This window comes from Necator americanus, chromosome V (assembly GCF_031761385.1).
Source record: "Necator americanus strain Aroian chromosome V, whole genome shotgun sequence".
Lineage (NCBI taxonomy): Eukaryota > Metazoa > Nematoda > Chromadorea > Rhabditida > Ancylostomatidae > Necator > Necator americanus.
In genome coordinates, this window is record NC_087375.1 from 29414651 (window position 1) to 29473554 (window position 58904).

Here is a 58904-nt window from a genome sequence, read left to right on the forward strand (position 1 = left end):
TGTATAAAACGGGACATATATATTCGGATATATTCAGTAGAAATTTCTCTTGTCAGTGATCATGTTCGGGTAATTTAGAACGTTTTTTTATCTCATACTTCTTTTCTTCTTCGTTTTATTTCACCTCATCCATTGTCAATTTTGCCCCAAATAATTCAATAAGTTGCACAACTGTAAACTCGTAACATTGTACGAGAATTAGCACAGGAGAGCGAGATCCGAATTTTGCGGAAATATCCGTTTCCGAGATGTCATTTCTCCAGAAAAAAAAGAGAATGCTTTCATCTCTAATATTATTCCTCGACTTTTCCACTCTCTTCCCCAATTTCTGATTTGTTAATCCGAGAAAAGGAAGCGAATAAATCTTCTCCAAAAAAAAAACGGAAATAGCGGAAATATTAAAGAACCTCCGAAAAAATGGTCAAAAGTTGAACAAAAAACCAAGCCAACCTTCCATATCCACTTCGCATTGGCGTTCTTGTCTTTTTGATCTCATGACTTTGCTTGATTTGATCAAATTTTAAATTTGACACCTCTAGGAATGTTTAATGTGATTTTGCTTCTGTGTATTACGGCTCTGACTTATGGTCATAGAATAAGACAGTGCACATGCAACGAAATTCAACCGTGCAGCAACGTCGATGCTCGTACAATTTTTACATGCGCGGATAAATGCCAAGTGAAGGTTTTTGTTAATTCTAATTTTATTTTTTCCTTTTGAATGTTAACTTCAAATGTTCTGATTTGACCAGCGAAGACTGACTGAAGTGTTCTAGGGTCACGTAGCTAAAAGTGGTGTCTCCTATCCTGCTTTGCGTATGTGCTACCAGGAAATCGAGAGTACTATAAACGCTGTCTTCGGATGCGTAAGGGACAAGTTATCGAATTCGTCAGTCTTTTTTTTTTGTTTGAAATCTATCCATTTTCATTATATTCATTTCCATCTTTTCTGTTTAGAATTTGTTTATTAGCCTTACAGGTGCTCAAAGGTGCCTCCACCTTTGACGGTGCGTCAGTTTAATCCAACACTTTTCAAGGTGGAGCTGATCAAAGAGGTCATCACACAGCTCAAAGCATCAGGTCCTTACTGTCTTTTTCAAAATACAGAATAGGAGTATGAAATAGAGAATAGTAATGAACATTCCTTGTTTATTTATCTCTTTATATTTATACCTTATTTGAGGAATTAAACACGAAGTGATTAAGTACTTCCTTGAAGAGAAGGAATACTCGAAATGTCGGCTGGAATGTTTTAGTGATGAGGCGTTAAAATGTTTGAGGGAGAGGAGGTTAGTTCCATCCGAGTTTCATCTTCCTCAAAACATCATCATTTAACTTATAACACCTTCTCATTGTTGGTAGAATAGAGTTTATTTCTTTCAAGAAAAAAAAAGATTATCCAGATGTGGACTTGTACTTCCGTCTAATCGCGATCTGGTTCTAATTTTGAAACAATGTGCACTGCCGAACGGAATGGGAACAGCGGGTTTCCGTAAGCTGTGTCGTTGTAAAGTCAAAGCTGGAGCAGCGTAAGATTATTTCAATTTATAAAATTAGATTAATAATTAACAAGTTAAACAGAATTAATGAATTTCAAAATTGCCATCTTGGGTCAGTTGATAAGAAAACTATCCCTCTCGTTTGTTTTTCTGATTTTTTCGTTTGCGCAAACAAACTACGTACGATATTTCAGAAGTCTTGCCAATATCTGCGGGAAAATAGTGGTTTCGTAAAACTGGAGGGCTGGTCATGCAGTTCTGGGCATGGCGTGGAAATACGAAGGCGGTGAACGTAGAAAAAAATCTATTTTTGTTTTTCATCGCCAACTTGTCTATTTAGTCACACTTGTTATTTGTGCTCAATTTTTCTTTTTCTTTATCATGCATTCTGAAAATGTGCTCGATATGAGTGGATGAATGAATGAATGAATGAATGAATGAATGAATGAATGAATGAATGAATGAATGACTGAATGAATGGTAGCTACGTTGTGAACAAAGCAAACAACACACGAATAAACACTCATCATATTTTCGTTTATTAAACATCAGTTCGAAATGCACAGAAAAATTTATAATAAAATAAAGGAGCAATGAATAGTAAGTCAGCAAAAAGGAAAAATGAGAGAGCAGAAATAGAAAGAAGATCTTGAGAGGATCTCTTGGGATACAATGGGATCAAACAAAAGAATATACCTGGTTCTGCGTGAAAAAAGCAATAAAGCAGAAGTCAAATGGTTTTTCGGCGTTTTACGTTAAACCTACAATCACCTTTATGTTAAGCCTACAATTACCTTTCTTCTTTCCAAGGTACGATTATTGAAGGTGCGTTCCAACGTACTTCACAGGAAGTAAGGCCGTTTCCCATACCGATTTTCACGACGAGAAGTGGAGATCGCGACCGATCTTATTCTCGTAATCTTCATCCAGAACTCTCCAAAAGAGATCCAAACATTCGTTCAGAAAGTTCATGATGCGCTGCCTTTGCGGGACACTCTCACAGTCCATCCGACAATATCAATCATCTGGAGAGCACGTGAATCTGCAACGTTAAGACCTTTTACTGAAACAGGAGCTGGAGGTTCCAAAGGAAAAAACTCGTTTGCACATTATTTCTGAGTCAGGTACACTGATTCTTCACTGTGTAACATCAACGGCAAAAGAACGACCAGAAATCAGATTATGGAAAGGAGTGCTCCATCTTTTTGTGTAGGAGCACCTTAGTCTTAGTAGTATCGGGACGGACAGCGTATCACTTCAATAAGAATGCGGCCTAGAAGCGCCATAGTTAACATCGAATGTGTTCAACTAGGGTTACGGATCGCAGAGATGAGATCTCCTGCACTGTCGAGCCTATCAGTGCAGCGAAAGTGCAATTGGACTGACTTCGGACAGACACAGCTCCACAGCTCAACTTTAACGCGTGCGCGTTTACTAGTTGAGCTCGGAATGCATAAATATCGTAGCAGTACTCGAAGATAAAACGATGTATTGCTCGATCGATCTATGTTGTTAATATGTGCTCACATCAAAATGACACACGCCATTGAACGAAATATATTGTGAAGCGAAATACTGAGCGAAATATTCCGAGGCAAACACATAGTTGTTTTATGGGGAAACGTGACCAAATTCCAAGGCCACATTTATCAGCAGCAAAAAAAGTACACAATATCGTCTCCATAAGTGTGAACATATTATAAACAATCAGTACTAATAAATAATGATGTTGACATGATCTAATCTCATCTGATCATGATCGTCGGGCTGCTGTTATTGTCTGCATTGCCCACATCTTTACCGAAGGGGGTCGTTCTTGAACACAGTTCTGCCAAACCTTCTCGATCTCTAAGAAGAGTTCGCAGAGAATCCTTTCATTCATCACTGTACCATACGGCGTTGATCAATGTCAATAGCTATAGGCCTATGCGTTAGACTTCAGTTTAGAATAGTTTGATGTTCATGAAAGTGTATGCAGTGTGCAGGAATTACAATGACTTACTGGGGCGACCTGGTGTGTCAAGTACATGTTTTCATCCTCACTGACGTCTGGTACCAGTTTATCGACCACGGATTGGTGGAGGGCTTGATTGGAGCCTGAGCGGTTTCGAACCATCTATCGTGCAGTCACAATCGAACCTCTTACCGACCGTGTTATATCAGCCCTAATATTGATAACTCAGCTGCCAAAATCGATTTTACAGTCATAGCATGTTGAATACATCTCTTCTTATTGAAATATAACAATTTTACACAGAAAGTTTTACTACTGCCGCTTGCCCAAGTCTCCGATCGATATATTGTTATAGGGTGAATTGAGAATAGGTAAGCTCCCAGCTTGTCTTTGTTAGTGATGGGGGTCGACAACAAAAACTTCGTAGAGGAGCTGAACGCAGAAGCCAATAACACACCTTTGCTGATTATCTCCTTTGCCGCTGTCGTTGTTCTTCAGCATACAGTTAACAGAACTCATCGATCAGTTCCACCGGCTGCTCATCCACTTTGATTCCCACTGGTGGTCTTGACAAGATCCAAATCGGTTTGTACTTTTTAGGGCGTGGACGCAGTCCATAGGCTGTCCATAGGCGATGTCATCGACGAGGAAGAACGAAAGGGTCCTGTCACTGCCCTTTGTGTTACTTTTTTACAATTTCAAACGATTATGTACATTCTGCTGGTGTTCGAACTGCAACAATTGTCCTTGTTTCCTGTCATCAAGAAGGCTAACGAACTTCCCTGATAATACACTGGTGTTACGCTCCTTGAGAAGGTAGCCTTAAGAAGAAGATTCAAATCAGTTTCAGAATTTAAAAGTGGTACGTGCATTGGCATCGAGTACCGCTGTCACGCTGACGGTCACTCTGCTGAAGATGAAATCACCCCGGACGATTGTAGATCAGCCAGGATGAAAGTCGACTTGCTCGTTAACTTTGTAGTGATGTAGGATCAGCTTAATGATCTGTCCAGTTTGAGAGTGGGTCGCAATTAGACATCTTCTAGTACTATAGCATAACAGTTGAAATGAAAGCACAGGATAAATGTAAATAAATGTAAATAAATGATAAACAAATGATGATTATGGTCAACATCAGTGTCTCGGACTTTTTCAAGGATGTCTGGATGGGGCAATATATGGTGTAATAACGTTGCAATATGGCGACTATCAAGATAAAAATCTAGAAATGCAGGAAATGACGAGTCAGTTGTTGATTTTTACTCGTTTTCCACTTCTACTGTCTATGTATATTGCAGTGATGTTGAAATTATGACAACTCATCGGAGAATAATCTGCACGACATTTTGCTTCGACTATGTACATAAAGAGTAGTGAAGTAAAATCATAAATTGCTCCCGCCCCTTGCTTATGAGGTTAGGCTATAAATTGTGTATCCTCATGTGAAAACTGTCGTGGAGCACTTCAAAATCACGAACAATTGTGAACAGCGCCAATCACCATTCAAATCACCGCCAAATGAATAGAGGATGCTAAGTAACTCGTTCAATCGGTATCCGATCTACTTCAAATCGCTCTATTCCTAACTCATACGCGATACAGCATCTGCATGCACACTGTTTATCCAGCCTTGAGTGCTTAATCTCCATTCTGAAAACCAAAAACAGAAAGAGATAGCGAGAGAGATAGGTGATGTAAGAAGAGATTTGGAACAGAGAGAACTGGACACTGCTCGCTGACGCCTTTTTCGACCTCATAATCTATCTCTTACTTTACTACCATATGCTATTAGAAATTTTTTTAATAATGGGTGAACATAGACACTCATTGCCATCATGCTCGAAAAGCCAAATCAGCACTTATTATCAGCATTTATTTAGAAGTATGAAAAGTCCTTCAGTGACCACTGCAAATATTCTTTTTGTCTCTAGAACTGCGATCAAAGACCTACATTAAGAAGCATATTGAACAATAACAAAAAAGAAACAGGAGCAGAACGCAAAAGTTATCGGTATATCAAGGATATCCACATATGATATGCTAGACTGAGATAGACTGTTCAAAAAGTGGATACGTTTGTACGAATGCAGAGTAAACTTCTGTAGAGTAGTTGAACAGAAGATGAGTGTAGGCTCTTCTATGGAGATAAATAGAAAGCTACTACAGTATGTAGTGCACACAGATACTTAGTTCATTTTGTGATTAAGATCTCCGAGCTGATCCAAGATGATTTTGAAAAGCAAACTGGTCAGGTATTATTGATTGTGAAGGGCTTCCATTGGAGCCTAGCATACACAGTATCCACTAGCATTCTGCGCAGTGCCGCAAAGAAGCAGACATAGCAGATAAGTGGCATGCTCCGTGATTGCAAATACAAGTAGAAACAGTAGCTGCAAACTCAGGGAGAAAGATTTCGACCAATCAATCGAATGCAAGCACTAACACAGTGTTACGCTGGCATATTGCTCAATTTGGACAATGAAAGCGCAAGAACAAATATCAGACGGAGAAGACAGATCAGAAAAAGAAAAAGAGAATTTGAAGACCACAGCGATAAAAGAACATCACAACATGCCACTAATACCACCATACCGTACACATGTAAACAGAAAGATCTCTAGTTCAACACATCGAAAATTTGCTATGGTGGAGCCATTTTAAACTATTCCAGTGGAATCATAAGGAGTCGTGGAACCAAACATTCCTCAAACTTACAACTGAAATTTAATAGTGTGACGGAAGCCACGTAAATATTAGTTAAAAATTAGTTGGATTACTTTTTCTTGGACAATGGAAAGTGAATTTTTCAAAAGTGGGCAGAAAAAAGATTAAAGTATATTTCAGAGGAGAAGGAAAGCAGTTGACACATCAAGGTAAATCAAAATTGTGGTCCACATGTTTACTCAATGATCCTCTTTCGCGGCCTTGAATACAAGCATGACTGTTATCTACACGTAGCACCCCTGTTTTCATTGACTGCAATCTGAGTATGCGCCTTAGAAGAGAACGAACGATATAACTTAACAAGATGATTTAAGATGATGTAACCTACCAGGCTGCCACTGTAACCACATTTAGGAGGGAGTCAAGTAAAATGTGCCTGTCTACACAGGGGATTTGACGGCAAGGTGGATAATTATTCACACCTATATAATAAAGGAGCGAGTGTAGTGTAGCGGTTAGAGGTTCCGTTTCCTGCACGATCGATCGGAGGTTCGAATCCGCCCTAGTGCTCACCAAGCCTTTCATCCCTCCGAGGTCGATAAATTGGTACCAGACTTGTCTGGGAGGATAAAAACACTGACTTGACACATCGGCTAGCCACCGCAAGTCATTGTAAGGGCTAGATACACGTTCTTAAACCTCAAACGATTCTGAATTGAAGTGAACGTGGGGACGCATCCTAAGCGGATTGATTAACGCCGGAGACTTTATCCTTTATCCTTATAATAAACGTATAATATTACTCCTTTACGATATCTTTGACTACCTTCTGACGTTTAACGACCGTTTTCCCCTTCAGGACGTTTGGATTTAACATTTTTGATTCTTTTCATTCATATGTATCTGTCACGTCTCTATATACATTTATCGCACAAAGTAACAAACTCAACAAAGTACACAACAACTACAAGTCAACAACTTCACGAGTTGAAAAAGCTCCTGAAATGTGCATACGATGTGGGCAAAGACATTATATAAGAAGAGTAAAAAATCACTGGTTTCACAGAAAGACGTTGTCGGCAACAACACGAAAAATCCGATAAGTACAACTTGATAACAATTAGAGCAAAAATTACAACAGTCTACAAAAACAACCACAACTACATCATGGAATCAAGCTGCACTAGAATACTCCTTCGTCATATGGGCAAGCAGACCCCTCTCTTCTCCTCCCTTACAACCATTCGGAAAAAAGAAACTAGAGCCGCACAGTGCAACATTTTTGGTGGTATTCTTAGCTGTTCCGATACTAGCCCTACGGATATAAACAGAAATAATACGGCAGGAGCTGAGTGACATCATTAACAAGGACCCTCTTGCTCTTGCAAGTCCTTGTGCATAGTGTGATAAGATCATTAGTAAGCAAACTTTATGATAACCGCCAAACAATCACTAAAAACCAAAACCAAACCGTCATAAGTGGTATGAAAAAAGAAGTCAGGTACCGCAGCTGCACAAGAGATTCCATAACGAATGTATACGGCAATGTCGTGACTCTCTAGATAAATTTATATGCAGTGGCAAAATGAAACGAATGTAGATAAGATGTTTCTTCCTCAAAATGCACCTAGCATTAAACGATGAGTCAAAACGAAACGAAGTTTTCGGGTGCAAATATGCGTGCCGCGTGCTTGTAGTTCAGTGCTGCCGCACTCAAACTGTGGGCATGCCACAGGCCAATTAAAAATCCGCCCTCGAGAATACAATATTTGTCATACATGTTTTGAAAACCATATTCTTCTGCACTGGACAAGCGAATGAAAACCGGTTTTTTTTTTAATTTTTACTTCGTACGAGTTTGCAGGAAACCCATGAGGACATTTCAACATGTATTAGTCGAGTAGAAGTAGAATAAAAAAGTGGGGAAAGGGAAAACCTTGGCGAAATCTTGATCTGAGTTTAGTCGTTTGATCATGAAATAAAAAAATAAAAGATACATACAAGATACAAAAATAAAAGTAAAAGGTCGGAAGAACGATCTTCTGCTTTTATCTTTGTAGCCAAACAACTTGCCATTTTATTTTAAGGAAAGGTGTCAATTTTTTGAATTCTGCCCTCGAAGCAACTACTGTTTCACATCTAGTTGCTCTCAGTTCGAAAAAGCGATCGAAAAATTAAGGTTGAGAATGTCTTTGATGGTTGGCGTGAACTGTAATGCCAAAGAGTTGCAACATTTCCCATTAATTTTATCATCAAAAATTTTAATTCATTTTAGTTTTGGCCCTAGTTTGTCAGAGATGATGATTGACTTGATCTGTTTAAATAACACAATTTACTACGCTGACAGAAGAATACCAAAATTTGACAAAACATGGAGCTTCCTTCAAACGAATGAAAAGAAAGTAGAATAACGATAACTGAGGACCACTCCTCTCGATCAAACTTCCAGAGGTAAAAATACCTATTAAAACACACACTGATCTCTTCAGAAGTAATTATCCACCTTGCCGTCAAATTCCATGTGTAGGCAGGCCCATTTTACTTGACGCCTAAATGTAGTTACGGTGGGGGCCTGGCGGGTCTTGCACTGTTATCTGGTGCAAGTTTTCCGAACATTGCAAAAAGGTGATGTGGTCCAACACTGCCAGAGCCCGTGCTTCCACAGGTCAATTGTCCAGAGAAACCATGAAATCTTTGGTAACGAATATCCGTTTCGTAAATTTGAGCTGCCGCTGTCGATTGAAAACCAGCAAGCCACCCTGTTCAAACTACAACGATATCTGTATGCGTCGTACGGATCAGAGGAAGCTCCGTCATCAGGAGCGAGGACTATAGCCATAGTGATTCTGATGAGTAGAAGGTACCAGATTACGCCGCAGGTGTGAGGAACGACTACAACATCCCGGCGGAGAAAAAAGGCGGAGCAAATAAAAGCCCAGTGTCACTAAAGAGGGCCTTTGTGCTACTGCGGGATCGCAGAGAACTAAAACTCTGGATCGTAACTGCTCACGCATCCGCTGAAGACTATTTCAAAAATGTTTCACATGATGAATTCAAAACACTGATGTCTGAGATTCCCAGCCAGCAGGAGGTCATAGCAGGAATTGATGCGAAAAAAAAGATAGGTCACGAGGGTGCGTATCGTTAGGTACTCACAGCTCTCGTGACAACTTATTCTATATCTTATGCAAGTGGACATAAAGGTTCGAGCCCTTCTGCATGAAGAAGGAGTTTTGCAGCGGGACATTTGCCCGTTTGAATTACTTCTTCAATGGTTCAATCATGGTCTCACCGTTTTTCTTTTGACAGAATCCAGGCTGCTACTCGCTCTCGTTCATCGGTTGCGCCTGTTTGGTCGTTTCCATTATTTCAGCAATGCTTCGAGTCTTCGTTCTATGCTGTGTAACTCATTCGTGAAAATAAAGCAGCATTACCATTTGGACCACTTCCTATTAGCGATACTTCTATACAATTGAGAGTACCAGATCGATAATGGTTGTATTCCCGGTCTGCGAAAAGGTCTGCGACAGCAACGTTATTCTGTCAAACCACCAAGATCTGCATTAATATTTGCTTCTCTCCGGTTTATAACCTCAACAAACCTCACTGCGACAGAAATGGTTCTCTCATCTAAGCCTTCAAGAAGCTCCAACTCTGACTCTACTCAAATTAAATTTAAACAGTGTGTAGTGTTTTCAGTTTCAGTAGAGGAAATAATCTGGGATTATGGAGCATAGCTATATTATGTCATAAAATCTTGACGGAAGAGGCACTGAAGTGTGAAAGCTCACCTGACGATCACGTTTGTGCCTTGCGCCAGACGCATTCGCAAACAGTGAATATTGAGAAAGGTATTTTGGTGGATATATTCATAAAATCAACGCGGCATGAAGCAAACGCACGGTTATTGTAGTGTTCCCTGTCCAACAGCTCGATCATCATGCTTCTACCTTTGCTCGTCTTTGTCAGTTTAATCAGCTATTGCGAGGTAATTTGGAAATTTCGTGGACTTTTTCATTTTTAAAAATTTCCCTTTAAGGCATGCCAATCTACCGTTATGGTACCAATGCAACATGTACCATCAAGCATGATGGATCGAGGACTCGGTGCACTCGGTCTAATGTATGCGCTTGAAGAATGAAATATACGTAAACTAATACTTCGAAGTATTCGAGATGTTTGGTCAGAACGAGGTCCTGTAGGCAACAGCAAGAAAACTGCAACAAATTACGGAAAAGCCAATAATGATGAATTATTTCCAAGCAAAACATTCTTCAAATGAACGCAGAACTCGTAGGAAAGCGTTTGTTTGTTTATATTCTTATACATAGACGTCAGAACAATATGTAAAAAAGATGAGTACAACGTAAGGGTCCTCGCAACTTGTGTGAAGCATAGGGCTAAGCTTGTTACTCCCGTTGATAAAATTAATGTTTCGGCGTAATCGTCTCCGTCTGAGCCTGGAAGGGTCAGGAAATTTTTATGCTCTCAAATGACTCGTCCAAAGCAACTTTTCATCCAAGCACGTCTCAAGCAAAGATTGCAAGACTAAGTGATAATCTTGATACAGAGATACATCGTTTGTCGCGGCTACGCACGTTTTCTTTTTGTTCATCAATGAACAGCTCATCCAAAACGCTTCTAACGTTCTGCGAGCTAAAATTTTGGGTTTGTGGCATCTTGGTTGTTTTGTAGGACATCGTTTTCAATGAGCTCCAAGATAGGCCGTTCGAGTATGTCATGCAGAGAATATTTCCTACTCGAACAAAGTGGTTTCTCAGTTTTTTTGCACTCATATGTTTCGTGGTGCATATTGTAAACTACATAAAATATGCAAACCGTCCAATTGGACAGCCTAAACATTCTCGCAGAAGCGATCTCACATTCTATTACGAATTTGTGTTCTTGAGACTTAAGCGCAGAATTTCTAGTGCTTCCACGATTTGCGATCTGCTGTGTCAAATTTGCCGCTCTGATTCATCTCAGATCATCAGATCCCCCTTAAGGCTGTCCTAAGCATCCTTCGAATGCTCGATTTTTCAAGTTTTGCAAGGATGAGCAGAAAGACAAGGAAAGTTATGTTCTTACTAACAGATTTCTGGAATCATCTTGCATCCTATCCAACACAGACTGGATAACTGTCTCTGCGCTGAGGGGCGGCCATTTCCCCTTGGATTTCTCTCATGTTGATCGTGAGGGTAATTCAAAGTACTAAGAAAGAACAAAGAATAAAATAGATGACTTCCAAATTATAAAGGTTTACGAAGTTCAATGCGGCATGTAACCTTTCATTGTTATTTAACAGCTACCAGTTCATCAACTTCGAAGAATGAAAGGTTGAGTTGGCCTTAGGCGGTGTCGAATGTGGAATGCGCAGACGCAGCGGTGATCTTTTGCCACTGCGCTACTCTTTAGAAAATATTACAAACAAGAATGAAAAGAAAAAAATAGTGATGAAATAAAAATAAAATAAACAAAATCAAACGAAACCAGTAGGGAATATAAGAAGAAAGAGGAAAAGGACAACAAAATTGACACAATGTCCGTTTCAGGGAATTTACAACACAAAGAGCACGATCGATCCATACAATTGTTCCAAGACAGAGAATTACGAAGTTAGTTATTTGGGAAATTTAGCGCACAATTTGCAAACAATTGGGAAACAAATATAGGAGCAAAATACAACTTAACTTAAATATGTGAATTATTACTGATATGCAATGAAATTTTCATAGATAAATTTATGCGCGTAAATTTAGGTTACATGTCTGACGTGTTCTGCATAAATCCCAGATCAAACGACACAAATGTCATCTTGGAAGTAGTCCATACTCTCTATCCATATAAGTCCACTTTAATTAGTCTATATTTCCTTATCTTACGTTTTAATGTTACTGTTAGTTATAACTACATCAAATTAGGTCCAGCACGAGAAAAAAATCCAGATAGCAAAATAAACGTAAATATTCCAGCATGCACATCCATTTTTTAAAGACTTAATCGGCGGGCTGATGTCATCGTCTGACGCGATTACCTGCATCTTCGCCGAGGTGTGCCGTCCTTGAACACAGGTCTGCCCAACCTTCTCGATCTTCTGCGAGAGCTTGCACAGAATCAATCCATTCGTCGCTATTCCATATTCTGCGAAACCATACGTCTCGCCTGAACTGCCTATCCACGCCGACTGTCCTCAGGTACTCTTTCACCACCTCAGTCCAGAACTTGCTTCTTCCAGCTCGAACCCGACGAACTCCTCAGAACCCGTTGAACAAGGCGATCTGCCGGCCTCCTTAATATATGACCAAAGAAGCGAAGACGATTTACTTTAGCCACTTTCGATGGCGGTGCAAGATGTTGATGTCTTCCACGTGTCATCCGCCGCTATACCACATTAATTTCTACGTAAAGATCTTCATTGTGACATACCCTAGGCCAAAAGTAGCACAGTAGCCATCTAAGCAGCTTTCAGCGTGCAGTCAAGCCTCTCCATAACCGTTGATGGTGCCGTCCAAGTCTCCGATCCGTACATCATGATGGGGCAAATTGCGGATAGGTAGACTCGCAGCTCGACTTCCTTGGTGATGGGGGTCGACCACAGGCATTTCGTTAAGGAGTTAAATGCAGAAGTGGCCTTAGCGTATCTTTGCAGAACATCTCTCTCGAAGCTGCCATTGTTCTTCAGCGTACACCCTAGGTAACAGAACTCGTCGACGAGTTCCATCGATTGTCCGTCCACCCTGATCCCCGCTCGAGGTCTCGAAGAGATCCACATCTGCTTGCATTTATCAGGGCGTAGGCGTAGTCCATAGGCTGCAGCCAGCTTCGATACAAGGTTGACAACATGTTGAAGTTTCGTACTGCTTTCCGCGAATATAACAACATCGTCGACGTACTCGAGGTCAGTCAAGGGGCACCCAGATGGTGCCAAGACAATGTCGGCAGGACACTGGTCGACTGTTCTTCGCATAATGTCGTCGATTGCGAAATTGAACAGGAAAGGTCCTGCCACTGCCCCTTGTCTTACTCCAGTTACCACTTCGAACGGTGTTGTACATCCGGCTGGTGTTCGAACTGCAGCAGTTGTTCGTTGATTCATGTCATCAAGCAAGCGAACGAACTTTCCTGGTACTCCATCTGCGCTCAGCGCGTTGAGAAGACGGCCCCGGTGAGGAGAGTCGAACGCGGCTTCAAAGTCCAGAAACGCTAGTTGCATTGGCTTCGAGTACCGCTGCCAGATTTCGATCACTCTCCTGACGATGAACGCCTAGTCAATCGTAGATCGGCCAAGGCGAAAGCCAGCTTGCTCGTCGCGAGTTGTTTCTTCGCGATTTTTAATGAGTCGGTCCAGGATAATGCGCTCCAGTACCTTGTACATAACACGCAGCAGAGAGATTCCTCGATAATTTCTGGGGTCCGTGACGGATAACTTCTTGTGGAGGGGAATTATGATAGCGTGTCTCCACGAATCAGGTATCCTTTCGTCTATCCATATTGAACGGATGATCTTTGTCATCTCACGAATCCCAGACGGAGGAAGATATTTTGGCATTTCTGCGCTAATCCCGTCGTCTCCACCAGATTTTCCATTCTTCATTTTTTGAATACAGACCACGACCTCCGACGCGGTCGGTGGATCCTCCTTAACCGCTTATGCCGGTCTATGAACGTGTTCGAGTTCAGGAGCTGACGGTGCTAGCCGGTTCAGCAAGATCTTGAAGTGTTCCTTCCAAATTGGAAGGGTTGCTTCACCGACAGCTACCCCATTAGCAGTGTTGAGGACAGGGGAACATCTTTTCATTTTGCCGCTATACTGCTTTAGTAGAGCATAGGCTTTCCGCGAGTTCCCGTCCTAACACGCCTTCTCAAACTCCATCGCTCTTGACCTCCACTCGTTATCGCGGTCTTTACACTTCCTTCTAAGACGCCTTTCCTGGTTGAAGTCACCAGCGCTGCACTCGACACATACAGAATTGTATGTGGATTTTGTTTCCGCAGATGCAAAGGCAAACTTCTTCCGCGGCAATAGAACCGGGAGCGTTTCCCTTGCAGCATCCTGGATGCACTTTGTGAAGGAATCCGCATCGCTAAGCTTCCTCCTGGTCCGTACTCCAACATGAATAGAAACACGTTGGCGGAATTTTGTTCCGCATTCATCGTCTTTCAGACCTGCCATGTCGATTTTCGGTTGAGGAGGAACTCCTCGGTTTCTCTTATGGAACCGTATCTTGAAGCTGAGAAGAACTGAACGGTGGTCAGAGTCGAACGCGACGTCGCAAACAGCTCTAGATTTTCGGATATCTGAATGAGGAATGTTCTTCGCCAGAACGTAGTCGAGCTGAAGCTTAAGCTTCTCTTCGGGCGTTAAAAGGGTTGACCCCTGCCACGTGAGTTGATGGCGTCGATGATTCCTCTTAAACGTGGAAGTGATGATGAGGACCGTCTGTTCGCACAAGTCGACCAGACGGTCACCGTTGTCCGACGTGCGCTCCGCTGCATAGTACCATTTTCCTAGCACATCGGATTGCTATTCGAGTCCCATCTTCGCATTTGCGTCGATTCCGACAATGACCACTTGCTGGCTTGGTATTTTAGACATCAACGCATTGAGTTCATCATAGAAGGCGTCCTTACTGTTGTCCTCAGCGGTTTCCGTAGGTGCGTGAGCATTTACGATCCAGAGTTTACATCCTCTGCGATTCCGCAGTCGTAGAAAGGCGCATCTACGTTGGGCCAAATTCCTTCACCAAGTTGTTGTAATCGTTCCTTACAGCTATCGCGCAGCCACCTACTTTGTCCTCATCAGCATCGCCGCAGTATATGGTGTAATTTTCGATGCTGATGACGGGCCGATCCCTCATGTGTGTTTCCTGCAGTGCAGCAAAAGACACACAGAGATATCGCAGAAGTCTGGATAGAGCGGTTTGTTGAAGTTCACTCGATAGTGTTCGGCAGCGTGACGAAACGAATTGTTGTTGCCAAGGATTCCATGCTCCCTTCAGGCAGTTGACCCTTCAGGTTATGGGCTTTGGCGGTGTGCTGGAAGACAGCACCTTTTTGCAATGTATGGGAAGTTTTCGCCATATAACAGTGCAGGTTATATGGCTCGTACGTTCCCAATGCGTACACTTGAACACCTGATTGCGTTTAGTTAAAGCAGGGCCACCACGTGCAGGTAGCAATCAGACTCGTATACGCGGCCCCACGCGTGATGTTCGCTTCTAGCAGCGCGAAATAGCAACACGTTGTGAATTTTATATCGAAATTTACGATGGTCTATGGACTACAACTCCGTCCTCGTAAATCCATGTTTGATGGCCGATGTGTGTCTCCTCGAGTCCCTCAACGGGAATCAGGAACAGACAGCCTATTGAACTCACGGATGAGTTCTGTTAATTGGGCTGTATGTTGGAAAACGACAGAAGCTACGAGAGAGATATTCAACAAAGATGTGGTAAATCCAGTTCAACATTCAACTTCTTGACCACATAGATGCCTTTGGTCAATCCCCATCGCCAACGAAATCAAGCTGCGACTCTACCTATCAGTAACTCGCTCTATCATAATGATCGGAGGCATAGAAAACACCGTCAACCGTGAATGAGAAGCTTGGCTGCATGGAGAAGTTTTAAAGCTGCTTCGACGACTGTTAGGCCACCTTTGGCCGATGGTGTTCAATAATGAGAGAACGTTACGCAGAAGTGTGCATGGTGTACCGGCAGATAGCACATGGAAAACACTAAGATCTTCCCCGGTCTTCTAAAGTAGCCACAAGAAACCGCCCCCTTTTTTTGCGCACGTTATAAGGAGACCGTCTGATCGTCTCGTCCGAATTGTCTCAGGATGCTCCCAGATTATACTAGAAAAGCGTCCCGGTCGTAAACTAAAGTTTCGGACGGGAGGTGGTAAACGAAGATCTAAGAAGACTCGGTGATGACAGGATTTTCAACCGAGACGTAACGTTTCGCAGATTGTGGATTAGCGAAAGACGCGAATTTTAGCAGAAGATCGAATAGGAAAGTTTGGATTTGAATAACGACGATGATGCGAATAGCTGCTTTGGGACGTAACACCGGCCCGCCGTCTAAGTTACGTAAATTAAGTATCAACAAATAACCGAACAAATCACTCGACGTCCTTTCTCGAAATACAGTATTAATGTAGTGTCCACATTTTATAATTCTTTCATTTGAAAATCTTTAGTTTTTATCCTTTATGAACGAAGCAGATTTATGTAGGGATTTAAAAACTGATTGTTTGATCTTCAATTGCCGTTTCCACAGCTGCATGAAGGTGAGTTAAGCTGAGGAGAAAGAGAAATTGCTGGAGTCAACTCCCTTAGAACTCCTTCTGCAGAGGTTATTTTTCTGGCTTTGAGATCGTCCAGGAAAACAAACAACTGCCACTTATTTTGTTCTGAAAATGAAATTGAAAATCTAATCCCCTAGTGCTCACCAAGCCTTTCATTGAATGAATCGATTTCAGAAGGCTACCGTCTGTTCCTTTTCCAGAGTCTAGGATTATTCGAACAATGAGCACTCGGAAAACAACAAGGAAAATGTAAGCATGACTTCATAAATATTATTATAGCCGAGTCAAAACGACGTGAATCACGAGTATAGTTGCGGTGCATTTGCGTACGTGCTCGAAACGTTGCGGTGGAGACAGCACCTGGAACCGGGATGGGACAATCACAAACTGCAGCGATGAGTGCTGCCAGCAAGTGTTTTACCACGCTCCTAGCCACTATCCTCCACCAAAGTGCATCGAGAGAAGCCGCGTCCGCAATTGCGTACGTGCTTCATGTCGTTTTGACCTTACTATAGTTAGTGTAACCATTTCTTATAGTCCGCCATACAGGTAGAAAAATTCAGTAATGATTAGCAGAAACATAAATTGTATAATCTCAAAGGTGAACTTCAGCATCACGAAACATTGGACCAGAGCGCCACGTCGAACAACCACGAAGTTCCAGAAACCATCCACCGTAATCCCGGATCAATCTGAATCGTCAGTGAAGTGGTAGGAGAAGTAAAATTATTTCTGAGTACAATCATTGCTATAATGATGTTGATTCGATCGTCAGAAAAACGTCCACAGAGCAAAATCAAGCAGCAAAGTAATAACAACTATCTCTTTGAGGTCGTGTTCATCGGCAATGATTCAAGTCGAGACGACTCATGCATGGAATCCTAGCCTCAGTGAACAGTACCGAACTCAGCTTAATGACAGTTTGAAGAAGCTGGAACAACACACTATGAATACTATTCCAATGTTTGGCAAAGTTCTCCGCAAAGTTGTGTAAGTCTGTTCATTATTGACTAGATAGTAGCTATCTAGGTATACAGGTATACAGAAGTAAAGAATTATGATGGGATGCAACCATTTTTTACGAGTGCCACAAAAACTTCTTTGTCCTGTTAAGCACATTTAGTAAGAAAGTATGGCAGATGGAACAGCTAGTGTATGTCGAGAAGAAAATAACCGTATAGTGCAGGAAACAAATCGCGACCTCTGGCAGTCGTAAAACTCTCTCCTAGCAACCTTAAAGGCATCACCCCACGAATCTGGAATGGTGCGTGTTTCAAGTGGGTTATTCCTATACTGGGTCGTAGATTGTGGGGAGGAGGGTGATTTTGTCCATTTCTTCCTAATTGCCGCAAAAAACAGTCCGGAAGATGCGGCGCGTGCACAAGGCTGGCGCGCTCTAATAGAACTCTTTGTAGAAAATAGCGCCCCGAAACGTTCGAAGCCGCATCTTCCGGACTGTTCTTTACGGCAATTAGGAAAGAATGTACGGAATCACCCTCCTCCTCACTATCTACGACCCCGTAGAGGGATAATCCACCTGAAACCCGTACCACCTCAGATTCGTGGCGTGATGCCATTAAGGAAAATCTCATACGCATTCGGATATGTGTCCTTACATGCACTGCTCCGAACTGCAGGCTTGCCCAAATAACAAAGACTATATGCGATCATATGTGTTTTAGCTGATTTTTCATAAGAACTGCGGAGACGAATACATCTGGTAGACAGCTTCACGACTATGTGATCGAGAGAAGAGGCGCCTGGGTGAAAAATTACTTTACTTCACGGTCTTAGATGGTCGGGGTCACAAAGCATTTTCCCAAGCATTTTTTATCCACGCCAAATGATCAGGAATGAATGGAAAAGAAGAATGCTCGTTATTACGCAAAATTCTTTGATTCAAGGTTGTAATTGTGTCACTTCACCATGAGTACCTAGCAGCACCGGATAAAATCTCCATGGTCGAAATTTATAACAGAGCCGCCTGCTCCTTGATCGTAACTGACAAGCTCCACCGCACAGCTTCAAGCCCGGCACCGTACTTGGTGTCGTAGATCACCCTATCGATCAGTGGTGGCGATAGCAGTGCTCTCATCCGTTGTGAATGCAACGCTAAAAATGGCTCTGTTCTCCTTTCGGCTTCGCGCTTTGAAAATCGATCAAGCTGTCGCAGTTTGAGGAGAAATCAGTTTTTCCGAATTCTTCGAAAACCATTTGCAACAGCTTCCACTCATCGTTGAGTAGTTTTTCGAAGCTTATTGTTTTTTTCGTGCTTTTTACTTGTTACTATGTGTATTTCTCCAATCTTTTCCGCTCTTCTTATTTCATTGTTTCTTCTTTCTTTCTTAATTTCATATTTTTTCCATGCCCCAGATGCACATCACAAATCACACAGTCAGTTTTAGTGACTTCATTCCATAAAAAATGTCCCCTTTGATCAATTTGAAGCTCCATTTTAATTTCAAAAAATAAGAATCAACAGGAATGGAAAATTAGAATACGACCCTCTTGTACACTGATAAATTCTTTATAGAATGACTTATAACATTTTCAAAACAGTTCCTATTCCTAGGTGTATTTTTCACTTTGAATAAAACGCTCACGATCTTATTCCTCATCTCAGGACATTAGTGAATCCAAGGGTTTACTGGATTTTACACAGTACTACATAAAGTCTGGAATTGAGTAGTGTATTTCTTTTCGAGGGTACAGCCAAGATTTCTACCGATCTTCTATTTCGGTTTTCGATTTGGTGACGTAGAGTTGTACGCTATGAGTTTTGCGAAAAACAGTACGATTGTAGCGTTTCGGTACCCTTTTCCACAGATTTATGGTAAGGGATGGTTCCATCAGATTACGTCGTAGTCTTTAGGGTTTCTTTTCCTCTTAAAGGCAGCATACCCTCAAATTGAGTGTTTTGGTTCCTCCACGAATAGACGAATAGATAGGGTTATAGGTGAAGTTTACGAGTAATGAAGCTCAACGTCTCTAATTATCTAGAAAGCGTGGGAAGCAGCTTTGTCGCATCATCAATCCCCTTACGAGGCACCTTATAACGTGCCACGTGTGCGAGGGCAAACATACAAGTCGCGTCTGCGAGCTGGTGAGCAGTCGATTTACTGCTCACATTGTCTCTCCCGCTCGTATTCCTGCTCTCGCAGACGTGACACGTTATAAGGTGCCTCGTAGGGAGATTTGGTGCGATGAAGCCGTTTCCTAGCCCTCGTTTCTGGATAGTTAGAGGAACTGAGCGTTATCACACTCATATCTGTAAACGACATCTTCAATTCTACCTATTCGTGGAGAGACCCAAACACTCTCAATTTTGTTGTACGCTGCATTTAAAGAAAGCACTGAGTAAGAGCATTCGTTGGAATTCGTTCTTTCAGGAACGTACCATCATCAAATGGTGACAAGTTCGGTGAACTATTCTTCATAGAACAAGTGCGTCAATCATGTATGTCGCTGAAAGAATTTGTCCGCAAAGCTGTCTCCTTGAGTAAAGACGTGAGTTGCAATAATAATTCAAAAAAAAAAAAAAAAAAAGAAAACTAAAATAATTCAAAGTGTGCAATTTGACACTGTTTAAGACGACTCTGGAGAGAAATGGAGAAGCATTCTCTGGAGAAGCAACACGTTGAGATTTCCTTACAATGCTTTTCTGAAGCTGTTTTCAGATTCCACGCGCTGTTGTCGCCTGCGGATGTGAGGTGCCAGTAGAGATTTACAAACTCTAGGACGTTTAGATATCTTTATTGCAACATCTTTGCGCAACAATAAATCAATTCCCGTTCTAGTGATTGATCGATTAACATACAGATAAGTGACGACAATGAAAAACAACAGCTGAATTGCAAGAGAAAGAGAAGAAATATAGGTCTAAATACAAAGAATCGCAAAATCTCAATAAAATTCATCCTTTCACGGAGCCAAGCCCAATACTCTACTTTCACTGCTAATCTTTTCTCATTAAAGCCAAAGGCTCCTATTGAGGACGAATGCAACTTCTTCTCTAATAATTACAATTCAATGTACAAGATTTACAACAAAACAGTTACAGAGTCATGAAAACAACAAGAGACAAAAAGCAAAACGAGCTAGCAACACAAAGTGAAAATTCTGACTTCAGAGAAGATAGGAGCAAATTATTCTGCTACTTTTGCAAATAGTGTTCAATTCGAAGACAATCTCACAATGAAATTCACTATACCTTCTCATATGCTTTCCCAATAAAGCAGTTTAAGAATCCAAAGAATATTACGAATGCTTAGCTTTGGCGTCTGAAAGAAGAACATGAAAAGTTAACAGTTAAAGTGGAGCAAGTATAAGCAACCTAAACTATTTGAACTGACAACTCAAAGTTGAAATAATGCTACAGGTTTATAGATCTAGAGAAAACAACTAAACAACGATTTGGAAAATGAACCTCTGAACGGTGACCAGAAAAGGTCAATAATTTAGTTCAAGCATTAGTAAAATAGTGGAACAACGCGTAAATGCACTTTTCTGAATGTCACACTTGTCAAGCCAGCAACCAACTCATAAAGGCATCGAACTAGATGGGAAGGGAAAGAGGAGCAAAAAAGTGACAATATTTTTGAAGTTTTTTTGTTATTTTTCCGCATAGAAGTGCATAAATAAAACTACATAGTACTAATGAAGTCCTTTTCCATTAGTTTTATCGTTGCTCCAAGGATATCTCCAAGATTTTAGTTTGTAAAAAGTGTTTGTTTTCTTGCTTTGTTTCCTATTTTTCGCGCACGATTTTCATCTGTCTTACACGTAACCATAGGTGCAATAGGGAGAAGCCGGACCCTCCTCAGGTGAAGGGGGATTAGCTCATGGACTGCAGCTCAAGTGAAGGGGGTCCTTTTGCCAACCGTCCAAAAGTGAAGGGAGTAATTTCGCCAGCCGTTTGAAAGTGAAGGAGGTCCCTTCCCCAACCGTTCAAAAGTGAAGGGAGTTAGAGCACCGGGTCCGACTATCGCACCTATGCGCGTAACACGGAGAAAACCTTATTTCGCTAGTACAAAAGTTTCTGTTTTAGATTGCGGCGTCTCCTCAAAATGCACGTTTAGCTCTTTTCCAGGATCTTACTGTGAGATTCCGATTTTGACAAACGCTAATCATGCAAATCATTGAACAAAAAATGGACAGAAGTTGAATCCCTCAAGATCGCACAGGCAGCTTAGGAGAAGGAAATGATGGATTTAACTTGAACTTGGGAAGGTCTTTAAAATGACCAGGTAAGCTTGTTCATGCATTATTATATGCAGAAAGTAGCGAAAAACATAAAAGTTAGAAAGAAAATAGTTCTGGAGAGTCTTCCGCGTAATGTAGAGGGGATTCTGATTCTGTTCACCAAGGATGTGATGCGTTTACCCGGACAGTACGTGTGCTGGTCACGATATGTTTTACTCCTACATTGCAAAATATCGTATTGAAGAAGCGCTACAGATGCTAATCATTCGACCCTTAGTAAAGGTCGAAGGCGTTGACGATCAACGGCAGATGGCAAAAGTCAAAAGTTCTAATTTCTTGTAAAGACAAACTACTTCCATCATTATTACAGTACTCATAAATTCATAAAAACGATATTGTTAACTTTGATTACCTTCATTTTGCAGTCCTTCGTATAATTTTTCTTATATGGGTGGGAATATTTACACAAGCAAAGCGCTCGCTGAACCATCCAAAATGTTGAGAAATTCTTACATAATCCTATCTCAAAGTGTAAGACCCAATTTACTGTTACTTGATTTCTGTCAAAAAATTCATAGTGCATAAATATCGACCGCCAAACCAGTAACGTTTACACATTCGATTCGGTTGATGATGATATTTTAACTATTTCAAAAGCTTGAAAATCTGCCGAAATCTTTTCACACGATTGCTGAAGTACAGCTAGTAAAAGAGAGTAGCTGGTACACCTACGTTGTAAGCCTTTGCACAGCTCTGCCAAGGTCACTCTGGTTGACCTGAGGATGCGCTAACCGCGTCAGAATCTCTTCGACTAGTTCATTACATATACCCGGACAGACCTGGAACAGAAATTCACGAAATGCGCATGTGAAGGATAGACCTTGCCCATTACTCACCTCTTCCGCATGCCGGAATGCGTTAGCGAGAGCTTCAAGTTCAGCTGTAGCATGACGAGTGCGCGACATACCTTCAAGAGCTGGCAACAAGCTATACTCCAATGCACCCTAAACATAACCAATATTGTAAGAAAAAACTCCGCAGTAATTCAAACAAAGTTACTTAAACCGATTGTTTTATACTAATCAACTTTCTATTATTCTACTGAATTAGACTACTATTAATAAGTACAAGGACTCTTCGGAAGCAAGTAACATGGTTAAGAAATCAGCTTACAGCAACTCTCCTACGAGGTGAAGGAACTCGATCATGATGTGTAGATACATGCACTGCGTTCGTATAGCCGTTTCTACCGCCTGATCCTGTTTGGCGTTCACGTTCAACCTATAGAAAACACATGCCGTACGCAATAAATAACCCATAAAGCATCAAAACCGATCACACTAGATACAAAATACGTTCACTTTAAGCAACAACTTGTGAATTGTTATTTAAAGTGAAATTAATGAAGAGATATACTGCTGTTATACCTCATGTCTGTGACTCCTCCCACCACTGCCGCCATATTCACGTGCCCCATTCTCCATTGGCAGGTATGACGATGCGTGATGATTCCTTCCACCAGATCCAGAGGATCTTTGACGATCATGAGTGTGAACACGGGATCCAGAAGAGGACGGGGAGTGCGCATGATGGTGTTGTTGACGGTGAGGAAAGTTCTGTGGGACGAAAGAAGTAAATCTTCTGAGCTATTACAATCAACTCGAAACATACTGGACTAGATGGTGGACTAGCTACGGTGATCGTGGTCGGTTGAAACGCCGCAGTTGTTCTCCCTCCACTTCCTCCATTCCCATTCGCAGTTGATGACGTCAATGATGTCCCACGCAATTGATCCGCTACGGCCAAAACTGTTGCACTCGACTAAAGTCACGATTTAAATGCAAATTTTTCCACAGCTTAATTGAATACGAAAAGCAACACACCCTAACAATAGTTCCTCCTGGGCTAAGATCATCGTCGTCATTCACCGAAACTTGAGTCCTCTCCGAAAGAGCAGGTCTCAGCTGTCGATCACGCTGCCTGACTGTCTCGTCCCTTTGATTGGCATCAATTTTTTCGCTAGCTGTACCACGGACAGTTGGATAATCCCATGCATTTGTTCCGCCACCGCCGTCCGAGTCCTCGTCAAGGTCGCTGTCGGAGGACACACCAGTTCGAGATCTATTTCATTAAATAAATAAATGAATGGTATAATAGTACAGAGAACAAACACAGTATAGTATAAACCAGAACTAAATCTCTTGAAGAGGTTTCAAAAACGCACCGGTACTCGCGGGCTCTTTCGATGAGCTCCACTAAAATACCATTCTTTTTCGCCTTCTTGATGAATGGATGTTTTAGAAGGGCGTTTGCAGACGGCCGCTAAATTAGAATCTTTGAAACCTCTACCAACATACTCGCTAATTATACCAGTAATTTTCGAATAGAGTGTGTTATTCGAAAGGTATTTAATTTCGAATGCAACAGACATCTCTTCTGTTGTTGATATTTCACATGCATGTCTTATCGAGCTGCTGAAGTTATACGGCGCTGATTAGTAATAAATTCAAACGAGTGATTCGCACGTATTTTTATTACTAGTGTCAACTCATAAACTATACTAGTAAAGTAGCTCATATAGGATGTGAAAGCACTTTTAAAAAGCTTTCACATCCTTTATGAACTACTTTACCACAACACCTCTACAACTCTTGAAAACCCATGAAGTTAGAAGTTTGCGTGATCTCACTGAAACTTCCCACGATAAATCCGAAAAAAAACTTACGTTATCCGGGTCCTTATTGAGACAGAGCTCTACAAAGTCCTTGAAGACGCGCGACCACTGGGGCCCTGTCAGTTGTGGTGGCGGATTTTTCGGAATTAAGAACAATACTCGCATCGGATGCAAATCAGAATGTGGTGGTTCTCCCTGAGCCAGCTCAATAGCTGTAATTCCGAGCGACCATATGTCAGCCTAAGAAAACCAGCTTCAGAAACAATGTTTTATGATTTCTCAGCACCAAGTCAAAAGTTGGAAAACTAAAACGGAGGGAATACAGGTTGAACTAGAAAGCACATAAAGCAGATCCATGAGGGGCAACAACACATCACCTTATAGTCGTAGCTGGCTTGTTTGATAAGCTCAGGAGCCATCCAGAACGGTGAGCCGACGAAGGTGATTCGTTTCTTCACCGTTTCCGTCAGCTGTCCAGCAACTCCGAAGTCAGCCACTTTTACATCGCCTTGTTCGCTGACCAACACATTAGCAGCTAGAAAAACAGAGGACTGGGGAAGATAGTGTTTTTATATTAATTTCCTCACAACCACTATAAGGAAATTAGATCTAAAATATATAGATAAGATATCACTATGTTCCTGAGAAGAAAACAGGGTAAACGAATATACAGCACAGCCGAACTAGTAAACCAAAGCTTAAAATATAAGGCTGTATTCAAATTCAGATGTGTTTTCGAGATCAAACCGTTAGTTGTAAAGCACTAGTAAAATTCCATACTTCCTAACGATCGGTAAATGGGGAATAAGAGTGGAACGGGTGCTCATTGATTGAACAGAAATTCTTCTGGACATAATTCGAATGCATTGCTTTGAAAAAAAAAAACTATTTGGAGATTTAAAGAAGTGCTCAAAAGTGCGGTATCAGGTATAAATACGACAAAAAGTGTAAATAATTTCAAATGTGGTTGATAAGAATAGCTCAACATTCAAGGGTAATAACACAGAGAGGGACTGAACGTAAGAAGTACGTTATTATGCTTGTAGCAACAAACTATCCCACGGCATCAAACTCTCACAGACTGGACACAAAAATAGCCCAGACAAGTACGTAGCAATTACTGATGTTTAGTCAAAAATTTACGCAAAACTAGTAACAGTAGGACACCCACCATGATACCCTACACCACTGTTGTTCACATTTTTCGTTAATAACGATAGAAAAAGGCTCTAAAAGGCAAAACGCAGTCACAAAGAAAAGCAAAAACATGGCGCTACAAACGGCACGACGACAGCTTCATAAGTAACCGTACACAGTGGAAGTATCCACCTTCACATCATAGTGACCGTCCTGTATAACTTCTGGAGCCATAAAGAACGGTGTCCCCACAAAAGTGTTCGCCTTTAGTCCAGCAACAGTGGAAAGAAATCGTGCGACACCGAAGTCGCCAAGTTTCACTGCACCGGTAACATCATCCAATAAAATATTAGCGCCTAAACAGCCCAAGAAAACAGAAATGTATCAATGTTATGATGGATTTCTCATAACATCATTTACCAGAGAAATATTTCTTATTGTGACAGTTGCAATGAAAATAATAAAAGTCTCCAATAAAAATAAAAGGAAAAAAGTAGTGAGCAATAACATAGAAAGATTGGATAACTTCCGCAGAAAGACAAACCTAATCAAAATAATAACGCTTCGTAAACACTAAAATGGGATCCGAAAAAACGGCTTACCTTTGATATCGCGGTGGATCTTCCGTTCGCTGTGAAGGTAATCGAGCCCTTTAAGAATTTCCCTGAGAATGACTGCGATGTGACTCTCATCCAGCTTTCCGCTTTTGGTAAGATCCAGGGCCGATCCTCCACCCAAATACTCCATAATTATCCATAACTTTGATCCCTAAAAGGATCACAATGCTTCAAACATCAATACTTGTTTGATGCTTCAAAAATGTATGAAGGTTAAACACAAGTTTCCCATAGGTATTGAAGCGTTCGTGAAATGTCGAGGAGCAATTTCTAAACGTGTCGAAATTGTCATCCGTTGAAGGTTTATTGGAAGATCTTTCCACGTTGAAGGTCACGCTACGAGAAAAAAAAGCAATGATAGGGAAAACGACCTGTTGAGAAGCATGTTATGATACTGGAAATCTGAGCAAAGAGTACTTGCAAAAGGAATAATATAGAGATGATCCTACAGTAGATTAAACACGTTCATCTTGCGTATGGGTTTGAAGCGTTGTTAGCTAGTTCTATTATTCACCTGCTACTAATCGATAGTAAGGAAATCCCATGTTTGCAGTCTCATGAACAAAACTTCAGTATACATTTCATGAGATGCAAAAATTCAATATTGAAAAGTCTGAATTTGTAAAACTGACTGCTGACTGACTCAGGAAACTCTCCAAAAGTAATTTAAAGGTCTGCATTGTGGACATTTTCACTCGTTGCAAGCCAAACATGGGAAATTCTCACGAGAGGACCAAAACCTCACAGACTGCATATATCCTCGACATTTTAGATCGATACAAAATCCTTCAACATCATCATCGTTTGTGATAAGATCTGGGAAATACGAATCACTGAGCCTTTCAAAGCAATCTTAGAAGTTTTTTTTTTTTTTTGGGGGGGGGGGGGGGGGTGGGTGTATATGGTTCAAAAAAATTCATAAAGTATCTTCTAAAAGCGAATACAAATAGGAAGAGAAACATAGCAGTAACGAGCAATAAAAAATAAAGTGTAGAAAAAACAGGGAAATCTGCAATTACCTTTAAATAACTTCCATAGTATTTTGTCACATACGGTGAGTCGCACTGGCTAAGCACCTTAATATAGTAATGTGTTAGTAATATTACTGAAATAAATAAAGAATTATTGAAAAACATCCACGGGATGTGATTTCAGTAGGTGGTCATTACCTGGATTTCTTGTTGAATATCTTCAATTTCATCCTCAGCCTGCTCTAAATCGATAATCTTTATCGCTACAACCTGAAACGAAAACGGAAACGGTAACGCCCACAGAACGTGCAAATAAACACTATTTCTAGTTGGGCAATCGAGGCAAACGAAAGCAAAATTCATCTGATTGCTCGAACAAACCTGTGATGTCCGTCGGTCGATGCCTTTGTACACTTCACCAAAAGAGCCGCGTCCGATGCGCTCGTGTTTGGTGAAGATCTCCTCCGGATCCAGCTTCTGGAAAAAAAATTACTCTTAAAAGGTAAATCTAGAACAAACTCAAAAGCTAAAATAAGTTGACAAATCTCGCAACAACAAAAAAAAACATATTGGACACGGTTCTCCTTTTCACCATTTCCTTAGCAATTGTATAAACAACACTTGCAAATAACGGATGCTTTGATCCTAGTTTATTTTTATGACACCAGTTTACTACTCTGATATCATGCTTTGGAAAAAAGACCTCGTTTGAAATCACTAGCAAACGAAAGAGGTTTCAGCTCCATTCAAGAAACGATCCAAATATCCATGAAATAAGGAATGAGCAAGTAGAGGAGAAATTACTCTTGTAATACACTATAACAATGAAATACGAATAATAAAGAGAATAAAAAGAGGGAAGCTACGGACCAACAAACAGTGAATTCGAAATGGAGCGCAGTTATAAACTGGAGCGCACTACTCAAAAACATGCATTCAACAATGACCTAAATTTGTGGAATAGTCTGAAGTAAGCAGAGAAGATCTCGATTGACGAAACCAACTTTTCCTTTCGTGAAAATCATAGAAGATGCATTTCGCTCGAAATACTTGCAACGAAACTGAATATAGCTTCGACATTTGCGTACATCTCATGAAGAAAAATCAAAATTAGAAGCAAATCTCGCGAGCAATAGCTCCCAAACTAAACAATTTAACGTATGCAAGAGAACGATTGCGAAAAAATCTACTCGTATCATCATCTCGTACGGAATATAATCGATACCATTTCTCAAAGCTTAGAGGCCTGAGAAATTCTTGTCGAGAGCGGCCCAAAACGAAGCTATAACATCTGATTCGAAATTTATGCAACAGATCAAGAGAAGATTACAGTAGTTCGTACATGAAGGCCTTTTTCAGTTCCTAAAATCTCTTTTCCGCATAGGGTACAGCACAGGGACAAGTTTTCGTAGTTTTACTGTGGGATCGCATCCAATCATGTTCAAGAAATTCGTGGCTAGCTTAAAATTTCATCGAACAATCAGTGAAAACGTCACTGTAATAAGGTTTCCAGAAAATTGTGCGCTAAGGAGTTCAGTGGATCCATCATTCTCAAACTTTCGACGAACACCGATGAGAAGCACATGGAGCGTAGAACGTGCTCGCAGTAACAAAGGAGAGACAGAAGACTCCAGAAGGTTGCCCTATCACCATCATCCTATTTGTATTTTTTCGTCTAATCCGATTAGAGACACTTTGCTACATCGTATTAGACAATCAGATCGTTCGTGTACTCAATGTCGAACATATATGACACCAGAAATTAGCAGACTACCGATCAGTATCGATACGTCGCATCACGTACGAATGGTTTCTTTCTAGTAAAAACATACGTCGTCGTCGGGAGTACGACTAATCGGAAGTAGAATAGGGTTAAAGGCAGCATACCACGAATCTGAGGTGGTACGGATTTCAGGTGGAGTATCCGTATACGGGGTCGTAGATTATGTAGACCGGGGTGGTTCCGCTCATCTCTCCCTGAATCACTGCAAACAGCCGGCCCCTGAATGCTGTTTTGTACGATGCCTTCTATTGTAGCGCGCCACCCTTGCGCGCGTAGCGTCCCTTACTGCCTACGAGGGCAGTCCGAATTGATTTTCGACGAATCGCAGGGCGGAGGCGGCGCAAGGGGTGGAACGTTGCAAAAGATGGCGTCGTACAAAACAGCATTCTGGAGGCGGCTGTTTGCAGTGATGCAAAGAGAGATGAGTGGAACTACCCCCGTCTCCATAATCTACGACCTCGCATACGGATACTCTACCTGAAATCCGCGCCACCTCAGATTCGTGGTATGCTGCCTTTAATATGGATCAGTAGCGAGGACGAAGATGACAACCCGCCCAATTCCTGCACATATACTACATATAGTAAGATCAAAACAAAATGAACCACAGTGCAGTTCCGTAAACGGCTGCCCTGGAATGCTTGCAAGGGTCTCGCCACGACCGTATCCGTTACGTTCCACCGCTCCGCTTCGAACTTAGCAGCCTACGCAAGTGCACCGCTCTGTGTCGTCTTGACCCGAGTACATCCCCTTTTATGCAACAGGAGTCTGTTAATTGAAAAATTTGCATTTTCTTTAACGTCATATACTCCCAATATTCCACAGTTCGCTTTTATGATGCAGTTTCTAGGACAATATTTATAGCGAACCTCGTCGTCAAAATCTAAACTAAGGTGTTTCCGTACATCCCGAACCTCTCCTGCCTATTGAGACCCTCTGAAGGGCTAATCACGACTAAGAAATTGTTTTTGTACAACAATGTCATTTTTTTTCTGTCCTCTATTCCTTCGTCATTTTATCAATCGAAACACGATTCCATGAGGATACAATATATTTGGTTGGATTTGAAGCTACCTGCGTCTAATTTTTTGATCTTTGGCTGCTGTTTCATGGAAATTCTATGTACCTGTACAGTAGTGAAATGAAGATCACACTCGATGTCTTCGTAACTCGCTCATTAAAAACGCTGCAAAATGGCCGTTATTTCTGCTTTGAGCGCTCTGCTAAGACCACGAAAATTCTACGAAGAATTTTAAGATCCGCAATTATGTGAATGTTCGCAAGCCTAGACCTGCTCTCTGCCCTTCAAAAAATAACTATTTCGATGTTAGTACACTTTAATAAATAGAAGCATATTTTTTACCAGCAGTGATCTATGAAAATTATTTTCTATTTTTTAAAGATAAAATCTTTAAAAAACGTAGATAACTGATGAAAAAACTTATGCATTTAATTATCTTTAATTATTACTCATTCCAAACATAGATTTATTAGCTGTTCATGCTTTTTAAGGTGCAAACATAAGTCTCTGCTGCCTGGACCGTATGATTCCAATTGTAAAATCTACTTAATTAACGAGGCCATTTCCTGTGAGTTTCATATCATCAAGAAGTTATGTTCGAAACAAAGGAAAACAAGATATTTGCAGAAGATCTGCCCAATGAAGAAGAAAAAAGAAATATTGATAATAAAACGTGACGAGGCATTCAATAACAGTCCATTACATAGGCCACGTGGACAGCGTGCAAGCACACAGAAGCAGTCCAATTGTAGATGTTTTTAAACGTCAAGACAGATGCAAATAAATATCTTCATCCGTTCTTCTTTCTGCTCGCAGAGGCAGTGAACAGGGTTCAATGTACGCACTATGTGTGTTTCAGAAGAAATGAAAAAAACTCTGTTCCATGTGTTTATCAGTCGCTTTAACCCGCTTTGATAACTAAGTCCATGGATAATTGGATTATTACGAAATAAACCGAAGAAAAAACACTAATTCATGAGGTTACTGAAGCAAGAGGGGAAAAATGTTCAATGTTCCTTGATGAATTTTAGTTCGGTGAAGCATTTCGCTACATAATTACAACACCAACTTCTATATTTCATATTTACTGAACAAAAAGTGATAAGTTCATTTTTTGTTGTTTATGTTGAACGATGTTGAACTATCGAACGTTCAGACACTGTTGAACATCTTACATTGTACCACAGTACCTCTTTGCTATCAGTACTGTTGACATAAACGCCCTCTCCCCCTAATTCCTTATAAACCATGGGTACAATAATCCCCGATCAAGGTGGGAAAGTATTTCGACTAGACGACATTTGGCGTTGGACTGCGAAAAGAAGGAATTCGAGAACGTTCTCTCGACATCGTCGAATTCATCATCGGAAACCATTCTTCTCGACGGATTGACTTGCACTTACCGGTCCCACGAAGATGTCTTCATGTACTTCTCAAGAAGTACTGAAAGACAACTTGAACCTTTGTCGTTGCTCTCTTTGATACTATTTCAGCAGTACTTCTGGAGAACTTTGAGAAAAAAAGCTCTCATCGATGCTATACGGACAATCGTCTTGACTTGACTACTCACGGGATTTGCGATTTGAATGGATTATTCTGGGAACTGATTCGCAGTCAGCTGTTTCCTGAAGTCTTTGGACGCTAATAATATTTCCTTCTCATACGAGACCTACTCCGCGCCAGCACATAATGGTATAATCTGCTATTGAACTAGGACATTAGCGACCGTTCTCACATTTTCATGGTTTCTTGGCAAGTTATTATTCTGGACAAATCTTATTTGGAACAAAATAGGCAGGACCAAAAAAAAATTGGAATTTTGGTCAAATGGAAGCAAAAGAAGAAAATACAGCAAAAATTTAACAACAAACATGCTTTGGACTGCTCTTACCATCAAGATTATGACTGCTTTCTTAGAATCCTCCCTTATTAGGATAATAGTGGAAAGTTTGAGTTTTCGTATTTTACATGCCATTTATGCAGAAGGATAATCAAATCCGTTGGAGCGAAAAGGAATTACAAAAAAAAAAAACCTTTCAAAGCCCGAATTTTGAGATGAATTTTGTAGAAAAGGGAACAAGTGATCATGTGGAGAGTTTTTCTAGCAGTATATGAGCTAGTGTAATTCTACTTTCTCCTTACACAAGAATGTCTTTCCAAAAACTCTTCGACAGCGAGTAAGCTAACTCTATACGAGTAAAGACGCAGCTGTCTCGTCTGTGGTGAACTCATAAAGCGAAATTCGGCGAGAAAAAAAAATGACGCCTGTATAAGTTCAGATGGAAGGCAAATTTGGAAGTACTACATCTATCATATCGCTCCATGAGATGCGTTAAATGGAATGTTTTTTGAGACTAAGGCTATTCAATGGAAATGTGAAGAATAATAGATGCAAACATTATGCCAAACTGAATGACTCATTGTTTGTTATGTCTTTAATACTTAATGAATAGCAAACGTTTCAGTGAATAAACGCAAACAGAAAGAAATAATCCGCCCAGCTGATAGAGAGATTCAGATTCAACACATTCTGTGGAGAAGAGCTACATATGCCTCTATCTTTCACTATTATATAATCTTTGCATATTTAAGAAGAAAACAGGTGAGAAATAGGCCAACTCTGACCGACAGCAATGAAAATGTCAAAGAATTGGCGGAACTACTAGACGTTTTTAGCAAAGCACGAGGTAAGCGAGGTGATGTGAAGTCTGGATGCTTCATATCACAAAGCGTTGCTCACTATGTACCATGTGATGAGTCGGACCGGAGCAGAGCGACCAGCGCACATACGGAGATAGCGATCAATCGATATTCAAACATCGTCACTACGACCACCCACATCGCATCACAGTCAGAAACAGTAAGATGTTGGAGATTTGTATTCGAGTGGGATCAATGAACCCACTACTTCATTAATTCGCTCAGTATTACTTTTATGGGGATCTATTTCGAGTAATTCTTCAGAAATGAACGTATGAAAGTCCATTTCAACAAGATGGGGCGTCGATGTTATGGAAATGATTTGAGTGGCTCGCTTACAAATATAATAATTACAATCAACATGAGGAAAGAATCGAAATTTCATTTGATTGCTTCAGAATGACACTTCGATCATAGTCCTTCCTTTTCTTCTCTTCTCTTTCTTGTTCTGTTTTTCTTTCGGAACTCGAATTTTATCAGGATTCAGGGAAAAGATTTTACGATCAGTTAATACTGCTAGATCACATGTTTGAGTTTAAAAACTCGAGTAGCACCTCGTAATCTTTGACTGCCTTTACATTCTGTATGGATATTTATATGATATGTATGTATTTACGCATGTATTTACTTTGTTCATGACTAGCGAATAATCAGTGGTATCTGAGGGGTCAATGGTGTTTGTGAGAAAGATAGACTCTTGAATACAACCCGTTTGCTCGTCTCCTATAAATGAAGTGACCTTCAAAGAAATTCCTTCAGAGTATCACTTAAACCTAAGCCCACTTTCAAAATTTTACTGTATTCATGCTGAACACAGATGAAAATGGGAGTCCATAAATCTCGGAAATTATAGAAACTCCACGAACCTGTATGGAAGTCTAACCCTACAGCCGTGTCATGCGTATGGGTATATGAGTAATACTCAAGTCCTAAAGAAGGAAAAGGAGAAGAAACCGATTACTTCTTAAGTATGGTCCCTTGAACCACGAAACACTGTATTAGTGATTGAGCAAGGACTTTCGCATTGTAAATGTAGTTATACAGAACTGGATGGAGGACATTGAAAGGGACTAAAGGCCATTATGAAAAACAAAATTGTAGCTAATGTAGGGAACAAAACTGGTCGAGTAGCATGCAGCACCAAAGTAAAACTCAACTCGTATGTTCCAACTCACAGTTTCTTTTTAACTCGAACGATCACTTTTAATTCAACGCTTTCTTGAAAGAGAAAATTGTGGGACTAACATTGGAGTGTAGCGCCAACAGCGAAACTTGAAAAGAATATGAAATTATTGGTTTTATCCAGAAAATACATATGTATGTAAAATCGCGGTCATTCGGGCAAGACAGGTCCAAGAAATGGTAACAACTACTCCAGAATTTTCATATGATTGTTTCGGTGGTGGCCAGACTAGGCCATCAGCTGTGATGATATTAGTCGCAACGTGGGTTTAGTTGCTTGCATGGTGCATTGATGGTCATAGGGGTTCCGTTGACAACAGAACAGGTCCCATCGTCATAGATGTCGAAAACATTAAATTCTATAGCGTACTAGCCGGTACACCTAGTTCCTTCCAAGGATAAATAATTTCCACATAATACTAGCATTGTGAATCTTACGAGGCTTGAAAGAGCTTAATGGAGTCTGCTGTTAAAAACTGGAGACACTAAACCCTCGATTTTCAATGTGAAAACTAAAAGGAACTTCTCTATGCTGCTTTTCGTCTAGTATAAAGTAATCGCTTTCCATTTTCGCTTGGCTTTAAAGACCTTAAATGAGAAATCAATACGGCTATTTCCATTTTTAGCGAAACTATTGCTGCCATTTTGGTAACCACTGCGTCCATGAATCAGTGCCCAAATTATGTCAGCACAAACGACATTTCCATAAGAAATAATACTAATTTCTGGTTCTAACTGAAATAAGTTGAATTATTGTATAATTATAGAATTATACGAAAACTCCTACATACAAATTTTCATGGTACTTAGAAGAAGATACAAAGAAAGGTGGATAGAATCTGAAAAATAGGTAACGACACAAAAAAATAGTTTATGCTGCTGATAACCCAGGCTTAGATTACTCCGATCTTTTGACAGCCACAACTTTACACTTACAGCTAACCTGTAGTGGTATAATTTGCAACAATAACAACATAAAAGTGGATAGTGTGGCGTTATTCGGACTCGGATGCGGGTTTGCGTTCGATACCATCTCAAAATCGTTTCAGGATCATGAGGGCAACAAGGAGTGTGCAGTCAATGTCACCTAGCCAGTACACGTTTTATCTTCTAAGAGAAATTTGGTACCAATCCATCGACCCCGAAGCATGAAGAGCCTGGTCACTCTAACAGCCTGCTGAATCTATGCTAGGATTTCGTGACCTCTCTCCACCTCTACCTTCCTTGCGAAATTACAAAGTTGCAAGAAAGAAAGGCACACAGAAAGTCTCTGCAGTATCAGTCTGCTCAGGATGTGCAACGTGTTTTACTGCAATTCGGAATCGCTGAAGTTGGTGAACGGCCTTATAGTATACGCAGCCTTATAATGAATGATTTGCGAAGGCCAGCCAACGTATCAAGGATCCACATAACGAAACATAACAATGCCCATAACATCTAAGCAAATCAAACGTTATTAAATTCTGGTGTACATAAATTGTTGAGAACTATGTAATATTGAGTTATTAACCTTTAAGGTGCAGTTCCAGGTTTTTCCCTGCTCCGCCAAAATTTCGACCCAGTTGGGGGATCGAACCTTTGACGAACATTTCTCGTCTTTGTGGAACATGTGCAATGTTCTCAGCTTTTTTTCTCCAAAATGATGTGCCACTTTCGACATTCCTTCTTTTCCTTCTTCTTCATTTTTTTCTTCTCTCCTTCGTTCCTTCTTCTCACTGCTCTTTTCCTCCTCTCTTCCCCCTTCAAGAGTTTCAACCAGTGTCGCAAGTTATTCCGCAAAAAGTGAAAGTGTTTGTAAACTCCTCATACATTCCTGTTCCCGTATTGAAACGATGTACAGGAAGTGACATAAAACCTTCAACACTGCCATTCTTCAAAATTCCTTCACACAGTGTAATGGTAACCTTTCACGTATTTGAAGGTAATTACTTGAGAAATGAGTGAAAACGAACAGAATTTCGCACTCTGGTTGGGACCCTTAAATTATTGGTTGGCAAGTTGAACACACATTATTATTATTTGTATATTTGATTACAGGTTACCTACCACCAATTGGTTATAAACAATGAAACAAACCGTCTTATGCTAAGAAAACATAAATGCGGTTTAAAATAGAAATTGAATAGTTCCAAAAACAACCATATGAGAAATCTTATTTATTGCAGCTCGTAAAAACTCATGCTAAAAAAGTATTTATTTCTGAGCCTTAGCATAATAAGAGAGGAGCTTAACAAAGGTAAGGAAATCAAAAGGAGGAACTATATAGCTTAACGGATTTTTCTAATTTTAAAAATAGATCCAAGAAGAGTGGAATGAAACTGAACAAAAAAAGTGATGAGAATGACTGTGATTCTCACATCAACTCGCATTCGCAAATCTATGTATTTTTGGTGAGAATTTATTCCGTCATAAATGTAACACTTAACGATGAATCAATCGGTCATATTTCTCTTCAAGACCCGTTGATTCACTGCAATTTAGAGATGACGAAGAGAAGAGAAAAAACACGCTAGCAAATACTTCATTTATTTATAAAATGTCCAGTGACAGCAGGCGAAGAAGGGCATCACGTCCACAAAGAGAGAGAGAGCAGTCTGGGCGCAGAGTTACAGTAATTCTTGCAAAAGAAGATGAACGATTCAGGAACCTCATAAGATGTGCTCAAATTTTCAAGTAAATAGGATTAGGAACGATTTTACATTCGCAAACCGGAATCGATTTGCGAATTGACTCGCACGCCAGGAAAAAACGAGAAATTTGACACATTAGGAAAGGTTAACATTACGTTCAAAAGATCAAGAAGACGTAAGAATTCCACGAATTACATTCAAAACCTTGGCCGACTTTTAATCCTTGAAAATGTTATAATAATCTTAATGCGTATAAACTCAGGAGCACTTTGACGGTCTTTATTATATTTTTGGATCAGAAAGCACACTAAAGCAAGCAGCACACACCATCGAACCGAAACTATTTAATAACAACAGTAAATTAGGACAACGTCCACACTCATTTCCTGTGAAATTGCTCAGCATTTCTCTCCTTGTTTTTACCCATCTTAGTTGCTCCAAACCAATTTTAATCAAAAGGAACTAAATTTTAAAGAAGGCTCTTGGCAGCTCAACTCAGACAAGAAAGTCATTTGAGCATAGTAACGGGGTTTAAATCTGTTAAAATGAGAACATCATCCAAACCAGCAAAGCCTAACAGCTAGAGTATTCTTTAAAATTTTGGAGACTACTTGATCCTGCTCATGAGATAATGCTTCTGCTGGAGAGTGGAAAGAACTCGTAGGATTATAAAAAAAGCGGCATTTTACACAGATCACTGATCGATTTGCACAATTTGCGAAGAGGGCGATGAAATAAATGTCGATAAAACGCGAATAAAGAACGATGAAAACACAGTAAAAAAATAATAACCTCGTGAAACTCTCAAATCAAGTACAACACTACGTCATCATTGGCACCCGTACCTCATTACCAATAGGCTGAACTGTAACAAACACCACAGATTTGGGACAGAAAATGAAAAAGGTAGCTCAGCGAAGAGCTGTACACAGAGATCTCATCCTTTTGCACCTATGGTGATATCTCTTATCTTAAAATAAAACTAAAATAGGAACACTACTGTAACGCAGACGAAGCAAATTATCAGATTTTCTAATCACTCATCTTCTTCGTAACGAAATGCACGTTATGCCAAATGCAGGATGCCGCAGTTTTCTTTATCGCTCCGTAAAAACAGAGTGAAAATCGATTTTCGAGAAGAAAAAAAGGTATATTAGCGGTAGTGCAAATGCGCAGAACCACTGCCTGCTGCGTAAGTAAACAACGACGGTACACTGTATCCTGTCCGAGATATCTGTTGGATCAGCATCAGAACCTGTTTCCCAACAGATAATGTGCTTGCTTTCAAATAAATAAATAAATAAACTAAAGTCTTCATTGCAGTTACTCAAGTAACTCGTCAACAATGCCGTTGTACACTTCAAACACTGCAAAAAGGAGGTGAAGAGATCAACGAGCAGCTGAGGAATGTCATAAATGCGGGAGTCGCACCTACTCGCCCCACGCTGCGGCTTTCATTTACGTCGTTTAGCAAACATTGGCCCGCTGATACTGAGCAGCAGTCAACGTTCAACCGGCTCAGCTGCGAGAGACCAAGTAAGGCATACCAGTGCATTCATAAAACTGATCGTTAATGTGTTACCGCTTCAGTAGGACAGGAATGTAGTTATGTGACTTTAACGGAGAAAAGAAGAATGAGATTACAGAAATTTCACTTAGGGAGAAAGCTAGTTTTTAGTCCTTCGGGCAAGCATTTTCCTTTAGAATCAATGAAGTAGTGTCGATGGTTTAACCAGTAAGCCATGGAATCCATAGAAAAAACTAGTTAGAGTCTTGAGTCAGAAGACGACAGAGATGTTTAAAGGCGTGAATGCCGGCTTTAAGTCAAATCAAGAGCGACGACGACAACTAAGTTGTCACTCGTATGAGCAGTCTCAATTCCCATGTGAGGAAAATTGACTGCGTTCGGATAAAGTCATAGAATAGCTGCTTTCTTGTTGTGCATTCACAACCACAGATGCTATTAAAATAAAATGCAGCCATTTTCCAACTGGATTGCCCACTAAATCGTCATTACGACAGATTCGAAATGACGGTTAGGAATTTTTTAGAATTCGCTGGGCAACAATGTTTACATAGACTATGTATTCGCGACCTTATCATTCGAAGTGTTAATGTACTGATTCTGATGGGAAAGGCACATAAGTGGGAAGTGATAGAAATAGAGTGTTGGATTAGGACAATGATGCGCTGTGAAGGAAACGGAAATCCTGACGAAGATGTGTAACTGTAACTGCATATCAAGTCCTCTGTTAATCGTTCATACGTGGACTTGTTCCACGTCACTGAATAAATAGACCAAGGTTATAACGTCTAGAAAATTCCTTTCAAAAAAGTTACTAGTAGTGGATGACCCGGAAAATGTATACTGTAAACGTACACATTTTACGTGACGGCAAACGACGTACTGCTTGGTACAATGTCAAATTTTCGAAAATTGCTCCCTGCTCCACAGTTTTGATATGCAATTTTCAGTTAGCTAATATGTAGAAAAAATAAGGAAGTTGAAGTGAACACAGTAATATTTTTCTAACACAACAAGTATTTTAAACGAGCAATGAAAGCGGGTTCCCAAGGCGGTCATTTCCAAAAAATTGAATCAATGGTGCACATCCAAGGGTAGAGAGACTGCAAACAACATTTCTACACTTCCCGTCATTGCTAACAACATGCAGATTAGAACTGCTATTTAAGAGATTAGATTTTAGAAGTATTAACTTCTCAAATACCCATTTCTAGACCGTATGTTTGTTATATGTACATATGTACTCTTATAGAGCGGATTTTTGCGTGTTTCCCAATTTCAGATAAACGTGGACGTCATTTTGGTCTCTGAGGGTTAGACTTCTGAAAAATGATTAAATTTGACTAACAAAATTTCTTCTGAGTCATTTTGCAGAGTTAATGCGTACGGTGAAATGAGTGAGCGAGGACTAAATTTTCCGGCACCAAAACCACAAAACGCTGCATACTTTTTTCGATAAAAATTTCAGCACCTTGAAGAAATGAACAGTGTAAAAAGCAAAATAGTAGGGTGAATAGTACTAAATTATCAAGAAATTTTGAAGGAGAAAATAATGCACAGAAAAAGCTCGCAAAGTAGATTGCTTACATTCATACCATGAGAAATAGAAATAGAAAGATGCATAAATAGCGAGAAAGGTGTAAAACTGAAAAAAAAACCGTTATGTCAATCCCTTATCGTAAACTTCACGCTTGAGGAAATCTGCAGCATTAATTTAGTTAGATGACAACCATTCAAAAAAAAGAACCAGTATTACATGGCAGCGTAAAGGATTCAGACAATTTGACATAATTCGGAATCGATCCGGATTCCAACTAGTAGGCCGCAAAAATGATGCGCACATATATAATAACATCAATTGAAATGAAAGTTGCAACGTTTTAATGAGTTAAATAGAACAGTACCAATGAAATAGTTGACCTTAGCAAATTTAAGATGAGCTATGTATACCACTTCCTCGTCCTCACCTATACTTATATAAAATTTTCTACAGAAGTTAAATATCACAAGAAATATTCATCTTTTCCAATACTACAAAAAAAAGAAAGTGCTCAAGTAAACAAACTTACTGTAGAAAATTTAAACATCGATTAAAATCTGTCGCCCAGCTAGAAGTGTCGCCTTTCCCACAAAACGTTAGAATGATGCGAAACGCAACCGAACGGCGGCCGGAACACACCAGTGCAATTGCAAACACCGATGCGAGCGGATATGAGCCAATAGGCGGAATCAAAAGCTCAATGACCACTTGGAAACGCTGCACAAACGTTATGGTGCACAACGTTAATTTTCTGATTCAGCAACTAGTTAGTATCATCTGACTGCTAAAACACAGCAAAATTTCATCTGAAACCTACTGTGAAAATGCGCATCTTACGAGTTTGCAAAACTAACCGTTCAAGATATGTAGAAGATGATTAGTGGGAACCAGTCGCTAGTTCACACAAACGGAACCGTAACATTCCAAAAGAATGTTCTTCTACCAGGTATTTTAGATTTTTAGCAGGCAGCAAACATCATCGACGTCTTAAAATGCTAAGTATGGCTCTAGATTTGACGAGAAAGCGTTCTCTAAAGAAGTGCTTAAGCCTTGGGGAATTCTCGATGGCATCCGAGTGTTTTTTTTTCTCGGCCAGGAACTAGATCCACAAAAGAACATCGGGTGTTGTTTGCTCAAAACAGGTTTGGTACATACGCATGAATTGAGCGCCAACCAAGAACATCATTTCATACGTGACAATAACTTAAAAGTGTCGCCGTCTTTCAGCACTCTTGAAAATTTCGAGTTCACAAAATTGAAATTCATTAAGGAAACAATTGAAAAATATCAACTCAGATTCATAAAGAACAGAACCAGTGATGTCATAGTGGTTAGGATGTGATGACACCATTACACCATAACTGGAACATCTAACAGTTTAACTTTCAAATTCCAAACATTATGCGTATGAGAAGGTTTTACACATCTGCTCACAAAAATTGATTCCCCGTCCATAAAATTATGTGAAGATTAATAAACTGTGCTTTCGGTTTCTCTATTATAAAATTGTGAAAGGGAAATCTCATTTCAAAAAATTGCTCATTGTGAAATTCGATTAGTGAATTTCCCCTGGTTCAAACAATTCTGAAATGTCATGCTCATATCGATTAGAGGTGAATGTATATATGTATTCAACTCGGTTTAAAATCGAAAACAATCCCCTATTTACAGTGCTGGTCATCGCATCTGACGTAATTTTTGCTTCTTCTCACGGATGCTGTGGTGAGTAAGGATGACGTAATCGTCAATTTGTGAAAGTTTCATCGTTATCAGAAACGGACGAGGTAACGGCATTCGTTTAGAGGAAATTGGAAATGTCTAGAAGAACGAAACCTATAGATGCTTGCATATTAAATCAATCAGATTCGTAATTTAATAGGTCAAGTAGTGGAACAGCCCCCAGCAGGCTTGTTTCCACGACCGTCGCAACGTGTCCATACATCCATTCGATCATTCGAATGGTCTACATATGGGAAGCGGATGACCTGTGTCTGGTATGATATAATATCGTTGTTGATATTTGAGACAAAAAAGCGAGCCGGAATTACATAAACATATTAGAAATGGAAATTCCCAACCACCCAAATTGCACCATCTGCTGAGAGATTTAAAAACGCATTTTTCGGTAGTTTTAGAAATAAACAGTGAATAAGAAGAAGAAAGAATACAGATAGGAGCACAGAATAACGAAAAAAGATGCCAATGAATCGATTACTGCAGTAGAACACTGCAGAAGTAATCATTAATAACAGATTTCTAATAGTTCTAATAAAATAAATAAAGAAAATAGTAAATATACAAAATATTTAATATAAAAAATTTATCATTCAATATAATTTAAATAGTACCTGACCGACCTACCACTTTTTCTTCTGTATCTAAGTTTGACTAAGCAAGGGAAATTTAATTAGAACCACATTGCTTAAAAGTTCTAAAAGCTACAAAAAGTAGTGAGGTAATAAAGGTGCCGTTTATAACCTCATATTAAGGAACTTTTAAAGAAGGTACAGGCGGACTAACAAAGGGAAACACCTCCAAGGATTTCCAAAGACTCCAATTGAGGAACCACTACGGGATTATACGAGCGTAGCGTTGAGCACATCAATCACATCCAACAACCCCAATTCATCACTACATCTGGCACACATGGTACGAATGGGATTTAAAAACCAGAGGCGATTACGGATCTATGGAATGTATAGTGGCCAGCCTCTGGCAAAAAATCATCTCTAAATCGACCTCGGCTTTGTAGTTAAGCAATGAAGCCTCGCCTCGTTCTCCTTTTTTTTTTTGAGAAGCTCAACTATTCCTCAGAGTTCTGGTCAGGAAGGAGAAATGCACTTCTAAACCACTTTTGAGACGCGAATTTCCACTTCGAATTTAAGCACTTGAAAGAACGTTTCTCAGCAATCCTCGGTGATACGCCTTCCCCTCCCTTTTTAAATAAACGCTTGTTGAAATTTTGGAATAAGCAAATGTGAGTGCGTGGAAAACCGTATAGCGGATGAAATTTAACGTATGCAAAAGTTATTAAATGATTCATACATGATGTATTCAAACAACAGCGCCTACAAAAGCAGCTTTATTTTGAACAGCAAAAGTAGTTTCAGATTTTGTTACCTGTTTGAGTTTTGTATTTATGTTACTTCGAAAGAAAAAAAAAAACTAGCCGAAGAAGAGAAAGAAAAACAGGTTAACATCGACAATTGTTAATCTATAATTTTCTCTGAAGAAACACTCATAGCTTAATTAAAATTTATTCGCCTACCATACACTATAGTGCTGCTCCGGATATATGATACTTATTATTTAGAAACTTCTCCTGTTCTATGGGACCCAGATAAAGCAGTACTCTGAGGAAGACTTGAGAAATTTTTCGAGTTTTTCTCTTGGGGATCAATGAAAAAACTATGCAAAGATTGTACAGGTCACTAAGAAGGTACAACCCATAGTCTTCTACAGGTACACTGTCAACCTCAACAAAATCTGCGCTTCCAATATAAGTTTCGAATTGCTAATTCTAAACCTCTTCAAAACACGGTTACTTCATATCAAAGGATGATCATAGTACTAATGAACTGAATACTAGTAAGAAGAAAAGTCATGCTAAACCATATACTCGAGCTTATAAACTAGTCTGACGGTGCAGAGATGACTGGTTGAGAGACAGCCGAATCACGAGCATTTCTTCTCAACTCTCAATAACACATTCAATCACTACCAATTTTTAGGAGAACAAGTTCATCAAATGAGTCTGGCGGTCCAGGAGAGATAGCGCACACCTTAAATTTCATCATTATTATTGCCCTTTCATTATTTTATTTTATTATTATTTTTTGAGATAATCAATTGGAAGTGTTGCTCTATTTTAAAATAAAAATACACTGCAAGAACAGATTTGCACGCTGTGAGGAGTCACAATTTTGTGCTTGGTTGTTCCAGCCTATAAAAATGTGTGAAGAAGTGGTAAAGGAGTGAACGTCTATAAAATTTGGACTGACTACAGCAGCGGTGAACAACAACGAACAGCAGAAGGCTATCGCTTCACTGTTTGCACTCCTGAACCACGCGAGCTGAGCTACGTAGGTCTTAACTACGCTTGGTTGCATCAGTGTCTCGCCTTAGTATCGAAACGCCGGAGATACAAAATTCCCACAAACGCAACAGCACGCTAAGGGCGTTTTCTAAAGCTGATCAGAAGAAAATCGACATGGTTGATGTTCAAGAAGGGCAGTCCTCAGACGAAGATTACTGCAATGACTTTGATCAACTAGACAACAAGTAACATTAGCTCGTATACCCTTCGAAAATCAAAAGATAAAGATTAAATCTTAAATGTGCTGTGCTGAGAACCCTACTGCTCAGACGTCCACTGTAGATGTGCAAGGCCCGTCGAAAGGACAACAATGCGTTAAGCGCGAATTTTTGGTGATCACCGCAACCCTTAACAGTTTATAGTTACCTATTTTGGCAAGCTAAAATTCATTTTTTAAAAACTATCCGTGGTCCTTCCGCAGAGGAGCAAATTTCTTGTGGTATGCACAAACATACGACACTAAGACTGTGACGCGAACTAAAGCCGGCATACCACGAAATTGACGATGAAGAGGTAAGATTAAGGGTTTAGATAGGAGTGTGAAAAACGGTCTTGTCGACCGGATTTTCCTACGACACACTTAACTACGTGTGACGTAAGCGAGCGCATAGATACGCGGCGATTCTGGCGCGAGGGGTAAATCAACGGACTACCTACGTTACATTCCCGAGTCTGTCAAGTAGCGGGAAATGGATGGCAGAAGTGCATTGATTGTGCGGTTGCTAGCAGACCCGGCGTGTCCGTCTGCGCTCACGGATGTGTCAAGATTTTATCGTGCCATACTGATTTAGAGCATGGGATGATGAAAAGGTTTGTCGCCAGTTTTTTCTTCTATGATATTTTTCCGAGATACAAAATTTCCTAGCAACATAATTCATACCGGGTTCTATCTAAAAGATGGACAACGCATACTTGCAACAGCAGTGAACAAGAACAACTCCGCCGCTGAAGACTGTCGCTGCTATCGCGAAGAAAACGAAAAGAGCCGAAGGAGAAGAAATCGAAACGATCACATATATCTATGAATGGAAATGTTAGTGAAGAGAGAAATATGACACATTCAAGGACAGTGATTTCACCACGAACGATTCTTCCGTGTTTAAGAAAAACTTATCGCACCATCAATAGATCATATTTCGACAGAACGTCACGTAACGCAACTAGATTAGAGCGCAGAGTACACAACTACTAGCTTTATTTAACAACAAGAATGAGGCAAAAGAATTACAAACAGCCACGTACACGGTGTGACTCATGCAAATGACATTCAGATACGGTGCATCTATGTGTGGTCTGTGTCTTAGTTTTTCTCTCGTCAAAAAGGAATAAAAAGCGAAACGAATTTTGATTGAAAGGGGATGGAAAATGAATGTAACGCTGTTCTTTTACCAACAAAACGAACACTTTAATGGAAGAAAAGAATGCAGTGAAGATTGATTCTTCTTGCGAATGGTTCGGATTTTATGCAGAAACAACTTAAAAAGGTTACTACTTATTCAAATAATTAAAAACATCACCCCACGAATCTGGGGTGGTAATGGTTTTAAGTGGGTTATGCCAACACGGGATCGTAGATTATGAGGAGGCGGAAGATTCCGTCCATTTTTTCCTAATTGTCGTAAAACCGCCCGGATACATGCTGCTTCGAGCGTTCAGGGGCGCTATTTCCTACAAATAGTTCTATTGGAGCGCGCCATCCTCGTGCAGGCGCCGCATCTTCCTGGTCGTTTTTCACGGCAGAGGAAGAAATGGATGGAATCACCCTCCTCCTCATAATCTACGATCCCGTTTAGTCATAATCCACCTGAAACGCGCACCACCCCAGATTTTTGGGGTGAAGCCCTTATTGTTTGTTGGTTCAAACGGGAACAGGAATCAAAATGAAATTAAGGAAATTTCCAACGTAACCGCGAGCTTTCCCATTTTTCGAAACATGGTAAAGAAGTCATTGAAGAAAAGAAAAATGCTGTACTGGCACAGGTACGATAGAGAGGAGACGGACATTCCTCAGGTGATGGGGTTTAGCTCATGGGGTGCAGCGCAAGAGATGAAGATCCCTTTGCCAACGGCCCCGAAGTGAAAGGGGTTCCTTTGCCAACGGTCCAAAAGTGAATGGAATCCCTTTCCCAACGATCGAAAAGTGAAAGGTACGATAGTCGAAGCACCGGCTCCGACTATCGCATGTATCTGTACTAGCACATCATTTAAATCTGGAATGAAATTTTGGCAGCTGATTCGTACCTCCTAGGTTCTACCGTACTGCTCTACATATACGTAGCAGAAAAGATTTGTTCCTGTGAATGTCACGAAATAACGTGATTGTTGTCATAAGATAATGCCCAACTACATGACCGCTTACGTCAGTCAAGTATGCCCTCACTTTTGGTACTGCAGTTGGCTTGCACAGTGGCAGAATGCATATTTAATTCTTTAACTGTCTTTAAAAAAAGGAAAATCTCGCCACTCAAAACAAAAAACTGGGTGGACCATAACTGTGGTGGTTCTCTCTCATAGAGTAATCTAAACATTTTTCTCTTCAATATTGAAAAAAAGTTGAAGCAAAGCCGAATATAATGGAATATTTGGCAAGACTTGGGGAAAATAGCAGAGAAATATATTCTTGAAGAAAAAACATTTCTCCAAAGCTTTCTCTAAGTGCTTCCTAATTAGAATTGTTCGCGTTGATCTGTAGTTCCTATTAATTAGGAAATCAACCTGCTTCAGTAAAAAAAAAAACCAATTGATTGATGATAGAAATTTTATCATATCATGGATTTTATTTTAATCACATATATATGTGCCGTGACAGAAGCATTTGCAACAAGGCATATCGGCTTAGATTAATTACGGATATACCACTATTTTCGCCGAACCCATTCCAGCGGTCTTGGTTCGCGTGAACAATCACATTTCTCACTTTAGAATTCAAACCAATTTAAGGCTTGAAGTTTGGAAAAATAGGGCATAAATGACTTTCAGAATTATTTTACATTTCCATCCAGATTACCACTTGGAATACTCTTGTATGGTAAGTTTGAAGAGACTTTGAAGAAAGCAGGCTCTGCGTTCCACGTGTCAGCCATCACAAAATTGCGTCTAAGATAAAACACACTGCAGAAATTGTGCTACTAAGGCATACTAAATGTACAAGATAGTATCAAAAAAGGAAAATAAGGCAAAAATTTTTATTCATGCCTTTTGGAAAAAGTCTAAAGATGCGTATTCGTAGAAACTTCGCTGTAATTACGATAATACTGTAGGTGCAGCAACTGATAACGTCCAGTAGAAATGAAATGCCTAGAAGCTTGATAGTCACTCAATTATATCCCAAGAGTACTTGACCGTCAAACGCTCCTGTGAGAACAATTTTTGAAGATTTCACTCGTTCTCTGTTGTAATCGTTAACTCCAACTATAGACCTCTTGTCATCATTTTTCCTCCTATTTTTCTTTTTCATTTTCGTGACCCCGTCCTTCTTGTTCTTGTCCTCCGCCTTCCTCCCTTTAAGGAAACCAGAAGCTTTTAGTAAAAGTTTAGTTGTGAGAAGCTTTCAGCATAGTATAGCATAGATTCTAGGTCATGGGTTCAGGTTAAATAACATGCATCCCACAGGCTAAGGGGGAGGATTTTTCATTATAAGTTGAATTTCACCTTGTACTTCTTGCAGTCATATTTTAAAAGCTGTACTCAAAACTATTCGTTCTCACAAACTGATGTCTCTACAAAAATCTCATTTCTTTTTAAAGTTGAAATATCCTTTTCTACAACATTCTCAACTCAACATTTTCGACGCACCACTTGTTTATATCTATAATAATCTGCAAAATATAATAATACCTGTTTCATCAGCATATCAGCAGGAAATTCGGAGGTCACTGCTAGTTCCTGTCCGACTGATGCGCCATCGATCTCATCACCATAACCGTCATCCTCCGAACTCGTCGTGTTTACTGTTTGCTGATAAACTCCAGTAATACCTGCACCATAGTTGCTCGGTCGAAAAGGAAGATTGGTAAATTTCATCTGGTGATAGAGAACGTCATCACGCGAATGTAGCAGCACATCCGTACTGAGGGGGATCGAGCGGGAGCGCTGTTTCCGATCGGGTTCGCTAGGGCCGCCAGATGGCGTGAGGTCCGCTCGAGGAGGACTCGCGGATGGTGACGACACTTTTCGCGGCAGCGGTACTGGTGGAGATAGTAGGGTGGAACCACTTTGGTGGTTGTACTGTTGGATATTCGCAGTACCTTCCGGCGATGGAGTCTTGCTGGATTTCGGCCGATTTTGTACCATCATCGGCTTGCGTTGATCGAAACGTTCAATAGCCGATTGTACGGACGTGTTCCGTGAAATCGTGTCAGTAAACCGGTGATCTTCAAGCATCCTGAATAGCTGTGTTCAGTGGGACGGATGGATGACGACAACTGATATAACGCAATACTACGAATGCAACGACCGTGATATGGAACAAGAGAAAAAAAACGAAAGGAATGCACCACGTAGTCTGTGTTTCCGACCCAACACTGCGTAGTGCTTAAAATTCTGAAGTCTTTCGCCTATTCGAGTAGTGTAAAAGTCGACAAACAAAGACGACAATTGATCCGCACATCTTCTGTAAACACAAAGCGGTATCCTGCATCTTACAGTGAGAACTTCTTTATCAGTTGAGACATTAACCATAACAACGAGTGCACTTATGATTTCCACGAAAGTAAGGAACTACAAGATAAAAAACGATACAGTACGCCGGATCTCAGGAATGTTACAATATTTCGCAGTTGGACGTCGTTGTATACTGGTTTAGGATCTCAAATTGAGGATGTATCGGCGCAAAAAAGTATCCATAATCTAAATGCTAACCCTTACCAGAGTAAATTTGAGGATATGAAAATGGCAAGTGTGCACTTCCAATCCAATACCTACGCAACTTTTTTGCATCTTTTTTGACAGACCGATAAAATTGGAGAACTTTTTCCTTTGTTATCTTCGACTTTTTGAAACGTTCATTTTGGAATAACAGAAAAAGAACTTCTCGAATTTTTTAAATGTTTAATCCTATGATAAGGCACAGCGCTGCTTTCGAAATTGCTTCTAAAAATACCAAAAACAGCTCCGAGGCAGGATTTTATCTATAACATTAAACGGCACATTCAGTAGATTATAAAATAGAATATTACAATGAAAATGAAAAACATTCATGAGGAATTTACCTCAGAAATCTATATGACGACTCAGATGGCTGAATTATGAAAGAGTGAAGCGTAGGCAAAGAAACCAAAAGTTTACGACTGTTCCGGAAAAAATTAGCCAAAATTTAAGAAAAATCAAGCAACAAAAGGGAGAATGCCAGCTGCCTAAATGTCAGTAAACAAAAGACGTGAACAATCTCCTAGTAGGTGAACATTGACAACAACAGAAAATCTCTTTTATGAAGAACAGTAATAAAATATTTTCTTTCCGCGCGTGTAGAAGAAAAAAGAAAAAGGACATACTACATAAAAAGCGATGGAAAGAAATAATTACTGGTATTAAGAACCTTCCTGCGTATATCTGTTAAAAAAATAGGGAAAATAAGAAAAAAAGTAAAAATGTTGAAATGGTATGAACAGAACTTGCTGAAAATGCGCAGGAAAGATTTCCTTATTAGCTGGAGTATAAAATAAGTTGTTTGAACCCAATACATACACTCTATCGATTCTATCGACGAGAATTGAAATCACATTAATAAAATTCAAAAAGATAAACTGGGTTATGCTGTGTACACATAACAATAAAGAATCTCAATCAATTCTAGGCGTAGCCTAGAACAACACACGTCTCCTAAGGAGAAGTTTCAAATTGCTAAAACTATTTCTTTTTATCAACTGGGAATATTTTTTTCTACGTTCACAAATGATGCTGGAAAACATAAAAAGGGGAAGGTGGCATTGCGCACGAATCCTACCATTGTCTATTATTTGAGGATTAGAGTAACTCCGCCATTCCTCAAACTCTTAAGAACCTAAGAAAGTTGTCGCTGCATGCGACGCTACAGAGATTGTTTTCTACTGACATTGAATTCCAGAAATGGGCATCGAAGAAAATGAAAAACACACGAATAGGTCACACTGAAGTGGTTGACAAGCATCATTTCAGTCGCAACTACATACTCTCCTCCTCTCCAGGAAGTGCATTCGTTCCGACTGTGCAAAAATTAAGAATAAGAAGTCATGAAGATAATTTTCCTTTCACAGTGGCTGCGGAAAAATGCGTAGTTCGCAATATCGACTACAGTGAACTCTTTTCCTTGCTTGTTACAACAACTCTGTGGTTAATTTTCATTTTTAAACGCAACGCAGGGCCATGTTCACAGCAACAGGCACGACTATGCAGGTGATGAGATTGCAACCACTTCATGAACAGTTCAAAGGAAATGTATGAATCAGTCATCGTTTCAGCGCCAGTGACATGTACGAAAACGGGGATCTCTATCATTTATCAAGAAACGTGGAAACGTTTGTTTCCTGCACAACAAAGCATTTTCTAGAAGTTTTATTTTTATACCGATACTTGACGATACTGGAAACGTTTGCGCTAACTTCGAAAACCTTTTTCGTAGCGACAAAAAAAAAAAAGAAAACGAACGTGTAGGAAGTAGTGATGGCGCAAATCAACACAAATAGGTACAGGGGGAATGTGCTGGAAAGGACATTTTTTGACAGCGCAAAAAAAAACAAGCTTTCTTCAAATGCGCTAAAAGTATAGAACTAAACTATAGCAACACATTTTCACTTGTTTAACAAACTTATAGCAGTGGAACAGTGCTAACTACAATTGTTTGCTCGAGCTGCAAACCCGCAATCTGGTACACATAAAAGCATGTTTTTTTTTCAAACTTATCTTTTTCTTTCCTTCTTTAATATCAGCACAATCGACTAGAATTGAAAGGTAATTCCAAACGAAAAAGAATTCAGAAACGCAACCAACATTGCATAATTGTATCATAGCAACAGGTTCTTCTGGTACTCAAAATTCTAGGAAACACACACGATGGACAAAATTCGAATAAGTGGTCAATCAATTGTGGATCAGTGTTTCGTCAGACGTCGAAGCAATGCAATAAATGTTGGACTTCACGGAACTATTACATAAACATCTCCGTTCCAAATCAATACACTTTCCTTTTAGCCTAACTCTACATATTGCTAACAAAACGGCTGTCGTACAGAAAATGTACAGTAACAGCTGGCAGCCGTTCTGTTTGAAATTCAATCGTAACCGTCGTTTCTAGTGCAGCTTCCTTTCATCACTATCAGAAACACCAGCGCTCATGTGCACCTCTGATATTGAACGGATGGAAAGTGTGGACATTTTATGATTCACCCACCCATCGCCAAAGGATTTGGGACCACTACCGGTCGTACAACAATGTAATCAGCATGGCTAATCAGCTGATTCACGGTTATGTCATCCAAAAATTTCGTCGTGATGTGAATTCGTAGTGGCGAAATTTGCGGCAAACATGCCGAAAGACTGGGTGCTTTCGAAGAATGCAAAAAAACAAAACAGCCGTCTGCCACCAAAACGTTGAACGATTACGATGACTTAATGACAGGCAAGGTGAGGTGGGAGGGTTTACATGGGCGCAGAGAAGTGCGGTGAATAGTTGAACGATTCGTCTTATCGTTGTTAAGAGGAGCCAACAGTAATAATAGCGGCGTTTTTCAAGGATTCTCGGCCAGATAAGACAGGACATTGACGCGACGCCGCATTCATTGTGTGAACGCACCATTGTTTACTTTCGGCTAGTGCACGTGAAAAGCGCGAAGGTATGACAGTAGCAGTTGGTGGAGGCGCTAGAAAACCACACGACGACGACGAACAAATATGGTCGGTGTGAACAGGCTGTTACGGCATGCGAGGAAACCAGAGTTCCACAGCATTAACTCACATGAGACAGGCATTTCCTGTCTTCTGGAGACCCGCCAATGTTTGGTGTTGTATCAGTGATGTGTAGAGCAATCTCTTCACTATACTGCTTCACGCATCTTAGCACCTAAGTACATAAGAAAGATATGTGATCGTGAGAGAACGTGAAATGTACATACTATTCTCCGAAAGATTTGTTGCAGCTCATACCAGTTCTATTTCGCCAAACATTGCTTTTTTTCTAATAAACATCATAAAAGGGGTATTTGTGCATGTGTGCAGGCATCGTGTTACAAGTTGGAGCTGACTCCATGCGTTTGTTAGGGACAGCAAATAAATGAACGAAATAATTTGAGTGAAGTTGTGAACGGGTTTTCGTCATGTGCTCCAAAATAGTCACAACAGAGGTAAAATACTCGTGAGGGACTCCTTCTTCTACGAAAGTTATTGACAAAAAGAAAAGAATATGACTTTTAAAAAACCAAAGAATACATAGAGAGCAGCAGTATTTGGCGAACAACTATGTGAAATGTTACGGCAAGATGCTAAGAAAGGAAAGAAAAAGAAAAGAAGAAAAAAAAAAACAAGGAAAGACACTAATACTCGCAATTCAGAGGGTTGAAATTTAAGGATAAAAAAAGAATAAAGGAAAACGAGAAACTGGTCCCTTCTAGCTAACTTCTCACTAGACTTTTTAGTATACATATACATTTTCAAGATTATTATACATTATTTTCGTATACATACTATACATTATCAACGGCCCACCAAAAAACATAAAAATTACTTGAGAACTACATATAGCTCTGTTCATATTTACTGTACTTCCCTGTTCACACCCTCACTCGCTAACAGTATACCTGACCAATAAAAAAGCTTGATTTTCTGTGATTTTTCAGTTCCACAAAAAAGTCTGTGCACCACAAATATCTTCAAACGATACAACACTGTTAAGAAAAGTGCAATAAGACCTCAAAAAGCACACCTTACGTCGCTTTTATTGGAGGGGCGGGACGCAACGGTTGCGCATTGCAACAGAAGTCGTCGTAAGAAACAGTTCCGGGGTCGTCCGTTTACACTGATTCAGGGAGAGAACGGAATCACCCTCTTCCCCACAATCTACGTCCCCGTCTAGGTATTACCCGCCTGAAACCCGTACCACCCCAGATTTGTGGGGTGATGCCTTTAAATACAGGGTATAAAACGAAGTTAAATGGATAGGTTAAACAAAGTTAATGAAAAAAACAAACAAATGGAAGAACTAATTACTGTAGTATCGACTCCTTTCCACCGTCTTACGTTTGCAGACGCTTATCATATAAAAGCAACTGTATGGGATTTCTTTTCCTTGCAGCGATCGATGGTTTTCATGAAGATCGAGAACACGGCTCTATGAACACGTTCCGATCACCTCAGCAGCCTATTCATTTGTTTCACTTGGATAATCCGATGAAAAGACATCACCAATCTTCGACCGCCCGCATGCGGATGCGGTGCGTGCACAAAAGGTGGCGCGTTGCAACTGACTTCGGAAGAAAAAAACGCTGTCTTTCTCGCCGTTTTCTAGGACGGTTGGGGAGATATAAGCGGAACCACAGTGGTTTTCGTTATCTAACAACCCGAACTTTAAACTTCCGCTGAGGTTTCCGTATCGCGTCAAAATCCTGATACGCTGCCTTTAAGTATTTGATAACGTTGCTCTTACGTACATGAAGTTGTGTTCCGGAAATCCTAAGGACAATAATCTGTAGTATTCTTAGTGAGTGCATACAAGTGGTTTCCTGTTGCAAATGCGTGTTCCATAGCGAATAATGTATTGTAGGACGTTAAAAAAGATCTTCGCATCACCAAGTCAAATGCGTGAATACGCCACCAGCAAAAGCCATATCGCGCCGTTTACTTCAGAGGAGATTAGGCAAACAAGACATTTAAGCAAAGGGTAAAGCAACGAGCGACGTTGCAAATATGTACTTTAAATCCATTGTCGCCAAAACGGTGACGCGCTTGTTTAGCTTATTTCAGCACTTCCAGATAATAAAATTCGTTAGTTCCTGCGGTTTGCTAGTGCTCCACGTGCCTAGACTGGAGTGCAATGAGTTAACGATGTCGGGATCTTACGATAAATAGATAGAAGTAGGGGTTTAGTTGACATATATGAGCGTGGCACATTGTCTTGACGATACAACTTATTACGAGTGGTAGAACAATGGCAATCCGCAACGCGACAGAGACTGAGCAGGTTGAGGTGCTTCTGCTGATTACTTTGAGTTACTTTAGTTAGATTGTGTCCGACGACGACAGAGTTTCCTAAGTTCTATCGCATACCAAGTTGTATCGTACGGCAAACCGGTGCAACCAAAGGTGTTTCTCACGCAGACTTTTCTAAACTACTAAGCAAAATTGAACGTGATCACGCTCGTATACGTGAACTACACCCCTGTCCATATCTATTCGTGAAGAAATACGAACGCCGTGCCTCATGATATGTGGTATGTATCATGATATCATGATATGTGGTCCTCGATCACAATTTGTAATCCTAAGAGTGCGTTAACGCTTTGTAGCACCTAACCGCTTTGCCTGCAACGAACAGAAACACATCAAGACTTCTGCACCGCACGTAAACGATTTCGTTCCAGTCTTGCCGTTAATAGCGGTAATAAATAGAAAGTCGTGCACTTAATTTCCCTGTAACTTTAGGTTGACATCAGGCTCCAAGCTAAACTGCTTTTTTCTTCCTAAGAAAAGTTGAAGCAGTCAACAGGTAAAATATGTTACTGCCATCTTATATCCATACCCAGCATTGCGTTATTGCTAACTACTGTTTTTATCCTAAGTGATTAGTATGAATAAACACAGAAAAAGGTTGTTATGGGTTGTGAGACGTGGTAATATCCCGAAAACTTATGGATCAAACTAGTCGAACCTTCCATATACTCCATAGGTAATCAATTTCTAAGGTACATATATGGAATAGTTCTGGAAAATCGGAAATAAAGACTTCCGATGGCTGATTCAATGGCATCTTTTTTTTCCAAGTAAAGTAAAAACGAAACCGGATTAACGTTCCATGCCGTCCTTCAGAAGAAGTTTCCAATTGTGTAATGTTGACGTACAGTTACTAAGGACTTTGAAGAATGAGACAAAAACATAGATGTAATCACGAAGTCACTTTTACTATGCTCACTAGAAAAGACTTATTTGCAGAAAATCAATGCAAAAAAATACGAATTTCGATATGATCGGTTTCTTGCTAAGCAATACGTTTAGTTGGATAACAAATTTAATTTCAAAAACGCTTGAAAACTAGTAAAAAAAGCAAGAGTGTTAACAGAAGCTAGACCAAGGTCGTGAGTCGTGTCGTTAAGAGATGCAAAACATGCACATTGAACATCGATCCCAACATTCTCCATTGTAAGGTGAGATCAGTCGACGCTGAAACGATGGATGGATCGCCCGAGTGCGCAATGCCGCCGAAACGCGACTGTGCGCAGCTATGCTAGCTGTGGGGCGGCGCCGAGCGGGATCATGTCAATAAATATTTGACCGCATTGGTGTGAGCTATGTACCAGCAAAGGTTCCCATTACACGACAGTGAAAAACAACGGTATCGTCAACAAAAATACAATTGTTGTCAAGATGATGACCAGCATTTGTGAAAATCGCAAATGGGCCCTGTCAGGAACCCGCTTACTGTGATAGTGGCCGTGATGCCTCAACGACGTAGAATATGTCATTGAGACAGTCATTTAGCTACATAGCTGGCACGGTCGCGCCCAAACTTGTTTACTTCCACTTTCCAGCCTCGTTTATTCCTGACAATAAATCCATACACTGTAACATAAATAGAGTTTGCACAACATTGATTACGGTATTAGCCTATCAAGAGCAGATGCAAGAAATATGAATCGTAGTAGTGAAGGTAACAGTAACAGCAGGTGAACATGCGAAAATGTAGTCAGTCAGTCAAAGGAAATTCATGGATGTATTTTAAAACACAAGAATACCCTTTAGAATATAAGAACTGTGGAAAAAATAAAACAGTGGTGTTGTCAGGAAAAAAATGAACTACCTCAACTACTTGTGAAGTATTCGCTGAATAGAGCGCCGGAATAGAGAACACAAAAAGAGAAAAAACTGCTAGCCGAAACGAAGTTGTGAACAACAGTACCGCATGCTTGATTAGGATCTCTTAAAATCCAACTAAAAGTCGAAATAAAAAAAAGAAATATTAGCAACATGGAACAGACAGTTAGTCATGAATCAACTTCTGATTAGTTTAGAGAAAACAAAAAAAAAAACTAAATATTCTGACGAAAATAGGAGAAAAAACGACGGGAAGCCGAGGAGGCGGCTGAAATTTCTAAACTTATTCTATAAAATAATCAAACGATTTCATAGAACTCCCACTTTTTTCCGTGTTCCTTTTAAATATTGGGAAAATTTTGACTGCCGTGTTATGTTTTTTTTTCAATTCATAAGTTTTTATTAGTTTTCTAGTTCTCAACAGTAAGGATCTTTTCATTCCGAGCTTGAGTTGTGGAACTATATTTCAAAGAAGTGTTACCAGAATTTTCGTCTTTGTAGTTTTTTAACCAAAACGCAGAACAACTGCTGAACTCAATTCTCAGCCGTGAAAACCGTGCAGCAGCCCTGAAACCTTCGCAAATTTCCACAGCAAGGGAATTTCCCGAGTACATCAAATATGTCCAGAAGACATAAATCCGTTAAAGGAACAGATGACGGCCAAACGTACATATGGAGCAATCAATTTTCATATAGGAAATAGATAGAGTCAGCTTCATGACTGAGAAGATCACTTCTACAGATGTAAGACGTGTTCGAAACCATCAAGGTAACGATCTGAATTCCAATGAATCTAATTGCCTTCGAACGTATAGGAAGATCGCACGAGCAAACAGGTCAATCCGCATTCCTCTTAGGTAGTCCTATAGCTATAGTTTCCTTCGACAACGAAAGCAGAAGAGTCGGATACCTTGAAAGTAGAACATCTGTTCAAGCCTGGCTCGTAAAAGGCATGGGTTGAGAAGAAAACAAACTGATACATCAAAGCCGCACCTTGAACAAACAATATTTCACACACGCTTTCACAGATATTTTGAACACAAATGTGAACAAAGAAAAGCCCAAACAAGCAAAGAGCGCCCACATACGAATCAGTTCACAAAACCATTTCTGCCGATTCATTTGCAAAGAAGAAAGCTCAAGATTGCCAAAGAAATGCACCTGAACATAATTAGAAAGATGCCCGAACAATGGCAATAAATCTCATGAAAGATCTATCCACTCAGTAAGAGCTTCACAGGATTAATCAAACGAGGACAAAGGAACTGCCCTAATCGATCCAGTAATACGGCAGCTTATAAGCTGCGCTCATTTCAAATGAAAGAGTAAAGAATTGGATCCAAGTGGAAATCTCGGAAGCAAAAGTGGTGTAGATTTACCGCCAAAGTGACTCCACCACGTTTGCAGAGAGACGGCTTTATAACCCGACTGGTAAGAGGAGAAGAGGGCGCGGCGGCGGAGGCTCAGCCATCGTCACCACCGTGACAGGTCTACCCCACCCTCCTCGAATCGCATAATACCGCCGTTTATGAACGTAATCGGTTGCGGCGGTAGCAAGCCATGAATACACATCTTTGAGAAGATCGAATGCTACGAATAATCTATGTCAGATCGGCCGGCAGCAAACGTTCTAAACTCGAACGATTTGCAGGAAACGACTTTGTTCCTCACGACAGCGACAGCAATGCTTCGGCAAAAACAACGCGAAAGTGGACGATCCGCTCATCATTTTCAACGCATCGGAAGAATATATGAGACGTGCGCAGTTAAAAAAAAAACTGAATCTAGAATTCTTTCACTTTCTTACAGCAGCTAAATCATTACATAATCGTCTATTTCTATCTCACTTCTGAAACTTCTTCCAATGAGAGCGTTTTTTTTTCTGCTCCGAAAGAAATAGAGATGGTTCAGAAACTACAGCCCCAAAATTTACAATCGAATCTACGAACACTATGAATCAAAAGCTTCAACGACGTCACTGAATTTCGCTGCTAATAGAAGGGCTTCTATTTGAAGGGCTCAAAGTGCCACAAGTTAGTCATCTCAGAGCAAAAAAAGTGAAAAGTCACCAATACTGCAATAAAAGATTTCCTCGAATACCTCTAACTTTCACATTCATCAACTCCACTTCATCTAGAGATTACTTTAAAAAATCAAGGGCGTTTTCAAGGATCGATAAGCATATTGAAATTGGAGAGGAAAAAACACAGCATATTTTAAAGGCATCACCCCACGAATCTGAGGTGATGCAGATTTCAGGTGGAGTATTCGTTTACGGGATAGTAGATCATGGAGAGGGGGGTGATTCCATCCATTTCTTCCTAATTGTCGTAAAAAACGGCCCGGAAGATGCGGCGCTGCACAAGGCTGGAGCGCTCCAGTCGAACTTCCTGTAGAAAATAGTGCGCCAGAACGCCTGAAGCCGTATCTTCCGGGTCGTTTTTTACGGTAATTAGGAAGAAATGGGCGGAATCACTCTCCTCTCCATAGTCCCACATCCCGTACACGAATACTCCACCTGTTCTTTGTTCATAACTAATACTCTTGGTACACAAGAAAAAATAAAAGAAATGATGCCCACAGCAAAAAGAGAAGCGTTCAGAAAATTTTCTAGAAATGAAAAGTTATGGATTTACGTCGCTTTCAAAGCAGTATCCACAAAAGAATTTTTTGCATGACAGACTGTGAGTTTCCATGAACCGGTGCTCATCTGTCCCTTTTACCAGTCGACCTTGAGCCAATAATTGTTCACTATTTTACCATTTCGGCATAATCTGATCCAACTGTACGAAAAAACGAAGAGAACTAAGGGTAGTAATTCCCGCAAGTAATTGTCACTTAGTGGTTGGAAGCGGGGTGGGACCATCGAGAACCGCAGCGAGGAATGGTGCTCGCAGGAGTCCTCATTCGGCCCTAACCGCTAGGCTCCACAACACCGCTTCGAGCGCAGCTGCAACTGCACCGTGGTCCATTTCGTTTCGATCCTACTATACATACATAAAAATGGACAAATATGAAAGTTAGTCGATCTGCGTTTGATAGTTACTAAATGTAGAAGCAAATCAATGCTTATTCAATGGTTGGAAGGCCTGATTTATGCAAAAGATGACTTGCGTTTTTAACTGAGGTAAAAGAGGGTGGTATAAGGAGCATTAATATCCCAAGAACACTGTGTCTGCTGTATTTTTTTCGTCAATTTCACGATTTCTTCGTTTAGGCACCAACTGGAAATGTATCATCCACCGGTCCATAAGCTAAACTGCATTTACACACTTTCGAACTTTCAATAATCATGAGAGATCACTTGTTGAGAGATTATCGAAACAATATTGACCAAGCATGCTTAGCACTTGTCCAGAGAGTACAAAGGGAACGCTGAATTTTCATAAGGTTTCACGGTATACCAT

General features: G+C 40.2%; 7 protein-coding genes across 9 annotated transcripts; 3 read left to right on the forward strand and 4 right to left on the reverse strand.

Annotated features, from left to right (window-relative positions):
* Positions 1-541: 541 nt before the first annotated feature.
* On the forward strand, positions 542-1733 carry RB195_015589 (uncharacterized protein; the record flags this gene model as incomplete). The annotated part of the gene is made up of 6 exons (XM_013443915.2): positions 542-685; positions 777-889; positions 980-1080; positions 1184-1289; positions 1404-1529; positions 1694-1733. The coding sequence occupies 6 exons, from the start codon at positions 542-544 to the stop codon at positions 1731-1733; spliced, it is 630 nt and encodes a 209-aa protein (XP_013299369.2).
* An 8001-nt stretch (positions 1734-9734) lies between these two features.
* RB195_015590 (uncharacterized protein) lies at positions 9735-10251 on the forward strand (the record flags this gene model as incomplete). The annotated part of the gene is made up of 4 exons (XM_064206370.1): positions 9735-9799; positions 9850-9968; positions 10031-10105; positions 10157-10251. 4 exons carry the CDS (start codon positions 9735-9737, stop codon positions 10249-10251), a joined length of 354 nt encoding a protein of 117 aa, XP_064062251.1.
* Positions 10252-12571: 2320 nt separating this feature from the next.
* On the reverse strand, positions 12572-13330 carry RB195_015591 (uncharacterized protein; the record flags this gene model as incomplete). Its single annotated transcript, XM_064206371.1, has 1 exon — positions 12572-13330. One exon carries the CDS (start codon positions 13328-13330, stop codon positions 12572-12574), a length of 759 nt encoding a protein of 252 aa, XP_064062252.1.
* Positions 13331-13381: 51 nt separating this feature from the next.
* On the reverse strand, positions 13382-13711 carry RB195_015592 (uncharacterized protein; the record flags this gene model as incomplete). The annotated part of the gene is made up of 1 exon (XM_064206372.1): positions 13382-13711. One exon carries the CDS (start codon positions 13709-13711, stop codon positions 13382-13384), a length of 330 nt encoding a protein of 109 aa, XP_064062253.1.
* A 255-nt stretch (positions 13712-13966) lies between these two features.
* On the reverse strand, positions 13967-14975 carry RB195_015593 (uncharacterized protein; the record flags this gene model as incomplete). 2 transcript variants are annotated; one of them, XM_064206374.1, is made up of 2 exons in its annotated part: positions 13967-14641; positions 14907-14975. In XM_064206374.1, 2 exons carry the CDS (start codon positions 14973-14975, stop codon positions 13967-13969), a joined length of 744 nt encoding a protein of 247 aa, XP_064062254.1. The 2 variants fall into 2 exon arrangements, with proteins under 2 accessions (XP_064062254.1, XP_064062255.1); XM_064206373.1 differs by having other exon boundaries at positions 13967-14607; positions 14903-14975.
* A 2297-nt stretch (positions 14976-17272) lies between these two features.
* Positions 17273-20162, forward strand: RB195_015594 (uncharacterized protein; the record flags this gene model as incomplete). The annotated part of the gene is made up of 3 exons (XM_064206375.1): positions 17273-17415; positions 19815-19932; positions 20103-20162. The coding sequence occupies 3 exons, from the start codon at positions 17273-17275 to the stop codon at positions 20160-20162; spliced, it is 321 nt and encodes a 106-aa protein (XP_064062256.1).
* Positions 20163-20692: 530 nt separating this feature from the next.
* Positions 20693-47886, reverse strand: RB195_015595 (uncharacterized protein; the record flags this gene model as incomplete). Of its 2 annotated transcripts, XM_064206377.1 has the most annotated exons (16): positions 20693-20705; positions 22360-22466; positions 22524-22631; positions 22801-22908; positions 23055-23243; positions 23299-23448; positions 23511-23748; positions 23852-23949; positions 24353-24541; positions 24679-24836; positions 25609-25794; positions 26041-26206; positions 27075-27131; positions 27225-27296; positions 27408-27503; positions 47341-47886. In XM_064206377.1, 16 exons carry the CDS (start codon positions 47884-47886, stop codon positions 20693-20695), a joined length of 2481 nt encoding a protein of 826 aa, XP_064062258.1. The 2 variants fall into 2 exon arrangements, with proteins under 2 accessions (XP_064062258.1, XP_064062257.1); XM_064206376.1 differs by lacking the exon at positions 25609-25794.
* Positions 47887-58904: the final 11018 nt, after the last annotated feature.